Source organism: Varanus komodoensis, unplaced genomic scaffold (genome assembly GCF_004798865.1).
Source record: "Varanus komodoensis strain SLA01 unplaced genomic scaffold, ASM479886v1 scaffold32, whole genome shotgun sequence".
Classification (NCBI taxonomy): Eukaryota; Metazoa; Chordata; class Lepidosauria; order Squamata; family Varanidae; genus Varanus; species Varanus komodoensis.
Window position 1 is genome coordinate 2,751,172 of NW_025335798.1, and position 72,089 is coordinate 2,823,260.

General features: G+C 45.6%; 1 protein-coding gene across 1 annotated transcript; it reads left to right on the forward strand.

The window, feature by feature from the left end:
* Nucleotides 1–6,058: 6,058 nt before the first annotated feature.
* Nucleotides 6,059–52,358, forward strand: WNT10A (Wnt family member 10A). Its single transcript, XM_044438466.1, has 3 exons — nt 6,059–6,359; nt 36,121–36,497; nt 51,891–52,358. Exons 1-3 carry the CDS (start codon nt 6,059–6,061, stop codon nt 52,356–52,358), a joined length of 1,146 nt encoding a protein of 381 aa, XP_044294401.1.
* Nucleotides 52,359–72,089: the final 19,731 nt, after the last annotated feature.

Genomic DNA, 72,089 nt, shown 5'->3' on the forward strand with positions numbered 1-72,089 from the left:
TCTCAGTGCACACATGCTTTCTCTCTCACACACGGAGGGGTGGTGCTCCGAACATGTTTTATTGGCTCTCCAACCCCATAAAGCAGCCACCTTGTGCTGGTGCCAAATATGTCCATGGTCCCATTTGCCAGTGGAAGATCCCTGGTAAGGGATATGGTGAATAAATGCACAGCACTGCTACCTTCATATCAACTAGGGTGGGCTGAATATCCCCTCCCCACTTTTGCAGCACCATTTCTCCCCCCCCCCCCCAAAAAAAAAAGGTGGTGGAGATATTTAATAACGGGGCATTGGCAAGGGGGCTATATCTAATGGCCTTTTAGCTCAGCCCTGAGTTGAGGGCCGGATGGATCACACTGCCACTCAGTTGACAACTGTGCAACTGACAGATTCAGCAGGCTGCAACTAGCACACTGGCTAATTACTGTAGGAGATGCCAATCTTTTTGGGTTAGTGTGGAATTTTGAGGAAATGTCACGGAGGGAATGCCATGATGAAATAGCTGGCTTTGTGGGCATGGCTGGTTACAAAACACTCATTTCCCAGAAAGCACTTGGTAAGTCTCAAAGCAAAATAACTTGCCCCAAAACTTCAGAACAAAATAGAGATGGGGTCTGAGTTCTGAGCACAAGACACCATTTTGAACCCAAATAAGGATGGTCCTGAAGAACTTTTCTATGTGCCTGACTCCCAGTTAATTGAAATATTCTCTTACAGTGCAATCCTATTGCAATGCCTCCAAACTTTATGAGCATCCTATGTAGAGCAGGCTGTACAGCAGAGATGATCTTCATCTGTCTGTCCTCCTGGTTTTGTTAGAGTGTCCCAGAGCACGAGAGGAGGAGGCTGGAGCAGCTCCAGAATAGCTCACATCCTGGCCTTTCCAACTTCCCCCTTCCCCACCTCCTGAAAGATCCTTTCCCCCTTGCTGAGGTTGCTCTCTGTCCTCACAGAGCAGCTAATGTGGTTTTTTCTGCACCGGCTGTGTGGGGAAAGAGAGGGTCAGAGTTCCAATTCCCAGATCTGAGGTTGCAGTGTTGACTCTGACTTTGTATCTGGGGATCCTGAACTATCCTACGATTTTTCTCTTCATAAAGAAAATTAAAATCTGGAGAGGTGGCAGCCTGACAAGTGCCAGAAGAGATGTCTGAGGGCATTTAGGTACCACACTTCTTAGGAAGTTGAGGGAGAAAGTGCAAGGTTGCAGCTGAGCTGCTGGTGCTGCCTCAGTGGGAGCAGCCATCACTTTTTCAATACAATGCCCCTGGAAAGGAAGAAGAAATGACATGGTTTCCCTTTCCAGGGGGATTTTGAGGTTATTCATGCTGCTCTGTTGCCAGCCTGTGCTAAATGAAAGAGAGAAACCTTTAACAGTTTTTTAGAAGAAATAATTTTAGCAATTCTGAATTCGCTCTTCTACAAAACAAATAATGGTGCAGGAACCTTGTCAGCACTCTTGCTCCTTGCAGGATCTCAGCCTGTATGCCTGGAGCAGAACAAATAGTCATCGTGCAAAGAGCCTTCTTGCAAAGGGGAAGGAGACTGATACATTCATAGTCACTGTGGTCCCTCCTTGCTCCTGTGGCATGAACACTGGGCACTGGCAGAGCACTCCAGTGGTGCCACTTCCTCTTCCCTTCCTCTCTCACAAACATCTACAGTATACCTAGCTGTATTTCTTTCACTGACTATTCCCTTGCTCTTCATGGTCTGCTCTTCTTGCCCCTGTGCACACCAGCCTAGAGTAGGGGCCCACCCCATGACCAGCAGCAGGGACTAGGATGCACCCAGTGTTTCTCAGCAGGGCTGCCACCCTACTAGCTAAAGCTGGTTCCTGTATCATTGCAAGGTCTTTGGCAGCCAGTCATGGAACAGAGGATGGTACTTCTACCATGGATATGGTGCCCTACATCTGTTTCCCTCCTGTCTGATGACCTACTGCCCCAGCAAGAGAAACTCCACTGGGAAGACAGGCTGGCAACACTGCACACGTTTTTGCTTTTCACAATCACCACCGTCCTGGATGCCGATCTGTGAGACGGGGCTTTGCCACCTGTGTTGATTCGTTGTTACTAAGGCATGGTAGAGGGACTGAGATCCTGTCCCATGCTCTAATATGATCTGGCTTCAGCTAGCCCCATCAAGGGACTCCAAGAGGCAGGCAGGGAGCTTGATGGGTTAAGGGCCTGTAACTCTTTTGACTCACCCAGTTTCCTTGGACCACGGGTCCTCAAACTACAGCCCGCAGGACAAATCCGGCCCACCATGGCCATCCACCTGGCCCGTGCTGCTGTTCGCCACCCGCGCTCACGCTTGTTGCGAGGGCAGGGAGGTGGTGGCTCGCTAGATCAGAGATGGCCTCCGAGCGAGCGAGCGAATAAGCGAACCACCGTTGCGCGTGCCTGATGCCGCCTCGTGCATGCCCAAATGTACCTCACCGGCCCACGCTCCCAGGCACCCCCACCTCACCGGCCCGCGCATATAGCCGTGGCCTTTCAGCTGGCCCCCTATTGAAAAAGTCTGGGGACCCCTGCCCTGGACTATCGAGTGGTAGCCTTTCCCACTGTCTGTTGTAAAGGGGACGGGTGCTGCCGCCAGGGTATTTGTAGCAGTCAAGTGGGGACAGCTGATGAGACCTGCTGTGATGGCAACCAGCAGGGCTAGCTGACTGGGCGAAATAGCAGAGGTGTGTGTTTGTGTGGCTGGATTAGTCATGTGGGTTGCCAGATGGGGGAGGATCCAAAGGACTGTGCAGAAGCTAGGCTGTTGATGGATACAGTGCTCTGTCCTGGAACTACCTTCGGAGATGTTTTTAAAAACATCATCTTCACCTGTCTAAATCAAGACAGGCCTTCCCTCCCTATCCTAGTGTGGTATTGTAGCAGGAATCAGCCCTGGGATCCCTTGTGTGAAAAGTGTATGCTGTTCCAGCATGCTCTTGGAGCCCTGCGACTATTGGCATCAATGGCTCAGCACTAAGGTTGTGTGAGGAAAGCCTTCCTCATGATGTGGGTGTGTGTTGTAATGCAATGTAAGAACAACATTTTTGTTTGTTGCTGTAAGTGATAAGTGGCTCTGTGATGTTTGTAGGATGGGCCTGGGTCCTGGACTTGCTTTGCCTTTTGCCTTGACCTGATTGGCATGCCTCACCAAAACCAAGGTTGAGTGGGGCCATGTTGCCCCATCCCTTGCTTTGGGGCTCAAGCCCCTGCCACCTGCTTTCCATGGCTGGCCTAAGACATTTTTGCTGCCTGAGGCAAAGAAGAAGATCCTGCCCCCTCATGTTCAGAAGCTGACTAGACTGACAAATAAATCTGTCTTCAATGCATTTTATTTTATTTTATTTTATTTTATTTTATTTTATTTTATTTTATTTTATTTTATTTTAATGTCTGATGATGAGATCGCATCATACCTGAAGACAGCAAACTAGCACAGGGGCTACAGAGCAGGGCAGGTGACACACACATCTCATTTCCAGCACCTTGCTGGGGCTTCCCAGCATCTTCCACCCAGGGCGACTGCTTCATGACTGGGCCAGCCCCGTGCTTCTTGATCCCCTGGATGATGCTTGGAGCCATGAAAGCTGGTTCCTGTATGTGTGGGCATCATAGCTGGCAGAGTCCCAGTTTTAGGGGTGTCTCCGGGGATCTGTGGTCATATCCACCATTTTTACATTGCTCTGTGGTATTTTATGTTGTGTGTTTCTTGCGCTGGTCTTTAGCTGAGCAGGTCTAGGATACAGATACCAGTGTAACAATGGCTTATCTCCTCTCCACAATAAAGGATTATTCAGTAAGCCCCTTCCCATGAAGAGATCATATATTTGTCATGTTTTGACAAATTAACTTAGGATACATCTATGCTACAGATGTCAAACTAGTTTTCTGGTACTTCTAACTCTCATAGCTTTCCCTAAATTTCCCAGGGAATTTTAGGAGATTTGTGAGGGGGCTGAAAATTCTTTTGGAGAAATCCCTAGCTTCCTATTGGAAATACCCTTGGTATATCCATGTGAAGTAACCACAGTTAAACTAACTTATATCTGTATGTGGCCGTATTTACAGTGTTTGCAACTAAGTCCATAGAAGTTACCAGCCATCGCAAACATTTACTAATTCACTTGCACCCACTGATGGACTGAATGGAAATAATAATTATAGTAAAGGACCTGATCTCATGATGTGCAAGATTTAGGTCACTTGGAAACATAGGCTGTATCAACTAGTAACTGTTCACAAGTCTGTAAAGGCCTGCTGACCCCGTGCTTTTTATACCAGTATTAGCTGTAGGCCTTTGCAGATGAAAATATGTGTCTGCTGATTTCTATGGATCAAGCTGCTGGGGTGGGCTGCATGTGTCCCCTTGCTGTGGCTGTTGAATTTGCTGCTTCAGCAACAAAAAAGTGGTGAATGAACACTCATGGTTTTTGCACAACTGTGCTCCCAGAAGCCTCCCAGGAAAAGTAATCTGCTTGCCACTGGTGGGGTCTGAAGAGACAGTGTAGTTCTCCAGCTGCCAAAATTTGCCCATCCCTCTGCTAAAAGCACAAATAACAAGGCAAGGCATTCTTTTCTAGCTAGCTGGCAACTCATGGCTATTTACATGTGGAAATAGTTGATTTCAGGTGGACCCATTGTGAGACCATTCCCTGTAAGATCCCGTGACTTCTGTATGCTAGGGAAACAGGGCAGTAGACGGGGAATGTGTGACCCAGTTGGAGTAGAGGATACAGTACCTCACTCCTCCACCTTTGATCAAGCACTGTCATTAGTGAGTTACAACCACCTTTGCATCTCCCCTCAAATTGAGTCATTAGAAGCTCTGGAGTCCCTACTTTTAAAACCGCCAAAGGGAGCACTTTGCTATGTAATTAGAGCCTTCTTCTCTATTAACCTGTGTGTCTCTCAGTCTCTCTCTCTTTCTCTCTCTCTGTTTACCTGGACTTGCTAGGCTGTTTACAGATAGAGCTGGTTGTGGAAAGGCCTGAGATATTTAGACACACAGTAGTGTGGGCTGGGCCTCTCCCTTTTACAAATCATAGATAAGGAGCTAAATCAAACCACAAGCCTGATTGCCATCTGGCAGGTTGATGGTTGTGTACACTCTGTACTTCTCTGAGAATTTATTTAGAATGAAGATTATTTAGATGTGTTTAGAATGAAGATGTTCACTGGACACAAGTGCGGATGAATCTGTTATCATAAATGTCCAAAATGATGACCTTGTATACAGTCCTGAGATAAAGCTGACAGTCCATCATATGTTGTACGTATGCCCTAAATTGTGGACATTTATTGGATGTCTAAAAATTTTCAGATGGACCTTAAGGTATGGACATTTGTCAACAGCTAGTAAATGTTAGCAATGATTATTAGGTCACTAGTTTAAAAAAAGGGCTGGACAAATTTCTGGAAGATAAGGCTATCAGTGGCTACGGATGGCTATACACCGCCTCCCCTATCAGAGGCAGTATGCCTGTGTACACCAGTTGCTGGGGAATTTGGGCAGGACGGTACTGTTGCATATGTATCCCACCTGTGGGACTCCAGGGGCAGCTAGTTGGCTACCGTGTGAACAGAAAACTAGTTGATCTGATCCAACATTGTTCTTCTTATGTTCTTAGGTAACAGCCTATATTCAGTGCCTAGCCCTTAATTTTCAGTCATTTGTTGAATACATAATGGATTCTTAACATCCTGTCATGCTTTTCAACAGCAACCACATTGTTTGCATAAAATGTCTTCCCCTGAGGAACAGTTTGGCTTGTGAAAGATAAATCAAATGTATTGCTATATCTTCACTCTGCAATATTCTCACTCTAAGAATAGTTGAAGAGGTTACCAAGAAGGAGAAGGAGTTATAGGGAAGGAGGCAAAGTTTCTATCATTGAAAAGTTTTCTTTTTGCTCTGCACCTTGCAGAGTTGGCTCTAGCAAAAGTCACAGCAGTAGGCATCACACCCAGCTTTTGGCATTTGCTTTTTGTGTTTGTTGGATTGGCAATCTTCTTTCTTTTGAGATGTGAGATGTGTTTAGAATTAAGGTCATCCTGTGGACATGGTGACGGCTTTGCTGATGGTTTGTCTCCTTGCCAGCTCTCTCTCTAATGAGATCCTGGGACTGAAGTTGCCACTGGAGCCTGTGTTGAATGCCAACACAGTCTGCTTGACCTTGCCTGGGCTGACACGGCGACAGTTGGAGGTGTGTGTGCGGAATCCTGATGTGACGGCTTCTGCCATTCAAGGCATCCAGATTGCCATTCATGAGTGCCAGCACCAGTTCCGTGATCAGCGCTGGAATTGCTCTAGTCTGGAGACCAAGAACAAGATCCCCTATGAGAGCATCATCTTCAGCAGAGGTAAGAGACCCCTTTTTGTCTTTGTAGAGTCTCTGTGAAATCTCTGAGGATGCAAAATGACAGCATGGCAGAAGGGTGCTAGACTGGCTACAGGGAAAGATCACATTAAGGGATAATGAAAGAAATTGTGGTTTCATATTGTGTCTGACACCATTCCCCAGAGTTTTAAGAGAAGTTCATACTTTGAGATACAGACACTTCCACAGATCTGATTTACTTATATTTTTTACATTTATATCCACTTTTCTATTTAAAAAGTCCAAGGGAACTAAAACAACCAAACTGCACATTAAAAATAACTAGTTGTTTAGACAATAAGCAATATCACAATAAAATGGTCTAAAATCTGATGAGCACTTTAAACCATAGCAGTTAGCTAAAATGTAGGTTACAATTAATAAAAACCCTAACTTGACACAGGTTGATAGGTGAGGTGATAACAGTGTTCAACATTTAAAAGCTAAACTCCATTGGTTCACCTGTGGATGTTAAATTTACAAATTAAGAGTATATACTCAGGAAGGATCACTTAACACTTAAATCTTAATCTGTGTTGGTTCTTCATATTATTCTTCTGCTGAAGAGCCTAAGAAGTGCCTTGCTGGATTAGATTGCCTAACATGCTTTTCCAGAATCCCAGTGAACCAAGGATACTTAGTGGTCCACTAGTAAATCAGAATCCTGTTTTCCTAGAGAAAGCAAGAGAATATCACTTGTGCCAGCTTTGAGGAGCAATGGTCCTGTCTAACTACAGCAAATGAGTGGAGCTATGTAAAGGGGATGAACAAACCTGGATGCGTATACTTTTTCATCTGCACTCAACATATACCAAGCCTCTCCCCAGTTGCAAAGCAATATGAAAGTTCTGATGAGATGATTGCATAGAGGATAGATGTAGAAAGACAGACATTTTGAATGCTTTATTATTTATTTTTTGGAATACCTATAAACTGTCCTTCATAGAAATGTATCACACTTATAACCAAAGTAGTCATATAAGCATAAAATTCAGTAACAGTAATATCATATATAAATCATGAAGCAGCAGTAAAGACAACAAGACAAACTTAAAATGGCCTGGTAAACAGACAAGTTCTAATCTGGCATGAAAGTAGCTGCAAAATCATTGCCTGCCACCTCTTTGTGGGTGGGTGTCCAAAGCAGATACCATAACAGTGAATCCGCTTTCTGTTGTCACATAACAAGCAGAAGGTGCTTTGCAAAGGGGCTCCCCTGCAAATCTTAAGACATGGGCAAGCTGATATAAGAAGTGGTATTTCAGGTATGTGGGCCCCAAGCCATTTAGGGTTTTAAAAGTAAGCACCAGTGTCTTGAAATGGCTATCGTTTGGAAACCCCTAAGGAAGATGGTTTTCAAATGATGAGCACTAAGAAAATCTTTCACTACTAATTAAAAGAAAAAAAATCACACATGCGCACACACACACACACACACAGAGAGGGTTTTCATTGACTGCAACAGGAATGAGTTGTACATACTTGTGGATGATAAAATACAAAGGGTCTTTTCTGTTGTCTGTTCTGTTGCATCCTCATTTCTGTGGTTCCATCTTCTCACTTCTGTTGCCTATAGGCTTAATCTTAGAAGTGGTCTTGAATACACAGCACACAGTTTTGCCTCAGTGAGAGAGCTGGATCTCTGCTCGTGTCTTGGAAAGCCTTTCCACAAAGGGCTGTGCTGACTTTGTTGCTCTGTGTATAGATTACTACAGCTGCAGCAAACCCATTAAAGGGCTTCATTTCTGATAAGTGCCAGTTTTTCTACATGGGGTTGCTAATGCACTGCATCTACTCTTAGTTTTGTCGTGACAGTAGATGCAGTGGAGATCTGAGATCATGAGGAGAGCTGCCTTTCCTGCTTTTCTGCTGCATAACCTCACAGTATCACTCTGCTGTAGCAAAATAGTGCAATTACGCAAATGAAAAAGTATTTTCTTTCATTTTTCACAAATGTCACAAATGTCACATATTCTCTGCTGCAAAAAACAACTTGTCAAAAGTGCTTCTCAAAAACAGAAGTGAAACTTAGAGGGTCACATCATCTAAAGAATCTACAGAGGATTAAAGAACAACCATGAGAGAATGAGTGCACAATAAATTCCTTGTGTAGAGAAGGTCCGGGTGGTGTGAAAGGAAGACACACCTGCAACACTATTAGCATAATTGCTTCTAAAGACAGTGGAGAAGACTGAGGGTTCCTAATGCTAGCAGTCAAAAGATATTGTGCAAGTCTTCTGTCTTTCCCTCCTTAATGGGTTGTTTGTGGTAAGAAAAAAGATGGAAGAAGCAATGGGAAAACATGGAAGGGTTACATATGGAAGGTACTGACTGGGCCCCTTGTAACATTGCAGGTGAGACAAGGACATGTCTTGAACACCCTAGATCCTGGGTTTCTAATTTCAACTTACATTTGCACCACAAAAGCAATTTAGACATAAGCCTCTTTCTACAGTTGTTTCTAGAACTTGCATATAATATGGTTTATTTGTTTCATTTAGAAAGCCATCTCCACTATCCAATCTACTGCTTTGTTAGAGTTGTACTGCTCATCCAGAATGCATTTTTCCTAGTGATGGCCAAGAGGTCATCTAGGAAACAATCCAGAATACGGTGTCTGCAATCCTAGCTCCATACAAAAAGATGAAACCATGATGGATTGATGCAAGTCTCATAATCATAGAGTCTGTTTCAGAAACTGGACAAGTGAACTAATCCATTTTGTAGGGTCTTTTTTAGAGTGCCAGTCACACATCTGTAATTACTGTGCTGAATTAAGATTTCTTTTTCAAGAGAACCACATGCAGAAAGACTGTGGGTTAGATCTAGGTCCTTGACTGCCAGTTTTGAACACTAAAGAGACTATCAGCATATCCTACCAAAATCTAATCAAGTGAAGGAGATTTAAGCTGTCCTCTTGCTTACTAGTAATGGAAGTAAGTGGCACTCAGATTATTGGGTTTACTTCACCATGCCTGGGTGTGAAAGTTGGATAATGAAGAAAGCTGGCAAGAACAAAATTGATGCATTTGAAACATTTATTTATTTATTTATTTATTAATTAATTAAAACATTTTTATGCCGCCCCATCCGCCAAAGCCTCAGGGCAGCTTACAACAATAACATGATGCTGGAGGAGAGTTTTGCGAATACGCTGAACCAATGGAAAGATGAACAAGGAGGTCCTACATCAAAATAAGCCAGAACTTTCCCTGGAAGAAAAAGATGACAAAACTGAAGTTGTTGTACTTTGGGCTCATCATGAGAAAACAAAATGCCCTGGAGAAGACACTCATGCTAGGAAAAGCCAAAGGGCAGAAGAAAAAAAGAAAGACCAAATATGAGATGGATTGAGTCCATAAAGGAAGCTACAGCCCTAAATTTACAAGAACTGAGCAGGGTTGTCATGGTTAGGTCATTTTGGTGGGCATTCATTCATAGGACCACCATCAATCAGAAACAACTTAAGGGCACATAACAACACCAAGCATGGTTAGTATTAACACTAGAATCAAGGAAACAGCGAAGTGCAGTCAAGATGAGGATTGCTTCTAGGAGAGAGGGAGGGAGAGTCTTTAACCTTCCACCAGTGACCCTTGGGTCTGTAACCCAGGGCTGGCTGGAAGTATTTAGCTGGGTGTACCCCCTTTAGTTTAGTTTTTCCCCCCAAACAAAGACAGTTAACAACATTGCATTCATTAGCCAGCTGAACTGCCTCCTCCATTTTTTGGCAGTTCCTTCCTTGAACATTTAGGTTGACTATGGCCTAGGGACCCTGTCCAAGATTGCTGTCTCCTCACCTTTCTTAGCAGGGAAACAGCAGTTTGTTCTCTTTCCCCAGATGGCTGCGGATTGCATGGCTATTGGGCGAAATGAGCGAGGCTCCATGGGCCACACAGAGAACAGCTGAGGGCTGCATACAGGCTGCAGGCTGTCCCCATCTGATCTAGAACTCCGATCTGCATCTGATGATGCATGCTGAAAGCAAACCTGTTGCTTCTGCATTGCTTCTATATTAGTTTTACTGGTTGGCTACTATGGGTATAGAATCTTGGACTAGATAGGGCATTACTCTAATCCAACAGGCTCTTATGTGTTTCCCCAAAGATATTTAAGAATCGTAGGCTGGTGAAGGTTTTGATAGCTTTCTATGAGATATCCCCCCTCCTGCTCCCCAGTTCCCTTGGGAGAAGGAATTATTGTCAAGCCAGTTTAACAGTGCAGTTTTATACACTCTTACCTAGAGATGTGAAGGCCAGGGGGGAAAATGGAGTGGGATAGTGGCAGGAAATGTTCTTATTTTGTTTTGTTTAAAAATCAAACAACTAAAAAGCCTCCTATTTTTTTCAGGGATTTTGATCTTGGGAAAGTGTGGATAACTTTTTTTTGGCTTTGACTTCCTGGATTTCCCCCTCCTGCATTTTCCAGTGTTCTTTTTTTCCAGCCTTCCATTGAAATTATATTGAATTTAGTGGACTTATTCCCAACTGAATGTATGTAGGATTTTGGTATAAATCTTCAATCTGTAGTATTAGTTGTACGGGCTTGCCCTAGTCTGTCATTGCATTCTGCTTCTCTGGCATCAAAAGTCTTCAGAAACTTTCTGAAGATCAGGACCATATAAAACAACAAAGCCTTTGATTTTTCTGTTTTGTTTGCCTGATTAATGGAACAAGAGTGTCAGCAACTTCTTTACAGCTGTTTGGGAAACACACCATCCAAAGAGAGTCTGTTAGAGCTTCCAGAGCAGTGCTTGGATCTTGCAGGGGCGTGTGTGTGGAGCGATGGTGAGCGGGGTGAGCACATCAGTCCCTTGCCACTTCCATTCATGCTGTTTCTAGGGGTGGTGGAGAATTGCATCTTGTGGTGTTTCACTTGGGGATTTCTGTTTCTTGCAAGGACTGTTCTTAGTAACCTAAAGTGACAGATCCCTTGAATCTTTCATGCTGTTTCCCACATCTGCTGCCATCAGCTCAGCCAAGCGTGTTTCTCACTTTAAATAATTTGTGGATCACTCTGTTCTTCCCCCTACCAGTCCGAATCTTTTACGCCTCATCTTCTCTTCTGACCAAATGAGGAAAAAACAACCTCTTAAAGCTCAGAAGCTGTTGTAGCTCCTTCCAGTCCTGGTTTAGTTAAGTGGACTGAGCTGGATGGACACCAAAGTTCTGATGTCAAGAGTCAGTTGGATGGAAGACACAGAAAGGATAGATTGTGAAGCCATTTTGTCGGGTGGAAACAAAGATAAAATTAAATGTCTGATCAAAACATTTGTGTTTTGCTGGATGCAAAAAGAGACAGGTGCATCTACATCAGTGTTTTCTTCTGGTAATCCACGGCAGAAAATCATGGTGCACTTCTGACTGCATATTAAGAAAAAAGGAAGGATTTCTTTCATTGTTTATCCATTGTTTTATGACTCTCTTTATTTGTGCAAAATGCAAAAATGTGACCCTTTCTTCATTGTGCACACTTGTAAGTCTCATGCTGCCCCACCTCCTTACAATTTTCCCCAGCTCACCTTCTTTATTGTAGAAACTTCCCTTCTTCCTTCTATTAAAAGAGAAAACAAGTTAGCAAGAAGGCCATGTGCTCCTAAAGAAACATGAGCAGATGCACTCAGGCTGAAGAGTCGTAGCTTGGAGGACTTTCTGACAACTTTAGTGGATGTACCCTAATACTACCTGCTACTTCTTTTAAAACACAACTCTTGGCACCTTCTACAGCATGGTGCGGAAACTCCTTGGCAAGAGATCAGTGTGACACAGGCTTAGGTGGGATAGTGAAAGAATAGATTCCCAAATGCATAGCCATCAGGAAGATCAATTGAAGTCTACAAGCTCCTTCTCCCTGTATGCATTAAGATTCTTTTCAGTTATTCAATTATAATGTACAGTTTTAGCAAGGCTGCGATGGGATGGATAATCCATGTTTTGCTTTCTTCGTTTCCCCCTGCCTGCAGGAGCATATCCTGATGATTAACTCTCCTTCTCTTAATGTTTCTGCCTTTTTGCATAAGAAACTAATATTTTTCAGCTTCCAGCTATTGATGTCTGCTTTAACATTTATAACTGGTTAAAGTGCTCAAAGCACTACCATCATCAAATCCTGTCCAAAAGATCTGTTCAATAGTTACTGAATTCTTTGGACTCTTGCCAGTGCCAGTTTAAATATTAAATTAGTCACTCCAAAGAACAGGACCCCAGCCAACTAGGGCTTTCTTTGTAATGTAGGTGGTTGTGAACCTTCTCAGAATGCCCTTCTGCTGACTACAAATGGGTGTGGGCTCTCTCAGAATTTCCTGCAACTCAGAACATAGTATTTGCAATTACAAGAAATAAGAGCAGTGGGTAACTTTCCAAGAGTAAGAAGACCAAAGAAAGGTAACCAGACCAGTGGTCCGGAGCCATCCGTGCAGCTGGGGCCACCCCTTGGAGTGAAAGCAAGCCCTGAAATGACCACCTAGTACACAGCTGCCAGTGAATCAGGGAAGCAGAAGGTGACACCATTTTATACCTGTCGTCATGATCGTGTGATTTAGTTGAGTTTAAAATAGAATACTGCACATGCTTAGAGTATTTGTTTCATTCTGGTTTGTTTTTAATCAGGGTTGGCAGACAGCTTTGCTCATATTCTAAGATATAGTTTAGAAGCAATGGTAAAGCATGGAATGCTGGTTGCAGGGACAAGAAAAAATGAATCATTTAAGCTTCCCATTTTCTCCTGACATCCATCCAAAGCCCACTTGGTGACCAACTCCAGGTTTTGTAGCTTTATATTTATATACTTTTGCTTAATGGCAATAGCTTATTATACGCTGGGGGCAGGAGGTGTGGGGAAAGGGGAGAGAGAAAGAAAAAGAGTGGGTGGAAAAGAGAGAGATGAGAGACAACAAACCAGAAAAGGAGCATGGATGTTAGGTAGTTGCCGGCAGACTTGCGTCATATGGTATGAAGCCCACCAGTAGGAATGCAATAGTGCTCTCCCACTCGTGTTCTCCAGCAACCAGTGTTCACAGACACATGGCTTCTGATCCTGGAGGTAGCATGTGGCTATCATGCCTTGCAGCTGCTGATCGCCTTCTCCTCCAAGAATGTGCTCAGTCCCACTTTAAAGCCATCCAAATGGGTGGCAGCCATCATATGGAAGTGACTTCTTTAGTTCAGCATTGTGCCATGCAAAGAAGCGCTTCTTTTAATCTATCCTGAAACTCCCACCAATCAGCTTCATGGGATGACCCTGGGTCCTTAATAATATGAGAGGGAGAAAAATTTTGCCATGTTCACTTTCTCCGTACCATACAGAAGTTTATACAACTTGATCATGTCTCCCTTAACTCACCTTTTCTCTAACCTGAGGAGTCCCAGGCGCTTTAACTTTTCCTCATGGGGAACTTGCTCAGGGCCCTCAATCATTTTAGCTTCCCCTTTCTTTTTTTCCAGCTCTACAATATTGCTTTTTAGGTTTGGTGACTAGAGTGTGTGCAGTGTTACAAGTGCGATAGCACTATGAATTTGTATAAGGTTATTAGGATATTGGCAGTTTTATTTTCCATTTTTCTTCTTAATCATGTCCAACATTGTAGCTTCCTCTTTAAAAAAAACTACAGTGGTTATAAACTGGGTTGACATTTTCATTGATCTGTCCACTATGACCCCAAGATCTCTTTCTTGGTCACTCACTGCTAACTCAGGTCTCATCAGCATACATATGAAATTTGGAATTTTTTTGCCCCAACCTGCATCAGTTGCTTATGTTGAACTGCATCTGCCACTTCGATGTCCAGAGAGGTTATGGAGAGATCTTTTGGGAGCTCTTTGCAATCCACTCTTATTTTGATTTGGTGTCAACAGCAAATTTGGCCACCTCAGTGCTCACCCATAATTCCAGATGAGTTGAAAAGCATTAGTCCCAATACAGATCCTTGTGGAACCCTGCTGTTTATATCCTCTGTTGGAAGAAATCACCATGTATTCTAGCTGATAAATATGATTCAGCATGGGATTTGTCTTTCAAGCAGACTGTGGTACTCATGAATGTCAGACGGTTTGCAATCTTGGATTGTTCAACCCTCTGTCCATATTGTGTGATACTGAGGAAGTTAAGTTTTTTCAGCCTCAGTTGTTTATCTGTAAATTGGGGTGATGGCAACCTATATCTCAGGTTTGTTGCAATGGAAAAAAAAGCACATTCGTTGTGCTAAGTGAGGATTAGAATATATAATTAGCAATGTTCTTTGAGTGGGAAATCCTGCACAGAGGAGACTGCCTCTGTCTCCACAAGGCAGCTAGAACGAGCAAGGTCTCAGGGGCTGGTTTGGAAGATGGAGGGAGGCAAGTTATGATCTGCATTGAAGAGCTGAAGGTCTGGCATGTTGCCAGTCCCTGGCGGGTTCACCTGCAGTTTAATTGGGGAAAGAGGGAGGAGGAGCAGAGGAGAGGGAATGGGAGACATGTTTCAACTGGCTGGCTGCATAGCCCTTAGAGGAGCTGAGAAGGGAAAGCAGTAGGCAAAGGCATATGGGGCAAAGTAGGTTCTCTTTGCATCCCAAAAGGAAAAACACCCACTTTCTCCCTAATGCTCTGCTAGAATACACCCTGGCCAGTCCGGATACCTGGAGGGACACGCCTGAGACAAAGATGTAAAAACGGGTCTTAACAATTAAGTTGCGCAAAAGCAGAAAGTGAGATACATCTTTGCATGCTTTAAACGTTATCGTATAATTAAATCTGGTTATTTTTCTGGATTTCTGCTACTATGGGTGTGTGTTCCATATTTTCTTGGCTCTAGGGGACCCTCTAGCAGTATTACATTTTTCAGTGTTTGGCAGAGGAAAATTAGTGCATTTGTTTTATGCTAAATCAACAACAGAGTCAGAGTATGAACATTCCTTTGCCTATATGTTGCCCTGATAAAACAGACTCGCAGAGACCTCTATTGTCTACCCTCTCGCAGGAGGCTGCTTCGTTTCATGCTTGCTGTTCAGCAGTTAGTGTAGCTCCTGAGGCGATCCGTTGTGAAGCGAGGATCTGTGGGAAATGCGATGATGGCAGTTGGGTTGCCATAGTATCCTATATGGTGGGTGCAGAAACTTTTTGCCTGAGGGCCAAATTTAATTTCAAAGAAGCTCTCAAGGGCCACATTCCGCTGGAGGGCGAGGTCTAAAGCAAAAGTGGCAGAGCCAAAATACCGGCGTATTTCAGCTTAAAGCTCTTACTGCAAGGAGGAAATCCTGCACAGAGGAGCACGACTGTTTCCAAAGTGCAGCTAGAGCGAACAAGGTCTCAGGGGCTGGGCTGGAAGATGGAGGGAGGCAAGTTACGATCTGCATCGACGGTCTGCAAGTAACTGAGCATTAGGAAAGGCATTGAACCTTTTTTTGGGGGGGAGGGGTGGACTGCACAAAAGCCAAGAACTGTCCAAATAATTGGGGGTTTGGGAAAATGGGGTGTGGCCATCTGCAGAACCCTGGGGAAGGACTGCCAAAGGGCTGTATTTAGCCTTCAAGGGCCTGCGTTTCTGCACCCAAGCTGTGTGGTGTGATCCTGTACAGCAGTTTTGTGGCCATGAGGCAGGGATGCACTGTGCTGTGACAGCAGAATAGAACATGGTGCCTTTGTGGCGAATCTTCTGCCAGCACAGTATCACCTGTAGTAGAAAACACCAACTCAAAGAACAAAAATGGGTGAAGCTAGCATGGCGGGCATGGAGTGGAGCTTGGGCACAATTCTGTGCTCCATCAATAGTGAGCTTAGCTGTGTGGTGATGTGTGGTAACATTAAAGGAGGTGGTGTGCCCCAAATTGAATTAACATCACCATGTGTCTCCTTCTTGCCCCAGTATTAGAGGACAGGGCTGCGGCTAATTCAGGAGTCAGTCATGCAGAGTATATAACTCCAGAATGGGAATACAACCTGGAGCTACTTTGTTTTGTCCCGATCAGCCTAGCCCATCACAGTGACCTCAGGTGTTACGGAGTACAGCTCCTTGAATTCCTGAAAACTGCTTGTGCTGCTTGGGGCTGATGGGAGTTGTAGATTCACAACATCTGTAAGGCCACAGGTTGGGAATGTTGGCCTGGAGGATTATGCCCATATGTAGATAAGAGATCTAATAATAGGGAAGCTGATGAAAAGGACCACTGTCCGTAACCCTGCAACAGGGAAGGCAATAACTAATTCAGAAGGGCAAGTGATAGCACCAGTCCTCTGTCAGAGCCTTTATAAGTATTCTGCTGCAGAACCACAGAGAGAAATGCTCACCAGGAGGAGGGTGCAGTCCACTGTTGCAACCAGGGTGCAGGAAACAAAGCAGGAGATAAGCAAAGGGAGCCTTATCCGGAAGGGAGAAACCCTAGTTCCAAATCGTAATGGTCCCTCATCTCCCCTAAGTGCTGTAAGATATCCATGGTATTCAAACACCCACAGCCAGTCCTGGGTGCCCCACAGCTCCTCATCTGCAGTATGCCAGAGCTGTGTACTGACTTAACAGCTTCCCTCCCTCAGGGAACGTCGTCCCACACTCTGCACAGAAGCTCCCACCATGCACTAGGGAAGACTACGGAGAGCAGAACCACTAGCCCTCGTGGCCATGAAGCATTTCAGCTCACTCGTTGACATTTCTGCCCATACACTCCAGGCTAATTTTGCTGGCAGGATAAGACCTTGGTTATGAGAAGCAGAACAAAGATTAACCTAAGACAGGGCTTGCTGCATCCTCTTGGTAGGCTTATATCCTGCCAGGTTCTCTAAAAGGGAGCTCAAGGCAGTATTGCCCATTATTTTCCCCAACAGGTAAATCTTCACGTGTTGGCACAGAAGGGCTACTAATGGTGACTGGACTGTGATGTTACGTGTAGCTGGCCTCACCCTTTCTCATATCTGCAGCTGCCAAATGCACGGAAGTGCTCAGTTTTAGAATGTGTTCATTGCAGTTGCTGCTCTCTAGCAGGTACTGTTCCCACTTGTCTCACGTCTGAAAGGATGTTCTTTAGCTTTAGCACCCATCATGCCATGCAACCCCCAAACAGGACCTGCAGCAGCAATGACCTGGCCCTCCAGTTGCTGCTGAGCTTCCATTCCCATCACCCATAGGGATGATGGGGATTGTACCCCAACAACATCTGGAGGGACAACTGTTTTCCTGTTCCTGCTTACATGGGCTGCTGCACCTTTCTGTCTTTGGTGCCTGACTCCTGGAAGGACATGATGGACAGGAATGTAGCAGGTGCAGGAGGATACAAGGCTGTACCTGCTACTGTGCTGTCTGTCAGGTAGCTTTCACAAACACAGAGGTCCTGCATGAGCAAAATGCTATGAAAACCAGTATTTATGAGTTGCTTTTACAGCTCACTGCACCACTGACATTACTCAATAAAACTGATGATGATTTAAACTGTGTTCTGATTCTTTGTTTGTAAGAAACTGCCCTCTTCAACTTTTATGTACCTCAGATGCCTTCAGGATGGGGCATCTAATGGAAAGGGGCAGTGTGCTCTCACCCACAATATTCCACCAGAGCTGTCTGCTGCTGTTCTTAGGGGCTGGTAGAAGCTACATTTACATCTTCCAGGAGTGGGACCCACCTTGGTATCTGCTGTTTCCCATTTCATAGCTCTGTCTCACTGAGCTACCAGCCAGTCCTTGCTACTCCCTGCTGTGAGCTTCTTTGTCTACTGTTCTCTTGTAGGATTATTTTTTTCACACTGCAACCAACAGAAGCACGTGTGCAGGTATATGCACACTGTGGATGTGTGTGATCGTTGCTATCATAGTGAAGCTTGACTCCTTATTCTGTGGAGTCGTCTACTTTTGGGTGGCAATGTGTCTATTACCACCTATTAATTAAAGGTAGCTGTTGTGATTGGAATGGCACTTCTCTTCCCTGTCTGACCTGTTTGGAACTTTGTTTACAGGTTTATTATTTATTTATTTAATTGCCATGTTCAGACTGCCAAGGAGTTCAAACCCCTGGTGGAGGGAAGTGTGTGGCTGTAAATGTTTATTGTTGTCTTTCTAACTTCAAGGCCATGTAGGTCTCTGACACACTGACTATTGTGGACTCTTCTCAAAAGCTTGCTTGTGCATTGTATGGAAGGTGGAAGTGTGGTTCACTGTGATGGCATTATGGTATTCTTGCCCTCCATGTGCACCTTAGCAAGGAATGGTAACTGTAAGAAAGCCTTCCTCAGGTACATCCAGAACTGAAGATGTGTAAAAGAGAAAGGTGTCCAGCTACTTAAAGTGGATGGCAGAGTGAAAACAGACAAGGAAAAGGTGGAGGTACTCAATTCCTACTCACCTCAGTCTTTTCTCACAAGAAAATCTACAACAAAGAGGAGGTACAAGCTAAGTAAGAGTTGGGAGCCCAAGATTGACAGAAAAACAGTCAAGGAATTCCTAGATGGAATAAATGTGTTCAGATCTTTACAGCCCGATGAACTCCATCCCAGAGTCATAAAAGAGCTAGTGGAGAAACTCGCAGAATTATCTTCAATAAATCTTGGAAAACAGGAGAAGTGCCAGATGAGTGGAGAAGGGCTCACATTGTTCCCATCTTCAAAAAGGGGAAAACAGATTAACTTGGGAACTACAGATCAGTTAGTCTGATAAAATTCCCTGGAAAATTCTGGAGCAAATTATTAAAAACTCAGTCTGCAAGCACTTTGAAGAAATGTAGTGATTAGTAAAGCCAACATGGATTTATCAAAAATAAATCCTGTCAGACTAATTTAATCTCATTTTTGATTGGGATACCTTCCAAAGGGACAGAGGAAACACTGTGGACATAATCTACCTTGACTTTAGCAAAGCTTTCAACATAGTACCCCACAACATTTTGATAAGCAAATTAGCAAAAAAATGGGCTAGATGGAAAAACGATCAGGTGGGTCCAAAATTGACTGTTAAATTGGAGGCAAAGAGTACTCATCAATGGCACCTCAAACTGGATGGAGGTAACTAGTGGGGTGCCACAGGGTTCAGTCTTAGGCCCAGTGCTCTTCAACATGTTATTAATGATTTATGTGAGGAAGTACAAAGAAAGATAATCACATTTGTGGACAATACAAAAGTTTGGAATAGCAAACACCCTAGAAGACAGAATGCAGATCCAAGGCAATCTTGATAAACTTGAATGCTAGGCTGAAAGCAATAGGTACAAGTGCCAAGTCTTCCATCTAGGAAAAAGAAATCAAATGCATTGATACTTGATAGGGAATGTGTGGCTCAACAGAACCGAAAAAGAAAAAGAGCTTGGCATTATTATGGACAACAGTCTAAATATGAGCCAACAATGTGAAGCAGCTGCAAAAAGAGCAAATGCTATTTTGGGATGCATTAACAGAACTATTACTTCCAAATCATGAGAAGTAGTACCGTATTTTTCGCTCTATAAGACGCACTTTTTCCCCCCTCAAAAGGGGAAATGTCTGTGCGTCTTATAGAGCGAATGTGTGTGTGCCCGACGCCCGGGACGCTGCCGGCCCGCCTGCACCACGTGGCACCACCTGGCCAGCACGCGCTCAGCGCGCGCTGCTCCACCCCCCCCTCCTCCGGCGCAGGTCAGAGCTGTGCCGCTCAGGGGGAGCGGTGTGGAGGAGGAGGAGCTGTAGGCTTTAACCCACCAGCCGCACGGAGAGACGGACTGCTCACCCCCACCGCCCGGGAAGACCTACCGTGGAGGAGGAGAAGCCGCGGCCTTTAACCTGCCGGCCGCATGGAGAGACGGACTTCTCATCCCCACTGCCCGGGAAGACCTGCCACAGAGGAAGAGGAGCTGCGGGCTTTAACCCGCCGGCCGCATGGAGAGACAAACTGCTCACCCCCACCGCCCGGGAAGACCTGCTGCGGAGGAGGAGAAGCCGCAGGCTTTAACCCGCTGGCCGCACGGAGAGACGGACTGCTCACCCCCACCGCCCGGGAAGACCTGCCGCTGCCGCACTGCCCGGAAGACCACCGCCAGCACGCTGCCGGCCCGGCTGCACCACACCTGGCCGGCACGCACTCGGCGCACCCTGCTCCACCCCCCTCCTCCGGCGCAGGTGAGAGCTGTTAATCACAGGTCGGTGTGTGTTTTGAAATGGCAACCCGTCTTTTAATGAAGCCCATGGGGAAGTGATGGGGAATGTGCCTGTGATTATCAGGAAGCTTTCCATGGATCCCTCCTTTAAAAACTAGGTGTGTCTTATGGTCAGGTGCGTCTTATAGAGCGAAAAATAGTAGTTCCCTTGTACTCCTTCCTAGTCAGATCTCATCTGGAATACTGTGTCCAGTCTTGGGCATCAAGATTTAAGAAAGATGCAGAATAATTAGAAAGGGTTCAGGGGAGGGCAACAAAAATGATCTAGGGTTTGAAAACACTCCCTATGAGAATGCCTGTGAGACTGAGAGAGCTGGGCATATTCAACCTTGAGAAGACTGAGCAGGGACATGATATCCCTGTATAAGTACCTCAAAGCTATCAGAAAGAGGAAGGTCAAGATCATTTCTTGCTGCTACCAGAGTGCAGGACAAGAAATAATACGAGTTGTGACATCCTAGATTCAGGCTATTATTTATTTATTTATTTATTTAAAGTTTTTATATGCCATCCCCATTGCTACATAGCCTCGGGACGGCTCACATCAAGCCTCGGGACAGCTAGATATCAGGAAAAGTTTCCTCACTGCCCTTACCAGTTGCCTAGAGAGGTGGTGGGCTCTTCCACACTAGAGGCATTCAAAAAGAAATTGGACTATCATCTGAGCGGGATAATGTAACTTGGTGTCCTGCAACAGCAGGGGCTGGACCTGATGGTCCCCAGGGCTCCTTCCAACTCTAGTCTTCTATGATTCTTTGTGTTGTTTGGCACATATGTACTGTAGGAGCATTGATTGTGAGCACTGTTGTGACTGATAGGTGGTGACAGACCTTCCAGGAAGGTAGTGAGAGTTGATGCAGCTATTGTATGTTTCTCTGTATTGTTTTGTTGCTGCTTTGCTGATAGGATTGCCTCTATGTCATGATGGCATAAGAGTAATGTAGCTACAGAATAATGCCCAGCAGCATACCAGGACCATAGGTTCAACCAGTCAGATCTGTGTAATTTTAAACATTTTATTTTGCACAGGGCAGATGATGACATGTCTTAGAAAATGACTGGTAAAAATATGTTGCAAATTAACATCTTACCTGCTTAATCATGGTCATTAAAGTCCAGTACAAATAAAAAGGCCTTGATACAATTTTGGAAGATGGCATGTCTCAAATCACTGGGAGAGCCTTTGCCAACCTCGTGTCTGCCAAAAGTTTTAGATTTTGCCTCTCATCAGTCCCAAGCAATATGGCCAATGGTCAGGAACACTGAGTGTTGTAGTCTAAAACATCTGGAGGACACTAGATTGGGGAAGGCTGCTTTAGGGCAAGGGAGTTCCATGCACCAGCAACATCTGTATGCTTGCCCTCTTGGTGTTTAGCTATAATGGTTTAACAGCATAGTTCACTTGAACAACCATGTACTACGGGCTCACCGTGGGACACAGGGAGGAAGCAATCTCCGTTATATATGCTTGAAGCCATATCATATAGGATATAGCTGTTCTAGGCAGAGCTTCAGCTGTGAGGCAGTATAGCGATGATGATGATGATGATGATGATGATGATGATGATGATGATATCAATAAGAAGCTATTCTCTGTTTAGAATGTACCATCCATTTGGAGGATTCCTAGACTTGGATTACATGCACAGCAAGTAATAGGGAATAATGACTTGGGGGTGGGAATGGAAGGTGTGTCTGGTTTTGGAGAGCTGATGGCCAAAATAAATGAGATATTGTGAATTCAATAATTGGATCTCCCTTCTGAAAACCTATCATTTCCCTCCCCAAAAAAAGTAGCTGGAGGAAGTGAATAGGGTGAAAAGGGGCTACTTAAAGGGGTAAGGCACTGTATCCCCACAATAACGTGCACACACCTTCCAAGGCTACTTAAAAGCAAAAGTGCTGGTGCTCTGGTCATTTAGTTTGGCTGTGAGATTAAGCTTTTTAAAGTTGTTTAGTAGCACATAAGCACTGCTGTATCACTGGTCAGTAGCAGTAATAGCAGAATATGTTGCATGTTAAAGGGAAGGGAAGGAATTCAAAATGCCTTGCAATAAGAAGCTGATAAAGATCACCACCCTTCAGTTAACTTCTGCACGGTTTCAACATAAGTTGTTATCATTCCCCCCCATACACACACACATTTACTATAATTTGTTTTGTTTTGTTTTCTCTCTAATGTCTCCTTAATCATTTGTGTGATACAGTCTGTGGTAACTTATGAAAAGTGCATTGAACTCCAGAGTATCTTGCTACATCTCTTTCTCTCTGCACTTTTCCGTACTGAATGAAAAACTTGGTTAAATAGATGATATTGCCACTTGGCCTTCTGGGACTAAGAGATCCCAGCAGGCTGCTTGAGCTCTCTGGAGGAAAAGCAGGGAGGAAAAATATTTACAGTAATACCTTGGTTCACGAACTCTTCTGCTCGCGAACAATTTGGTTCGCGAAAAGAAAGTCTGGCAAAATTTTGCTTCTGTTCGTGAACTCCGCATCGGGCGACAAACATGATGGTGGCCGTCTTCCCTGCCCAAACACAAACGCTGCCATCTTCCCTGCACTGACACGTGGTCGTGGCTTCCTCTAGTTGAGATCACGGTCACAGACAGACCTGTGCTCACTTGCTGTGAAGCTTTTTTGTGTGCTTTTTATGCTTTTTAGCTGAAGGCGATCTCCCTGATGTCCTTATGGAGGGGGACTCTCCCTCCAAACACTAACCTCCTCCCCACCCACCTTCCTGTCATCCACGTCAGAAGTCACCTCAAGTAAGGTTGGTGTTCCCTCTCTTCATACTTTTGTGGTTTCATATTTTTGTGGTTTAAAAAATTGCATATGGTTCCAAACAGATTAACCTTATTACATTGAACCTTATGGGGAAATTTAATTCGGTTCACGACCAAAATTGTGGAATTAAGTTCGTGAACCGAAGTACCACCAGCACTGCTGCTTTTCACAATACTTTTCCTCCAGAGTGCTCAAGAAAAAGCTTCCCCATGGTTCCCAGGCAGTCTCCCATCCAGGCTGCTTACAGGACCAGACCTGCTTAGCTTCAGCAGAAAACTCTGTCATGTACCTTCAGATCATGTGAAGAAAAAGCAGAAACACTTTAGATCTAAAAAGATTGTGGAATAGACAGAACAATGAATGTTTAAATCTCCCTTCTGGAATCTTTGGGCATGAACTGGACCCCAGTAATCCATGGAACTGTTGTTAGGAACAGAGATGGTAAAATCCTCAAAATTATCTATCTTTAATCTTGAGGGCAGTGGTGTGGAGCCAGAAGTACTTAGATAGCACTGGATATTGAATAGGCAAATGGGACACCTGCCAGAAGGCCTGTATTTTAAAGAATAGCTTCCCTCCTTATTCTAGCAATTTTTAACTCAATAGAACGTATTCTGATTCAGTAGCACGGAAGCCTCCATAGAAGAGGCGATAATGGTGCTGCCTGACAGCCCCTAATGTGAGGAAACGTGCACCAGTTCTTCTGTTCCTTGGGGTGATTTTATTCCATCATTAAATTGAATGTGCTCTCCCTGAGGGGGTCAGCCAGTGTCTGGCTTGTGCTACTTTATACTGCAAATGGGGGCTGAAATGCCTGAGTGCTTCTTCATCACAGTAACCAAGTATTGTAAGTTTAAGCCCAAGCTCTGTCTCCTGCCTCTACTTACCTAGTGGGGTGGGGGAACAGTCAATCATGTGAAGCTCTCAGTGGACTCAGAAGTGGTACAGTCTAGGCACAGGATTACCATAGTGAGAAAGAAGACTATATCCAGCTCCGTGGGACATAGTAAAGAACCAAGTGGGATGGCAACCGACTTTCTGTACTATCAGTACTACTGTGCTGCTTTTTTTCCATGTTTTACTTGCTCTAGTGGGCAAATATAGCTTCTGTATGTATTATACAGAAGGGGAAGGTCCAGTTGGCTCAAGAGGCCATTTGTGGGGTGGGGAATCATTATACTTTAATATAATGAAAAACAATTATTTATACAGTGCTGGGGGTATTAAGTCTCTGTCTGCCTGAGGGCCAAATTCAATTTTGGAGAAGCTTTTGGGGATGGCATTCCAGTAGTGGATGAGGCCTAAGGCAAAAGTGACTGGGCCAAGTGTATTTCAGTTTAGAGTTCTGTGACTAAGTCTTGGGAGAAGCATCTCAAACCATTAGAATGAAAGAAAAACAGTGCAAAAGCCAAGAAAACACCAAACCACCAGTGATTGTTGAATGGGAGGAGGCATGGCCAAAAGGGCAATCCAGATGGGATTTGGCCCAAGGTCTTTAAGTGCAACAGTTCTTAACTGTTAAATGCTTATTCAGGAAGGCAGTCCTGGTTTCTGGGCTAGAAGGGAGGCCCAGGGACCATAGGACATTAGGGACTTCCATCCCAATCAGCGGAGGAGGAAATTGGCCACCGGAGGCCTCCTTGTTACAGTGGTGGAATCCTCCACCACATTGTCCTCTGTCATCACCTGGGAGGAGGCCTAGTTAATTGCCGCCCTTGATACCAATGGGCAAGAATAGGGCTGCATCAGTGAAAAGGCTGCAAATCTCCCTTTCCCACTTCCTATTCTGGCTTCAATGAACCAGCAAGGCAAAGGAACCAGTTGAAACTATGCCAAAGATTCTTCCTTCCACTCACTATAGAATTGTTCTGACTGAGTAATTGCCTATTGCTAACCATGAAATGTTGAAACCAAAGCATTTAATGTTTGTTTTGGATTGGAAGTGTTTGTTTAAGGGAAAAAAACATGTTACTGAAATGGTGGTCACTAAGTGGAAAGGTTTTTGTTTAGTTTTGTTTTGTTTTCAAATTAGCGTTATGATATAGGGATGCATGGGATTTGTTAAATTCTTTTTGCCTGTGTTTTGTGGATTGTAAGGCATCTTTCATTCCTGTTTGCAAATGAGCATCAGTGGTAATGTGCATATGTGTCTCAGTGCTGATCTGTGCAAATCCCTTTGAAATGTGGAAAAAATGGTCCACAAATCCACAGAATCCACGTCGCTTAGATAAAGGCAGTTCCCTGCAGAATCTGCAAACTGGATTCACAGAAATCTAAACTCAATTGAATCTATTGCAATTTTCTCTGACATATGTATTACGTTATAGCACTATAACACTTTTTGATTAAGCAGTATTGCACTAATATATTTTAAAATACAGCCAGAAAGTGTTTTAGTGCTAATTAAAAAATAGTTTTTTTAAAAAAAGTCCATGGGTTTATAAAATGAGGCTGCTGCAGATGTAATAATGAATGTGTGCAGAGCTGTGATCGCTTTACCTGCTTGCTATAGCATAGCCTGCATAAAAAGCATACCTCTTGACTGAAGGTCATCTGCACTTGAAGAGATTGTGTAATGTCTCCATTCTTCTTAAATAAATAAATAAATAAATAAATAAATAAATGTCTTTGTATAGTCTGAGAAAATATGGAAGAGGCACCAGGAAAATACATGAGATTACAACATGATGACAACCTAGTATGGAACCCCAGTAAAATGTGAATGAATGAGCCATGGCAGTTCCACTCTAAATGTCAAGAGGGAAAGCAACCAAGACCATCTGTTTTGGCCAATAGCTCCCACATCCTGCACCACTGACTCTACCAGCTTGAGCTGATGTGAGTTGTAGTCCAACAACCTCTGGAGGGCCACAAGCTGCTCACTCTTACATGAAAGAAACAAGCCCGATCTAGCACTGGGTGTAGCTTGGTTAATTACAAAGCTGCCCACTTGTCACAAAATTATGTTCTGTTGGCTGATGACAAAGCTACCACTTGTTTTACTGAATCATGTTTAGAAACTGGCATTTTATAGGATCATTGCCTCTCTCAGAAGATGAGGTGTTGGTCATTGTTCACTTGCATATATGAATTAAGTTAAATGTGTACAAATTACAATTTCCAGGCTTGCTTTCATGCTTGGCTAAACAACAACAAAAATGCTTGGTAGTAAGGAAATCTGAAAGACTGTCTACACCCATATATACCTACCTGCCTTTTAGGCTCAGGAGGCCCTTCTACAAGAACCATCCCTTGGGGAAATAAGAGGGGTGGCAAATACCGCCACCCCCTTCTCTGGAACTCCCTCCCTAGGGAAATTTGCCTGGCACTGTCTCTGTTTTCTTTCTGGCGCCAGGCAAAGACATATATTTCAAAGAAATTTTTTAATATCTAAGCCCTTTGTGAGTTCTGATGGACCTTTATTGGTTTATTATGCTGCACTATTTTATGATTTACGATTACATGCGTTTAACTGTTTTATGCTGTTTTATTGTGTGAGCCGCCTAGGGAGGCCATTCTGGCAGTTCTAGGCGGCATATAAATATGTGAATGAATGAATGAATGAATGAATGAATGAATGTTCAGCTTGATTTACCAGGCCAAATAACAATCAGTTTGTTCATTAGTTCTAGTATTATAAATACCAGCAAACCTTTATATAAGCACATAGGCACCTACCATCCATCTGAAGTATTCTTGCATGTTTCATGAACATATAAACTTTCTCCTATATACAATATATACAGAGGACATTTTGTTATGGGTCCATGCATTTGTCTTGCACTTGTAACTCGAGACCTTCTCTGGCAACAGAGTTTTGAGCAGGGTTTGCCTGCTCTCACTGATAAACTGAGTTCTGGAAATTCCCCCCTGTACAGTGAAACAATGCTGAGCGATGGTGATTGCAGCCTGCAGCTTCTTCTCTTGTGGAAGCTCGCGTGACTCCAGTATATCTCGTAGAGTATAAACAAAGCCGAAACCAGAAATGTGCTCTAATTATAGCTGGCGAGCTTTGCAATGGTGAGAGACTCCAAGGTGCCTAACAGCTCCCATCCCCTTTCCGATGGTTCATAACTGGAGAGTCTGAAGGTATCAAAAGATCGCCTCATAGAACCCCCTTATGCTAAAGTAAGAAATCATGTTTGTGTCTGATTTGTCCCCAGAGTTTTATCCCCTAGAATCAGCCTGAGATCAAGCCAATAAAGGTAGAGACCAAAGGATTTTCTACCCTAACACTACCCTTGTAGGCACACATAGGAGTAAGGTCCATTGAACATGGTGAACCTGACATCTGAGTGGATATGCATATGATCATGCTATTCATCTTAACTCCATAAACCCTTGCCCATCATTACAGTGGGTCATAATTATAATCTGTTTGCCTCGGCTTGGCAGCCTCAACAGCTTTCCAGACTCAAAACCTGGAATGCTGGTCCTCTGTTCTGGAAAGTCTAAAGCAGAAACAACTATTACTGCCAAAGAGGCATCAGCTACACTGGACTGTCTTTTGCTTCCACGGAGCCTGTTTCTGTGTTTGTGTGTCAGGATTGTAGCCATCTCAGAGCAGCCATGTGTCTTACTTTACGGAGGACATTCCTCTATTTGAGATGTCTGATGAAGACTGCCCTCTATTGAAAGAAACCTCTTTTTGGAGGGCTGCCTAGTCTAAGTGAGGTTTAGAGATAACATATCCGAAGGGAGAGCAGGGATCCTGGAGCTGTCCATCTGGTTAGCAGCTGGGCAGCAGACCAAGCAGGCACACAGACCACCTGGTTGGAGTTTCCCCCCATGGTGAGATATCCAAATGATACTTGTTGTGTCTACATTATTATCCATACATATAAATTAGGGCATGAAATGGCAAATTGCTCTCACTGTTTTGTTTTGCTAGGGTGGGTGGGCGTTGTCTGTGGAAGTGTCCTTGATTTTTGGGCAGCTCCATGTAGGGAGTTTGGTTGGAGAGGGCAGTGGGAGGATGACAACACAGGATGCTGTCTTATACCCTGTTTTGCCCACCTAGCTCTTCGTTGTCTTGGCCGGCAGTGGCCCTCCCAGGGGCTAAAGCAGAGAAGTCTGTGTAGCACTTTTCTGCTGGAGATGCTGGGTGCTAAATCTGGGATCTTCTTCACAGAATGCACATGCTCTGTAATTGGATTGCGGACTGCCTCCTCTGCCAGAGGATGTGTTATAGAAGGAGCCTGTAGACATGCGAGACCTTTAATTACAACTCCTTTCGAACAAATGGGAGAAGGGAGATATAGATTGATTGATGATAATTATGATGCAAACAATGTTATACTGAAGAAGAGTGCTTCTGAGCTTACACAAAGTGAATTTTAACCACCCTTGACAGCATGCTTCTCAATCTGAAATATTGCAGGAATGCTTAGGCAGTATAGCAGCCAAACATCTTTGAAATCATTTAGTTTGAAGGATCAGGAAGTTTCTTTAGTTCCATAGTGGTAGACTGTGTATCACAACCATTCCTGAAACACAGTGGGACTACAGCTTTCTTTATATTCAGCTAATTCTTTGCATTGGCTGCATCTTGTGGTCGCAGCTCTTATAAAGAGTCTTCCTGTTTAATACCAACAGATGTGACAAAGTATGTCACATTTGACTTGTGTAGACATGATGGTGACTGTATCAGGATCTGCTTGGACAGTGCACTGTCTATCTCATTGACTTCTTTCCTTCTACCTGACACTTTTATTGTGTTTTGTTCTTGTGATGAAGCCCAGCGTAAATGAGGTGGGGAGGGAGAATTGGGTGTGGAAGCATGGACTCACCTGTGTAACTACGTGGGCAGTGTGTGTGTAGCTATACTAGATATGGAATGCTACATTCTGCTTAGCCGGTACAGTGCGAGGGAAGTATGTCCTCTGCAGAAGGCACGTATCAGGTATTACGTTGAGATGTGAGCTGAAACTATAATATTGCAGTTTTAAATGAGATTTTTTTAAAACTGATATTCAGAATAGTTAGTGAAACTGCCTTGGAGTTAGATTCCCGAAAGGCAGCTCCTCAGTTCCTTGAAAATGAACTGGCTTGTCCATGTGTATGGATATGTATTCCTGCGTGTGCACGTGCACCTGATCATGAAGGATTTAAGGCATACTTGCTCAACCCGTGCCATGAATCACCAAGGCAACCTCTGTGAGCACCATGGTAATAGGTCCAGTTTCAGTTCACTGCAAAAACTTGTGAAAAAACCCAGACCATCTTTGCACCAGTAATTTGGATGTGAGTTAGACAGAATCATAGGATCACAGCATAGTAGAATTGGAAGGGACCAGAGGGACATTGGGTTCAACCCCCCACTCAGTCCAGGACACCGAGTTAAAGCATCCCTCTCATCTAGTTGCATCTTGAATACGTCTAGTGTGGGAGAGCCCACAACCTCCCTGGGTCATTGGTTTCATTGTTGTACACTCTAACAGTCAGGAAATTTCCCCTAATATCTAGCTGAAATTTGGCTTTCTGTAGCTTGAGGCCATTATTCTGTGTCCTGCACTCTGGGATGATTGAGAAGAGATCCTGCCCTTCATCTTTGTGACAGCCTTTCAAGTACATGTAGAATGCTATCATATATCCCCTCAGTCTTCTCTTCTCAAGGCTAAACATGCCCAGTTCTTTTAAACTCTCCACATAGGGCTTTGTTTCAGTCCCTGAATCATCCTTGTTGCCCTCCCCTGAAAGCTTTCCAGCCTGTCTGCATCTTTCTTAAATTGTGGTGCCCAGAGCAGGACACAATACTTCAGATGAAGACTAACCAGTGTTGAGTAAAGGGGATCTAGTACGTGATTTGGAATTGATACTTCTATAGATGCAGCCTAAAATAGCATTTGTCCTTTTGGCAGACTCATATGCAGCTTGTGATCTACAGCAATTCCAAGTTCCTTCTCACTTGGAGTATTGTTGAGCCAGGCATTCCCCATCTTGTAACAATGCATTTGATTGTTTCCCCTAGGTGCCGAACTCGGCATTTGTCCCTACTGAAATTCATTCTGTTGTTTTCAGCCCAGCATTCCAACCTATCGAGATCACCCTGTATCTTATCTCTATCTTCCAGGGTATTAGCTATTAGTTTGGTGTCATCTGCAGATCTGATAATTGTTCCCTGCACTTCCTCATCCAAATCATTAATAAAAATTTTGAAGAGCACCGAGTCCAGGACTGAACGCTGTGATACCCTACTTGTTACCTCTCCTCAGTTCGAGAAGGTGCCATTGATGAGCACTGTTTGAGTCTGCTTCTGTAGCCAACCATGGATCCACCTGATTGTTTTACCATTTAGCCCACTTTACTAGCTTGCTAATTGGGATATCATGGGGTACTATGTCAGAAACTTTGCTAAAATCAAGATCGATTATGTCTACAGCATTCCCACAGGCCATCAGGGAGGATACCCACTTAAAAAATGAAATCAGATTAGCCTGGCAAGATTTGTTCTTGAGGAATCCATGTTGGCTTCTAGTAATCAGTTCATTGTTTTCAAGGTGTCTGCAGACTGACTGCTTTATAATCTGCTCCAGAATTTTCCCAGGGATTGATGCCAGACTGACTGGTCTGTAGGTCCCATTTTCTTCTTCTTTTCCTTTCTTGAAGACAGGGACCACATTGGCCTCTCTCTAGTCATCTGGCATTTCCCCTGTCCTCCATGATTTCTCAAAAATAATAGGCATTGGTTCTGAGAATTCCTCCACCAGTTCCTGTATCTAGGATGGATTTCATCCTGGAACATCCTGGAAATTTGAACTTATCCAACCTGTTAGATTATCTTTGACCATTTGCCTGTCAATCTGGAGCTGTTATCCTTCTCCTTCAGCTTGTTCTTCCCCTTTGTTAGGGAGGTCATAGAGCTTCTTCTGGGAGAAGACTGAGCCAAAGGAGGAGTTGAGCTGTTGTGCCTTTTCTTTGTCAATTGTTATATTGCCATCCACATTGAATAGCAGATCCCCTATTTCTTTCCTCTGTCTTTTACTTTGGACATACGTGAAGAAGGCTTTTTTGTTGCTTTTAGCACCCCTTGCTAGCTTCAATGCATTCCTACTTTAGCCTTCCTGATGCCATCTCTGCAATTCCGTGCTACTAACCTATATTCTTCTTCTGTAGCCTGACCTTCTTTCCACTTCCTATACATGTCCTTTTTTGTTTTCAGATCATCTCTAAACTTTTTGTGAAGCCACATGGGCATCTTATGTTTTCTTCTATCCCTTTCCCTTGTTGGAATTGTCTATAATTGGGCCTTTAGAATGTCCTTTTTTTTTTAAATTCCCACCTATCTTGGACTCCTTTTCTCATTAGAGTCACATGTCATGGGACTTTACTGATCATAGTTCTGAGTTTATTTAAATTGGCCTCCCTAAAATACAGTGTACATGTTTGGTTATATTTGGCTTTTGCTTCCTTTAGAATCAAGAACTGAGCTGTGGAGTGGTCACGTTCCCCTAGCTGCCACTTTGTCCATTAGGTCTTCCCACTTGGCTAGTAACAAGTCAAGAATTGCCATTCCTCTTGTTCCTTCCTCTACTTTCAGTTGGATGAAGTTATCAGTAACACGTGTTAAGAATCTCTTGAAAGGGCTAGGTTTGGCAGAATTTGTCTCCCAATGAATATTGGAGAAATTAGTATATACCACATGCTTTATACTCCAGCTTTCTTCCTACCTGTTTTGGAAGACTATTACTGGGCACTGTTAGAGCTGCTGTCTCAGTTGTGGTGCATAAGACTTTGTCCATTGTTACACCCAGGTGTACTTCTCCCTCCCCTGTAGGATTCAGTTTAAAAGCTTTCTGATGAATGTCTCCATTCTGTGGCCAAACACATTCTTTCCAGCCCTTGTAAGGTGCAACCCATCCCTTCCCAACAGTCCATCTTCCAGGAAATGTATCCTGTGCTTCAAGAATCCAAATCTCTCATGTCAGCACCACCTTCATAGCCAGGCATTCATCCGGAGCATTTTCCTTTCCCTGCCTATTCCTCTTCCAAGAACAGGAAAGATTGAAAGGAACACTAACTGGGCCCCAGGTTTCTTGACTTTCCTCCCTAAAGCTTTAAAGTCTGATGTGATTTCTTCAAAGCTCTGCTTGGCAGTGTAATTTGCTCCCGCATGTATAAGAAGGAAGGGATAGGTGTCAGTGGGTTCTGTGAGCCTTGGCAATCTTTCCGTTATATCCCTAAACTGTCCTCCAAGGAGACAGCGTCCCTGACAAGTCCAGGGGTCATCCTGACATACATGCATTTCCATTCCACACAACAGGGAGTCTCCCACAACTAACACTTCTCCTCTTGTTCTTGCATGGCTTGGTATCATTGTCACTACTCGGTTGACCTTTAGTCTCTTGTTCAGTGTTGCACGCGATAACTTGCAGTTCTTCCATTGCAGATTGCCCTACAATCTCATCCTTGAGTAACTGAAAGCAGTTCTAGAGTTCCAAAGCTTCCACCAGTGCAGTGTCTTCTACTGGAGATTTTATAAGGTTCTTCTGGACCTGTCACCCTTTTGCAGGAGTCTCCCTTCTCTTAGGATTTTCTTCTTCTGCCTCAGTTTGCATTGAATTTCTAGTTTCTGTCCTATTCTTGGCTGTTGCAGTTCCACTGCTTTGTCTAAAAACTCTTTATCTTCTTCTGTTACCTTGAGGGATGACACTTGCTGCTCCAGTCCTCTCACCTTTCCTTCTAACAGGGCTATTGACTTGCACTTGTTTGTCTAGGCCATGTTGACCTCAGGCAGGAAAACAAGCATTGGACAGATGTTGCAGGTTACCACTGCCGGGGAGTCTTCTCAGTCCATTTTTTTCTGCTACTATTTTGATTCTACTTTGTTGGGCCTGTTGTAACAACCAGTGTTTCTTCTTGTCTTCGCTAAAGGTAACAACACAGTCCTAACAGTAATGGGAATGTGTAACAAGGAGGAAAACAAAGAGGGGGACCTAAGGGGGGCGGGGAGAAGAAAAAAGTTAGGGACCTCCCTTGCTGAACTTCACCACCAAACTCCTGTTTGCTCGTCCTGATTGCTCCCTCCCTGGGAGCTTGGCTGCTTGTATCCCAGAGTTCCTAGACCAGCTGGGGCAGCTTCCTCTGATCTGCTCATAAAGGAATTAGGAACTAGAACAAAAGAGCCATGGCTCTTTTTCTCCCAGTCACTCATATGGAGCTTTATACTCTGAGATGAACCCATTACAAGGCCCTAGCAAGGAAATGCTACTGCACAAGAACAGGCTTTATTATTGCATGCTACTGAACATCGTTGTGCTTTACTACTAATTAGGCAAAAGTCTGTGTGATTTTTCCAATTATGTATACTCAGAATGACAGTTGCAGATACAGAAAAGCCATTGCTCCCTCCCGTCCGTCCGTCTGTTTTTTTTAACCCTGCTTTTCTACTCCAACTACCATCAAGGTATTTATTTGTTTGATTATTATACTGCCCAACTGGAAAATGCCCTCAAGGAGATTTCTAATCATAAAACAAAAACAGTAGCAGCAACAAAATAACAAAACAAGGCATGCAACAATCAAAGCATCTAAATAATACAGTATCAGACATTAAAATGGTTTTGTTTCATTATTGTTTTAATCAAGTTTTATTTATGATTCTAAGCTGCTTTGAGTGCCATTTTTCTCGATAGAGAAGGAGGATACAGATCAAATGAAATGAATAAAAATATTGAAAATATTGAGGCTCTCCCTGGAAAGGGCGTTCCACTGCCGCAGGGTTGGGGAGGGCATTATAGAGAAGTCTTTTTCTCTGGTAGCCCACCTGTTGCGCCTTTGTGGCCCGTGGCATCCAGGGAAGAGCCTCCAAGGGCTGCCTTAGCAGTCAGACAAGAGTAGCGGTCAGGCTCCTCCACATCTTGGCATCTTTCACCTGAAATAACATGTGGGCCGGAGGCCCTCACATGCACATCTGCCAACAAGTGACTCTCCGCTTGCTAGCTGAACTCTACAAGAGACTCGGTTTTAGATCTAATCAAAAGCAATAAAGAAAAAGGAAAAGAAAAGGGTTTTTTTGTGGGAGTGGGATTCAGTTTAGAGGAAGCTAAAAGGTTCCACTCTTCCTGACAGAATAAAGGGAGGCAGTCAAGGAAGATGGTGCAGAGGAGAGAGAACCCAACAAGCCAAGTTTTTACTCACCTGAGAGAGGAGATAGATGCTGCCTCTGCTAAAATTTAGGCCAGGCATCCGGAGTGCTCCATTCCCCTGGCAAGAAGGGGCGGGCTGAATGTGCTGTGCAAGGTCCAGGCGCAGGCTGTGTATATAACAGAATAGTCCTCACGAACACATTGTCTGCAATTGATTGAGGTGCTGTAGAAGGTTGCCCTTGGATGCATGTAGAGCTGTACCTGGCTAGGTTTTAGCCCCTTGAGGATGGTGGCCTCCCTTATATCCTTTTCCACTATAGCAGGAAATGGTAAGAAAGCATATATATTCACCAGTCGTAAGGTCACAGGTACCATGCTGGATCCGGCCAAAGATCTCTCTGCAGGTAGCTGACAAGTGGGGTGCCCTTCTGCTTGTGTTCACTACCCATCTGGTACTGCTGCTGATCCTGCCTGTTTAGCATATGGCCATGAGGACTAGGAGCCACTGGTAGCTTTATCTTCCATGAAACAATTTAGCATCTGTTCACTGTCAACGCCCGTTGCTTTCCCGAAGCAATTCTGCACAGCTGCACACAGGCTTCAGACCTGTCTTCATTGGCTTGTGGGTAGAGCCTCAGCCTGATAGATTTTGCTACCTGCAAGGTTGAGACTATGTGCCAAGCTACAGCCTTGCCAATCACTCCTCAAGGCCCTTTGTTTTCTGGTGTTGGTGCTGCACACAGTGGCATATAATGTAAGTCTCTTGTAAACTGGAAAGCAGTTTTGTGAAGGTTTGATTTAAGGTCATGGAATAGGGGAAGATCTGTGCCCTTTCTGCAAGCAAAATTAGCATCCAAAATTCTCTTAGCCACAGAGTGGGGAAAAGAGCAGGCATGATAGAAAGATCTTTGTCTTTCTTCCTCTCTGTGTGGCTCATATGGGTTTAAGGGCAGGATAGGTTTGAGGGGGCAAGTGAAGGCTTAAATGGCTTTCCCTAAGTACTGAGGTCTTGATTCAATTCTCCGGGCCCTACACTTAATCAAAGAAAAAGACATTATTAGGAGAACTGATCATGGATCTACTGTATCATATGTTGTTTGGCCTTCAGAAGAACAAAGTCTGTTGTTTGAGTAAGAAAGAGGCAGCCTTCTGGCCCCAGCCTTTTTCATCACCTCAGGAGGACAGATAAGGGATTAATGTCTTTTATTTCAGACAGCTGAGCTGCTTCAAAGTGAAGAAATACACTCATGCATTTCCTGATCAGTAATTTCCTTGTCTGAGGGCCCAAGGCCTACCAATGCTGCCTTGTCAAACCAGTGGCAGACCTTGTTGCCCCCTGGAGAGGAGCTCCTCCCTTGTCTCTGTATGTGTGTGTGGGGAGAAGAGGGCCATGGCTGGTCTACCAGTGCCACACCTCTGTGGGCACTTTTATAACAGAAATAATGGGAGGAATAGCAGAGTCCAGTGATGCCTGGTAAAAGCTCTACTGAAAGCTTAGTAGGCCAGGCGCGAATTAAATCACTGATGCAGTGTAGAGGTCACCAGCACATGACAAAGCAAGACTGCTTTTGTAAATTAGAAACAATTTGATCCTTTGATTTGATTTGATTTGATCTGATCTTTCATCCACTGGTGTGTGTGAACAGGTGGGATGGTAAAAACAGGAGTTCTCTAGCCACACTCGCTTGCTGTGCTGTGTCATGTGCAACAGAGCATTCTGCACTGTGTGTGTGGCAGGCGTGGGGAGCTTCCCGCCTTTACTGAGTGCCGCTGTTTCTGTGCCCTTTCCTGCAGGTTTCCGGGAGAGCGCTTTTGCCTACGCCATTGCGGCCGCAGGGGTGGTCCACGCCGTGTCCAATGCGTGCTCCCTGGGCAAGCTGCAGTCCTGTGGCTGCGACCAGAAGCGCCGAGGCGACGAGGAGGCTTTCCGCCTCAAGCTGCACCGTCTCCAGCTGGAGGCCATGAACAGAGGCAAGGGCATGATGCATGGCGTGCACCTGGAGCACATGCCGGCCGAGGCTCCAGGCCTGCAAGACTCCTGGGAGTGGGGGGGCTGCAGCCCTGATGTGGACTATGGAGAGAAGTTTTCCAAGGACTTCCTGGATTCCCGGGAGACATACCGAGATATCCACTCCCGTATGAGGCTGCACAACAACCGTGTTGGCCGCCAGGTGAGCAGAACGTGTGTCTGTGGGGATAGGTAGGAGGCAAGGCTTTTTGACACCACATGCCCTGTAGCCGCTGTTCCCAGCCAGGAGCCTTCCAAATACATTCTTCTCAGTCCTCAGCCGTACTGAGGCCTAAAATTCCTGGGAGGGAATAAGAAACAGAGGCAATTCCTTGATGATTTGAAATAAAGAGGCTGCTTGTTCCAGCTCGGCCATTGCCTACCTGATTGCTCCAGAATGGTTAAAATTGCCTGGAGTAGAAGTTGAAGGTCCTAAGAGAATGCCGCCTGCCAGTATTTTGGTGGTTGCACCATCGCACCTTTGCATGAAGGTGGTGAGAGGGCAGGCAGCTCACTAAATTTTGATGCAGACCTCAATGGCAGACCTGCCTGAATTCACTCACCATTGGACCTGCACATGAAATGCATTTTCTTTGCCAGCGAAATTAATGTGAATTAGGTTCTACTTCATCTCTGCTACTCTGATGCTCAACTGCTCCCTCTCCTGCTTCAAGTGAAGCAGAAGTGTGAAAGATCCAAGTAATTGCTGGTCCAGATGGACAACGTATCCCAAATGGCTTTTGAGGCAGGACAGTTAGGCGGATGGGTGTGTGAATACATAGGCATGTATTAGAGAAACATGTATTACTGTATCCCATTTTTCTGTCAAGACAAACAGTAGTACTTCACTACCAAGGTTCTGCCTACAGAAGCCAGGAAGCACTGCTAAAAGGGCACGGCTGCCACCGAATACCCTACCGCTTGGGAGATTGCCATGTCCCTTGGTTGGTCTTTGTGTGAGAGAGAGCACTGAGCTAGAGGGGGCCCTCTGTCTGATTCAACAGTTCTTATGCTGCCTGCTGGATCTTTGCTTTCCGTAGGAAGCAAGCATAGATTCGGGCCTGAGAGCACAGCCATCATCCTGCCCTGCAAGAAGTCCCGGGGTTGTAGAACACCTTCATGAACGGTGCAAGGGAATGAATTCACAAAGCAGATTTAGAAAGCTGCATGTCTGACCTGCACATTCTGCATCAAGGGTACAGAACTCGTGTTCCGGGGCCAAATCTAGCTCTCCAGGGGTCTTCATCAAACCTGATGGGTTCTCCAGGTGGCCATGCTCCCTTCTGCTGGCCCCACCTCCTTCTCCCAACCTCCAGTTGTTTAGTGTTTCTCTGGCTTCTTTGCTTTTTTCCCCTATTCTAAAAGGCTGAAATGTTTCTCCTAAGACTTAGTTACCACGAGGAAGAGCTTTATTCTATAAGATACTGATTGATTGATTGATTGATTGATTGAATGATTGATTGATTGTTTATTTGTAGTTTGGGCCTGCCCCTTTGCTTTTGCCCCAGCCTGTTTTGCCTTCAGCCCTGCCCACTGTGAGAATGCAACTCCCGGGAGCTTCAAAATCGAATGTGACCCTTGAACTGAACGAGGTTTAACACCCCTGCTGTACCCCAGCAAGAGATCATCCTGGTTAAACTGCAGTTTGAAATGGGCCGTGCAAAGTCACAGGTGGCCCATTTCAACCACTCTGAGAACTTATTCTTAATGAGCAATATAAAAATGCTCTCAATAATCCCTATGGATGCACAAACCTCTTGTGGATGCACAAAAATAGTTCACACTGATTAAAATGGCTGATCTGCTTACACATCTCTGAGATTTCACTGTATTTAGATACTGCGAGGAACCATCAAACTGCTGATATTACAGTGCAGATACTATCATGCAAGCATCTGATTCTGTGGTGTGGATTCTGGCCCATAAAAGCTTATGCCATAATCTATTTTAGTTTTTAGAGTACCACAAAACTTTTTTTATGATGTGATCTGAGATGTTAGTGCAGTTACTCCTACTTCATGAAGGAGAACTCTGTTGAGGTTTGGAACAAAGCATGGTTTAGTCAGATGCATCATTCTACTAACTTTGGTTTGTTTGCTAAAATATTGAACACTTTGGGTGGATGGCTGCCCATACATTCAAGCATCTTTACCCCCCTAGTCAACTAATAGTTCTACAGGCAAATCCAGTGAGAGTTCCAATTAATATTTTATCATCTGCTACTAGAAAGTGGTTTTATCATAACAAAAGATGGACAGAAAAGTGACTTGCTTGGCGGGGAGAAATAGCAGGGAACATTTTTAGTGAAAGTAACTCTGGCAAAACCTATTTGGTCATCTCTCCCAGGAATAGGAAAATGAGAATCTGAAGCACCCATTTCTAGTATTATGCCAACAGAAAAACAAGAAATATGCATGGTTCATCTACTCCCCTGAACAAAACAGGGAAGTCTTTGCCAGCAGGGGAGATGTATGTCCAGCAAAGCTCTTCCATGGTGTCTCTCACTGGATTTGGCCTCTTTCAGAGGTGGGAACCCTCAGTCCCAGGTACCAAGTCCAGACTCCCTGAGTTCTCCAGAAGGCCGTGTCCTCTCCTGCTGGCCCCATGCCCCAACCACCGATCATTCAGTGGCTTCCAGGCTTCTGTGCAGGTTTTCTCCCCCATTGTTGAAGGCTGAGATGCTTCTCCCAAGGCACAGTTACTGGCAGCAAGAGCTTTAACTGCAATATGTTGGTATTTTTTGGCCCTGCTCCCTTTGCGTTCAACCCTGCCCACCACAGGAATGTGGCCCCGCAAGAGCTTCTCTGCAACCGTATTCAGTCCTCTGGCTGAAAAACCCTCCGTGCCACTGGTCTTTATTAGTCTACTGCCTGACTGCTGCCATGGCAAGTGGAAGGGGCTAAACAGGCTACAGACCTTTGGTCCATGGTTTATTTAGCAAGATGTCTGAAGCTAGACCTCTGCCCTGATGAGCCAGGGAAATAAGCCATGGCTTGTTGTTGGAATATCTCTCTGGCTTATCAAGGCGGAGACAAGCCAGAGGACTGTGTCTGCATGTTGTGCTAAGCATTTGGACTAAATATGTTTAGCTTCTGCTAAAGTATTTCTCTGCACCCATGTCTGAACTTTTTTTGGCCATCTTTCTTAGTTGTCCTCTGTAGAATTCAGTGGCAATGCACTCACAGCTGGTGGGCTGGTCCAGGTGACCGGGAAGGCTGGTGACACCTACCTCAGTAGGATTTTTTAGCCACTGCAGCTTTAATGTTGAACTTTATAGGACCTACCTATGGTGCTCTGTGGTAGTGAACCTATATGGGGGATGGAATTTATCACTTTGAGTAGAGATACAAACTTCAAAATAGAAGTTGCAATGGATAAGGAGCCCCACTGACATAGGAATCTCCCACTTCTCCTGCCAGGTGGAGAAACTACATTCTTCCATTCAAGCTCAGATTTGGGTGTGCATTATTAAATGCAATGGGAAGGAATGAAAAACTGTCTCAAGAGACTTTAAATGAGGGTTTTGCTGCCACCAGCTCTCTTGCTTTGTTTTACACAAAGCCACGCAGTGTGGCGATCCTGGACACACTGGAGGCATTGGGCAGGGTTCCATCATCCTAAGCCAGGGCTATTTGCCAATTCATGTCTCCCCCAACTCTGCAGAGCAGATTTCTGGGCACACAGTGGACTTCAGAGGGAAGGGGAAATCTGCAAAAATTGCCTTCTGTTTTCAGCCAGCAGAAAAGCTCTGCTGGATCAAAGACTCCTCACTGACAGAAGAAGCCATTCCATCTGTAGGAGGTTTTTGTTTGCCTCAACCCATACATCTTGACTTCAAGGAAAACTGGGATCAGTTGCTTTCTTGTTTAATATGGACAAGAAATAATAGGTTTAAACATTTGGACTGGCCATTAGAAAGAATGTTCTAATTTCCAAGTGGTTGGTGGACGGCTAACAGATGCAGGGGTGAGATGGAGCGTCCATGAATTAAGAGAGGCAGTTAGACAAGCCTTTAGTTGGGCTTGTTTATGTGGAGGGAAACCCTGAACAGCAGAATTGTTTAACTTCTGCCAGCCACATAGCCAAGGATATATCCACCACGGAAGAAAAGTGTGCAGAGTATTTCAGCAAAAACAGCGTTCACTGGAGCTCCTGTTCTTTGTAAAGAGTGGATTACCCATGAGGAGAGCAGCATGTACTCTGTGATCACTCTATGCAAGTGTAGAAATAGGCATTGGATGCATTTTGTAGGTCAAGATCAGCACTTTGAATTGTGCCTGGAAGACAGCAGGAGGCCAGTGCAGATGTTAGAGCGCTGACTAGTATAATACACTCCGTACTTTAGCAAGTAGGATGATTTAACAATGCAAATATGTTTAGTAATTTAGAGGGAATTGTGTCCTAACTGCAATGTAGTGTGTCAGACATTCTCAAAGGTGGCTATGCAAGGAAAAACTGAATTGTATTTAACTAAGTAAATAACATGGAGACATGAGCACAGACAAAACAGCATGTTACCTTATGAACATTACACCCAGCAGGATCGTGCTCTCTTTGACCTCTCAGTCTGCATCCTAAAAAGAAATGCCTTTAAAATATGTCCCTAAAAATTCCATTTCATAACGCTGTTGAGCTAAAAAGATGTTTTGCAGTGATCCTGGATTCCATCTGATGATTGATTTATTTTATGGTATGCATTTGAAGTACCAATTATCTAAAGAGGCCAATATGTTTATATGATGAATTGAATTTTATTTTTGATTCACCCTTATGACTAGCTTGAAGGTCAGCTATGCCGAACATCAGCACTTGCCGTACAGCACATTGGCACAGAGGGAAGCTTGTGGGCTGGATCCTGGGGAGCCACTGACCTGTTACTTAAGCCTTAGAATACTGGTGACAAAGGGGGCAAAGAGATGCCCTATTCTACTGACTTGTCTTGATCAGAATTCAGACACACAGGGAGCCAGGTCTAGACTCTGAGGGATCTCCTGTACCTTAAGGACTTGCTTAAAAGAGATGGTGCATGCCACTGCAGGACATCAATATGAATCTTAAAGTCATAGGAGCCTTCTCATGCTCCTACGTAGAGGCTCTGTGGCCTGACCCAACTCCAGGCAAACTGGTGGCACTAAATGTCATCACGGAATCTGACCTTTAAAAAGGGATTAGGCAAATTCATGGATGATAAGGCTATCCGTGGCTACTAGGCCTCATGGCTACAGAATAGCTCAAGTACTGGAAGAAGTATGCCAGCATATACCAGTTGCTGGGGAATACAAGTTGGTCTGTGCTATTGCACTCATGTCCTTCTTGCAGGCTTCTCATGGGTATGGGGTTAGAAAGAACATGGACTAGATAAGTCTTTGGTCTAATCCAGCATAGCTGCTGTTAATGGTCTTTAGATTGCTCTAGCCAGATTGTTCTGAAAGATCAGAGTAGATTGAGTCCGCTACTCTCAGTCTTCTCACTGACCATGGAGAAAGCAGATGACGTGATAAGGAAGGGAGTAGGTCCCCAGGGAATGGAGTAGCCAGAGAACTTGTAAAAAGGGAGATTGTCCCTTTGCTCTCCAGCATAAAGAACCCACACAAGTGGTATATGGAGGGATATGCATGTGTGAAGGTGCATGTGTTCCTGTGTGAGTATGTGTGTCTCACATAGGGGCAAAGAGCAGTTTCTACCTTCTCTAGTAGCTGTATTTTCCTAGAGAGGCCTGTCTCAGATACTTCAAATTCTTTCCATGGGGTGGGCACATTAGTCCTACAGTAAAAACAGTGAAGGCTCTTGTGGCACCAGAAAGACAACAAATATACAAAAATAAATATGTTAGGTTTAAAGGTGCTATGATACTCTTTGTTGTTCTTGACATGGGCTACTAAGGAAGAATAGGTCTTGATCATACCTAAAACTTAGTGCAGTGGCATATTAAATCATAGTTCTCAAGAGAACTGTTTGCTAACAGTGGGAGTGTTACAGGGTGGGAATCTAACTCAGCAGCATCTGTTGGTTTAAATTATGCAGGCCAATACAACCAAAGCAGCAGCTATTGTTTTTTGTACTCTTGTCACTGCTGTTACTTAAGTGCCAGTGGTGCACTATGTGCTGTACAGAACAGAGGAGTGAAACGATCCTTTCTCCCAGAAAACTTGCAGCCATGTAAGATGGAGAAATCTGGGAAAGGCTCAGGTCTGGCACTCAGTAGTGCAATGGTGGCCTGAGCAGGAGAAGAAGCAACATTGAAAGGCGCAGCTGCAGCAAGTTTGAAAGAGACTGAATACAGATGGAGATCCCCTTGCTATTACATGGTCATTTTGGCGTTTGGCAGCCTGAGCTTGCAAGCAGTGGGTGTAGTGGTATACATTGTGAAGTGCAGGAATTCATCTCACCAGTCCAGAGAGCTACTTTCAGAAGTTATAGCTGTTTTCATCTCTAGAAGGCAAGTCTTTTTGTAAAGCAAAGTGGTCTTATTTGCCCATTGAAGACCAAGCCACCCCCAGTTGCTCCGTATCACAACAAGGATAGCTCACCCTGCTGGGAAGGTCCGTTTCTCCTCCCCTGCAGTTACTGTGCCTAATGCAGCTAAGCTCAGGGAAGGGAAGGCGGCGGGAATAGCAGATGACACAATGGTTCGAGCTAATCAAGAAGTCCTTTGATTTCAACACTGAGAACCCCAGCTCCATCACAACACTGGCTTAAAAGGAACATGGGAGAGGAAATGGGAATATGAAAACCCTGGACCCGACCACCACTGTGCATGGTGGTCCACTGGTGGTGGCGTTGTGTCCTTCTGTATAGTTCGGCAGTAGTGCTTCAAGGAAAGCCACTCCATCCCAGCACAGGTGAGTTCAGGCAGTTTTACTGCACCTTTTTGGCACTTGGAGTCAGTTAATGTGCACTCTACTTTCAAGAGTAGCCAGTGCGACATCATCATCATCTCAAAGACATACTGAGCTAAACCCAAAGGCAAGGTGAGATCGTACCAAGGTTTTGTTACGTTTTATCATACCAGTCTGTTTTCCCCGGAGAAGAATTGAATCTTCCAGAGCTGATAAATAAATTCTCCTCTCTAAGCAAAGTAGTGTCTGGGACTGCTTCCACTGTTCCCACAGCATGTTGGGTGGTGGCAGCTACATAGCTGCCTTCAGGAACTTGCACTGGGGGGAAAAAACCTAGACTGGAGGTCTAAGTGTGCCTCAAGGCCATTGTCCAGCCCCCTATAGAACATCTCTTGCTTTGTGTGCAGGGGTTGTACTTTATGGGGCCATAACAGCGGCCTTTACCTTTGCCAGATCAGAGGGATGCAAAGATGAAAGAGTGCCCAGAACCACCCATTAGCTGCACAACAAAGGGCTGCTGATCAGCGAGGGCAACAATAAAGCATTTGAGGTGTATGAGTTACTGAAGGGTTTAGCTGGTTACTGTAGTGTTGGGCTCTGATTTTGGACAATATGGCATAGGTATTTTTGTTCTAACTCAAAAAGATGGCTGAATATAGAGTAGGCCTTTAAAGTTGTGCAAGCTTATGTTCATTCCATGATTCCATCCATGACATTAATTGATTAACAGGCACAGCAGAGATTATAGAGGCAAAATGTGCCCCCGCCCGCATTTCTTCTGTCTGTCCGTCTGTCTGTCTGTCAGTCTGTGTGTCTTTTCTTTAAGATGGAATGGTAAAATTAGCATTGAAAAGGTCTGTGTAGTGTTCATGTAGGGGATCTAATCCAGGTTAATGACTCTAATACAAGTTAAGCCTTCCTCCTATAAACAAGCCTGCCCTAGGTCTGACCTCCTGGCTCCTTGACAAGGAGAAAGCAGCCCTCTACTTTCTGCCTAATCCATCGGTCAGACCACTCTGTTCTACTTTGTATCCACGCAGTGGCCACTAAGGGGGACCATTGTTCTACCTAATCCACCAAGTTTAGTACAAGAGCCAGTGCTTTTGAAATACAGGGAGACAGATTAGGTTAAGCATAAGATACTCTGAACAAGTTGCCCGGGAAAACTGTGGCCTCGTTTTCCAAAAGAAAAGAAAAGTTGTGCAACCATCTGTGGGTAACATATAGGATGTGCTTCACCAAAAGAAAGCACGTATCATGATAAAAGGACACAGACTTGTATAATAGTTGCATAATGTACAGGTCATAGAAACACAGCATAGTATTGGAAGGGGCTTATGAGGCCATCAAGTCCAACCCCCTGCTCAGTGCAAAACCCCAGTTAAAGTATCCCTGGCAGATGGCTGTGCTACTGCCTCTCGAAGGCTTCCCGCACGGGAGAGCCCTCAACCTCCCTAGGTAACTGGGGGACATTTAGACGAGCATTTAGAAAAGATGGCTGTAACTTAAGTAGAAATACCATGCCTGTTACCATGGTGAGGAAGACCATGACCAGACGAACTGTGCGCCCACTCAGTCTGCTGTCCAGGTTCACACCGCTGACAGGAACCTCCAGGACCTGCCCTGCTCTCCCTTTTGATTGCTCTTTATCCTTGTACCTGACAACCCTTTGAGTAGAGGACCGTCTTCTGTAAAATAGCCTCCAGAAGGTGGGGTTAGGGACATGATTTACTGGATCTGGAAGGAAAGAGATGTCAGCAGAAATCAGCAGGCCAATTCTGGCGACGAGCAGGGAAACCCTGTACACTACCACAGGAGCAGCAGTTTTTCAAAATGCCATCAACAAGACCGGAAGGTAGCATGTGCCAATTTCAAAATGGCACAAGGCTGAAGCCTGCACTGACACAGAGCAACAGTATCAAGGATTGGCAGGGTGGTTACATTAAACACACACACACACACGCGCGCGCGCGCACACACACACATGTTGTTCATGGCTTTTATTTTCTGAAGCAAAAGGAATGCATTTATTGTACCCTGGTGGAAACAGAAGTGAGAAAGCCTCACCTTGTCAGCCATTTGAACAATGGTTGGCTACCACATGTAGCCAAAATGCGTGGATCTCTTTCAGCTCCTGTAACTAGCACAAGGGACTGAATCTCCATGTTGCTTGGAAAGAGGAAAGAAAACAAAATGGTGCCTTTGTTTATGCACTAGCATGTGTGTAATAAAGAAGGGCCCAGAGTCAGCGAAAAGTGGTCCAAGTTCCACAGGGTCATCACCATGAAAGTCCCCATCTGTCTCATGATGGAGTTCATGTCCGGCACCAGCACACAGCTGCCACAGTCCCAGCATTGCAGCGGGGCCACCGCTGTGCCGACAACCCCTGCCCAGCCTGCGGCTGGCTACCATTTGCGTTTCCCTCAGTGCCCTAGGCTAGTTCTGCAATGGAGCACGGCAGGAAATGTAAACGTCGTCTCAGACCAAGCCCTGCAGCATTGGCCTTGGTGCTGCATGCCTGGTGCCACCACTGGGGGACACAGGAAGGCCCTCTGCAGAGGAGGCCGCTTTATCCTGGGGCTGGGCCTGAAAATGAGGGTAGAGATTTGTTCTTGCAATGAGCCTGGGCACAGGGACACCTCTCAAAAGGCAAGTTAATTTAGCAAAGCAGTAGTTGTTCTGAACATAATCAGTGCCTATAAGGCACATCTAATATGGTTGCTAAGGACTTCAGGAGAGTTGTTGCCACTTTCTTACTACGTTAAGTCTAAGCAGTTTCTTTTCCTTAGAAGCTTTGAGCTTCCACTGACCCCCTTCTTACTTCCAGGACACATTTTCCTTGGGATGCTCCCCATGGGGCCTAAAGGGCTGAATTTAGGATATGAGGAAGCCATGCTCTGGCTTCTATGCAAGAAATCCCCCATTCCGGCTTCTCCTGTGAAGTCTTTCCTGGAACATGATGTGGGTGTTGTGTGCACACCACCGCTTGCAAAGGCCATGTCTTGCTGACAGAATAGCAGTGAGTTCCGAGAAAAGATTCTTCACATGTTGTTTGTTGTCATTTTATTCACTGCAGCTGCAGTCCTGTATATACACTTACTTGGAAGTAAGTTTCATTGAACTCTGTGGGATTTTCATCCAAGTAAACATGCAACAGGATTGTGCTGCACAGCTGTTCTGTGAGATTAGGTGTCCTTTGAACAGTTGTACTTTAAAGTGCAGCATAATGGAGCTCGAGGAGAGGAGAGGAGAGGAGAGGAGAGGAGGACGGTCCCTTTTGCCCCTGACTTCTGGTCTGTGCCTGCACACCAAAGACCAGTTTGTGTTCACTGCTGGAACTCTGCTTTAAGAAGCCCTGCTGCAGGAACTTCTGTGAGGCTGGGAAGCACTGACCTTCTGCCCGCGCCTTAGGGGAGCTCCTGTCTGGGAAGCTCTGCCTTTGCCAGCATCGGACTTCTGTTCCCCAGCAGTCTTCCTAAGCAGGCAGTCCCCTTGGAGTGCACAGGAAATGGTTTCAAAACCACTAGGTGGGTTGCAAAGGGGATAATGGCTCCAGCCTATTAGTGCTCTGTAATTTGGTGCTAATTTCCTTTATTACAGTGTTCCTGCACTGCAGGGGATGGTGCTTGCTTGCAGGCTGTGTGGGGGGGATTCCACAAATCTCCTGGAATCTGTGCAAGCAGCAGGGCTGCCCACCGGGCAGAAAGGTGGCAACAGTGTGCTCTGCAGGCCGCTGCCGTGTGCCCACCTGGCCCCTTTGTCTCTCTGCCGAGAGCACAGAGGAGCTGGCTTGGCAACTACAATTCACACTGAAGCTTTGCTAGGGAAGGGGATACATCTGTGACCGCTGGCCTGGTGGCAGCACTGGGAGAGCTCAATGGCAGGGCAAAGGGCAGCAGCGTGCTGATCGTGCTAGATTAGACCAAAGGCCTATCCAGTCCAGCCAGGTTAACTGCCCAGGTGTCCCCATGGAAATTGGAATGGTTCTAACCATTTTCTGTTCTTTGATCACAACTTTGGATCTCCAGAGCATCTGGCTCCTAAGCATGGTGAATCTACTTTTTAAATTATTGAACTGAACCCGTAGTAGCATGAATGGAGTTTCTCTTGCTTTTCTTACCTCTGCAGCCTAGCACAGTCCATCAAAATCTGCTCCAAAGGTTCCTCTAACCTTCTGGAGCAGAAGCTGAGGATGCATTGGGGTCTGCCAGAATCTTTCCTTCCAGTCACAGTGAGGGAACTAGTTCTGTCAGCAGAAGGATCTCACTGGATTTCACTCCTTGATATCTCCACTGAGTTGGGTATAAGGTGAAGGTGACCTGTTGCAGTCCTACACTAAGCCCCATCAAACTTGAAGCCATGTACAATTGTGTCCTCCCCTAACACATGTTTGCTGTGATTAACTACCCCATACAGGATTAGTATTAGATAAAAGACCTGAAAACTATGCAAACACAGAATAAAGCATTAACAATGTCATTGCAGTATTGGCAGTAGTGAGCACCTAGTAGAAGTGATGCTGGGAGCCATAATGAGAAATATCAGCTTTCAGAAATCACCGATGACATAGCTTATCATTTTGGAGAAAGCCTGGTTGAAAAGCTTTTCCCCAGACAATGCCATCTTCCTGAGTGCAGGGAAGGAGCTTTTTTGGTTTTGCTTTGACATGAAAGGGCATTCAAATGAGTGATTCTTTAGTCTGCAGTCTAAGTAGGGGATTCCCTCGTCAATGGTCCAAAAGCCATGTAAGATACATTACTTCTGTATATTGGAACAAACTCATAGTAAGCAAATGGCTGCAAATGTTGTCTGGTTTAAGAAGTGGAGGCAGTGGCTGGGGATTCTATGGTGAATGTATGTGAACCAGGTAGTTCAATCTGTTATGCTGAAAGCTGTATCCCCATGAAAACATGACATGGGCTACAGAAAGCACTACTGCACTTGGACTAAGGAACACCTGCAACCCAGCTGTGCAGAATATGCAAAGGTTCATTTGTGTAGGTACCTTTTATAACAATAACAATCTAATGTACCTGCACACATGAACATCCTGAATATAGGCAGAAGGAGCACCTTATGACCTGCCAGTGCAATGCAATCTGTTGAAGCTATAGTATGGTGGTGGCCTTTCCAAAGCTTGATAAGCCTCTTGCTTCTGCTGGCTGTTTGGGATTGCAAGAGCAGAGTTCTCCTCGAGAGCCTGGTACATTGGAAGGTACCCATTGGTCACTAAGTATGGTTTGATGAATCTAAAGTTGTTTGGGCCCGATATTTCAGTTCTTAGGACTGGAAAATCCCAATTCACCCATTCATTCCCACTTCCCTTAATTGCAGGATCTGCACACATTAAACATCTACCCCACATACATGCATAGGAATACTTTTTGCTTGTGGACAGAGCAGAAATTCTGCTGCAAGTTTAACCCAGTGGCAAATTCCATGTATCAAATGCTTTACAGTATGTATGGTCTTTATGCGCTTCAGTCAGCTGAGGGATGGTGACTTGTTAAGGGCTGGTATGATGGATTTCATAGTTGGCAGAGGTTTGTAACTTGGTTTCCCAAGTCTTGTATTCACTTACATCCCTTGTCCAAAGAACACACATAGATAGGATTATCACTGTTTTCCTGACAGTCTTGAACAGCTGCAGAGCAGAGAGAAATTCAGCAGGTAGAGACCGAGTTTCCACCTCTGATCTGACCCAAAGATCAGGGTTTGGAAGCAGTACAAGCAGAATTGGGCCTCTTTGGACTGTTTCCTGTGCTTCCCAAGATGAAGCAGGCATCAGTCAGAAGCCCTTAAAATCAAAGCCAAGCTAGAACCAGGTGTCATTACCCTTTATTGCTGTTAGGAGATAGACAGACAGACATGATGGAGGGAGGGTGGGTTGAGTGGCTGGCAGATCCCACTTCTAACCCTTCTAATTTTACCAGGGGCTCCATTCACTGTGCTTCATGAGATGGTTAAGCTGAGACTGTGAGATGGTAATTCTTCCTTGCCACCAGCCTTCACTGTGAAATAAAAGCCTTAAACTGGTTTTTAATCATTATAACTCTTTAGCCCTGTCACTTAAGCTTCTGAAACTTTGCAAGCTTCTTGCCTAAAGGCACTTCTATGATGGTGCTGTTTTCACACCACTACCCCCAAAAAATACTGGGAGAGAAGGAAGGGGAAATGAATCTGAGGACTCCCCTTCCATATGAACTGCTTTGCCTATCCTACGAGTGTTCATGTTTCTTACTTAGGGAGACCATTAGGCTGCCATTTCTACAACGATGACTCACAGGAAACTTGGAGGATGACGGCATCCTCTTTGGGATGCCCTCAAAATGTAAAGGGCATCCTGAACAAACCCCTTGGGTCTATTCATCTGGAACTTGCTAGACTCAGTCCCTTCAGAAGGAGAAACCATTCCAGCAAATTGCACCCAGTTCTGCAAAGGTGTAAAACTGTTATCATTTTGAATCATTTTGTAACCCCCTGCACCTATTTTTCTGTCATTTGGCAGGATTTTTAGTTAGACACTGTTCTGCCGCCCATCCCACATCCCATATAGGAAGACGGGATTTCCCACGCTGGAGGCAGTCCCCTGTCTTGGTTGGAACCTGCCTGCCTGTCGGTTGGGTGGCTCACCACACTCTGCCACTGCTCCTTTGAAACTATCATTACTGATTTCATGTCTATACCACCCCACAGCTGAAGCTCTCCAGGGGGTTTACAGCAATATACAAGTAAAAGGTACACCCCATCTTAGAACGATGAAATTAAACAGTTTGTTGTAAAATCTTGAACACGTTCCAATAAAGATTAATTTCATCCTGCATATTTTAATAGGCAGTAAATAATAGGCAAGTGATCGAAAGTAGACTGTCGACCAAGCGAATGAAGTGAGGGAACTTGATCTTGGTGTCACCAGGCAATTCTAGACTCCAGGCGATGCTTAGGGTGGGGGCTTTACACATTTGTGTGCATTATTTCACTTGTAAAGCACAGAACTAGCATGTCGCTTCTATCCTCTCCACCGCCCTGTTCCATCTTTTACAACTGCTTCTACATTCCTGATAGGTTAGCAGAAACAATAACCATCACCACCCCTGTTTGCCAGAAGTAAAGAGTTACTCTGAGCATAGGCTATTTCATATTTTAAGCAGAAATATTTATTTATTGCTTTTACATTTATTTAGCACCTCATAGCCCATAGGGTTCTCTGGCAGTTTACAATACAATACAATAAGAGCAACAGTACACTAATAAAACACATATTAAAACAATAGCTTGCTATAATAATTGCCCTCACCCCCATCAAAGGGCCTAGTGCCTGAACTTACATTGAACTGGTGCCGAACGGGCGATGCCCCTTGGCAGCGCCCCTTGGCAGCATCCAAGGGCTCCGCTGGGTGGACCACCCGCAGAGGGAAAACGGCTGTTGGGGGAAGCCTGCCCTGAACTGATGGGTGGGCTTGGCTTGGTTCTCTCTCATGCCATGCCATGCCATGCCATGTCAACACCATCATAACCTGAAAGGGCCAGGTCAACTCAGACCTATCGCCCGCCCTATGTGCATGACAAGGACCCCTCCCATCCCTGTCAAAAGTGACGATTAATGACCTGTTATTGAAATCCAGTTGTACATTAATGCAGTCACATTCCTAGCCCATATCCCTTTGCACATTGTCCTAGGTCAACCCAGCTCCAGAAGAACCGGGTTATGCCTGGGTTATGTGTTCTTCCAGTCTAGATTCAGAGCTACGCATATATGGATACATTCTTGGCTCAACAGTCTTTACACTCAGTGCTAGCAGCAAGGGTAAGCATGGCTGAGCATTTGTCGAGGGCCCACACCCATGCAGGGACCCACTGACAAAAGCCTCCGCTGAGCTGCTTTTTCTTTTCAGCCTTGCTCAGCCTCTCGTTCACCTGCTTCTCACTCTGGCCTGCACAATAGTGGTGGTGAGCAGGAGGAGAAGCAATAGATGTCCCAGCCTAATTGCTCACTAGTTTTTTGCCTGTCAAGCAGGGAAGGGGTAGCAGTGATGAGAAATAAGAAGAGGAACAGGAACACCTGGTGACGATGGCTGTGTCACCAGTGAGAAGGTAGACTCGCTCTGGGCAGGGGCCTTCTGAAGGTGTTTTGACCAAAGATCCGAGAAAACCTGGAGTTGGTGGTGCTTGCTAATCTGGGCTATTACTGTGAATCAAGACATAGGCTACCTGGCACAGAGGCAGATCATCGTTTGAGCTCTCTTCTGGCTCTTCTTTAGCCTAGCAATGAGGGCAAGCCACTGGAGAACACCAGCAACACGTTTATGCCCTGCGCTTTTTCCTCTTGCAAGGCAGCTTACATTGCCCTGTTCATTTTATCCTCACAACAAGCCTATGAAATCGGGTTAGGCTATGAAGGTTAGGCTGGGCAAGTGGGGACTAAAACCCAGATCTCCCTGGTCCCAAGTCCAGTACACTTATCACCACACTACCCTGACCTTGAATGCTGTTGGTAAGTGCTTGGTTTGGCTGGATGCATGGAGCAGTTTGTTCCAGCAGTGCTATTTGCTGATTCCAAGGGATGGCAAAGCCAATTGGTCTGGCCTGCTAGGAGGAAGTTGAAAACACAGCTTGAGAGAAGCACGGGGCCTCTGCCCTGCCTGCTCCAAGGGCAGCCGGGTGATGCAAGATGCTAGCCAACTTCGATTAATGCTGTCCACTTGTCCCCTTGGCAGGTGGTGATGGAGAACATGCGGAGGAAATGCAAGTGCCACGGCACCTCTGGGAGCTGCCAGTTGAAGACGTGCTGGCAAGTGACCCCCGAGTTCCGGCTGGTGGGCTCCCTTCTCAAGGAGCGCTTCTATGGAGCCATGCTGATCCGGCCCCACAACAGGAATACGGGGCAGATGGAGCTGGGTCACGGCCGCCACCGGCGCCGGGCTGGTGTCAGCGACCTGATCTACTTTGAGAAATCGCCAGACTTCTGTGAGAAAGAACCGGCCCTGGACTCCATGGGGACGCAGGGGCGCCTGTGCAACAAAACCAGCCCGGGCATGGACAACTGTGAGAGCCTGTGCTGCGGGCGGGGGCACAACATCCTGCGGCAGACGCGCAGCGAGCGCTGCAACTGCAAGTTCCACTGGTGCTGCTTCGTGGCCTGTGAGGAGTGCCGGCTTACGGAGTGGGTCAGCGTCTGCAAGTGAAGCTGCAGCCCCGCCAGGTGCTCCTGAAACGCCACCACCTGACATTGCGGCACGGCAGGATGGAGGCCTCCGTCGGCAGGATGCATGGTTGGGGCGGTCGGGCATGGGAGTGTGTCCTGTTTCCCTGGCCTTCCACGCCTCCCCTTTGACCTGCGCACAAGCACTGGGCTCCGAGGAGCCCAGCTGTACAGACATAAATGTGGGCCTTGCCCCTCCAAAGAGCTCTGTACCAGCAGGCTGGTGCTGGCTGGAGTCTGCGACATTAGCTCCAGTTGCTTCCGGCCATTGGCAACTTCAGCTGTGATGTTAAGGCCCTTGGACCTCCTCTCCAGGTACCTCATGCAGAAGCTCACTCGAGATGCCGTGCCCTTCAAATCCCGCCCTGGGATCACTCAGGGGACAGACAACCCAACAGACCAAAATCTTCCTACTTTTTTTTTTCCTTTTTACTTGGGCTGAAGCTGCCCTGTTCAAAGTCAAATGGTCCTAAGACGCACTTGGGTTGCCATGAGTACATTTATTGTTTGGAAGGAAAGAATTAAAATGCAGAGTTGTTTAAAAACAAGATGTTTCTAATGAGAGATTGAAAGGTGGGGGTGCAGAGGTCTCTGGCATCCCATCATGCAAGTGCCATATGCACTATGGGTGGTAAGTTATTTTATTATTGTGAAAAATAAAAGTAAATTGGAGATGGCAGTGTGTGTGTGTGTGTGTGCATTTGCAGGTGCAATGCTGGAGATACACGATGTGTTTGGTTAAATATGGGGTGTTTCCTTTGTAGGGCATCTCATGCTATCTCATGTGGGCCCTTTGGTTTATCCACGAACTGCAGAGTGGGCCACAGGGACGAGCACACATGAAATGGGCCCTCTGGGAGGAAGTGTCTCCAGCAGTGGAGCTCCATGAGGTCTGCATATGCTCTCAGCAGGGGAATATGCAGCCTTCACAAGATGCAAATTGTTTTTATGAATCCAGCATGCATGGAATGCTGAGCTGATTGGTGCAGGGAGTTTGTGATGAGGTTGTTTGGGAACATCGGTGGGAGGTGCTGTTGCATTCATGCCCTGCCTTTAGGGTACTGTAAGGTGGTGGTTGACTCCTAAACGCTGGGCTAAATGGACCTTAGTCTGATCCAGCTTGATTCTTCTTACATTCATAAAGTCTCACAGCAGCTGTGCTGTGCTAAGTGTGTTGCCAAAAAAATAAGAGTCTTATGGTACTTTAAAAAGCCTAACAGATGCTTATGGCATAGGTTTTCATGGACTAGAGTTCACCATCAGATACATGAAGTGTCATCCAAGATTATAGATGGTTTGTTGAAGAGACTGTGTGGAAATTGTAAACGGGGCAGTCAGAGGGAAATGAAATGCAGAATGTATTAACATTTCACCACCTGTACTTTCTTCATTTCATTTTCCCCTGATCTCACTATTATCAGTCCACCCTGCTCCACCCCAACCATGTCTACATAGCCCCTGCAACTCGGAACATCTGATGAAATGGCCCTAAAGTCGATGACGGCTTATGCCATAGTTAACTGGTTAGGCTTTATTTGCTGCAGGACAAGACTCTTCCTTGCTTTTCTGGGAAATTCTGAAGTGTACTACTGAATGTCCAGGATAGTTGCTGGATCAGTGCTGCAGTGGCTGTCTCTAACTCTGCTCAACAAACTGTGGCACTTAAGTAGGGGAAAAGGAGTAGCATCAAGGAGAACCTGAAAATTCCCAAAATAGAAGAACAGAAGGACAATTTACATTAGAAGGGGAGCTTTCCGTGTATAAATGAGACAATGACAGTTGTCTGGAAATAGGTTGCTTCTTTCCAAGACATACATGATATGGACAACTGGGTTCTTCTACCTGCTGGTTGAGAATAAGAATGGTCAACAACTGCAATAGGTGGACAAGTATGTTACAGCCTGGGCCAAGTGCACATGGGATTTGGGATCAGTTCTGGGTGGCAGCAGTAAGTAAGAAGATGTGTCTTTATTTTATTTATGAATGTTTTAATCAGCTCAACAGCCAGCGCTTCCTGGGGCAGATTGCACCGTTGCCCGCTTTGCCCTGCATGGGCTGGGTGGTGATGAATCACCCTATTGGTATCTTGTATTGTCTGATAGATCCCCACCCTGCTTATAATGCTGGCCCGGAGGCTGTGCAAAAGGAACGCCAGACAGGAAGGAGAGAATGGGCAGGGAGCACAGGCCTCACCAGGAATGAGCTCCCTGAAAAATGTGTTTCATAAGGCCCCAGGGTGCTCCAGGCTGGTGCGAGGAGTAACTTCAGGGCACTCTCTGGAGCTGTCAGCCTCTTTTATATTTGCAGCCCACCAGGGTCTGGAGGAGCTGCCATCACCTGGAAGGCCTCTGTGACCAGGGAAGGGCACAGGCTGGGCTCCTCTAGAGCCTCCAGCAGGATCATGGTGTGCGCAAACCATTGAAGTCATTTTAACGTCTTTCTACAATCCCCAGGCCAGGTGCATGGTGCACAAGGCCCCTTAAATAATGTTGGTTTCGCCCAGTGTTTTTTTTGTTAAAAAAAAAAAAAAAAAGGTGCCGGAACTCACGTCTTAGGGTCACACTTTTACACTAAAAAAGATTTTCAATTCACCAACTTTTTTTGAAGTAAAGAACTTATTTACCGTTTGCACATAGCCAGTCACTCTACACACACATAAACATAATGGTCGCCACCCGCAGTAAGCACTCAGCTCGCGACCACACGACCAATCCCAAGCCAAGCAGCGTCCCAAGCTGAGCAGCGTCCCAAGCCAAGCAGCCCCCTCACAATCAGCGCCGACACACAAGCAGCCCGCAGGCACTATGATAATGATTTTTGCCGCCGACATGCTACGTCCGACAGGTCGATTTTGAAGTGATTCAAAATCACTTGGAAAAATCCGTTGGAAAAATCCATCAAAAAAAGGCGCTGGAACACTGTTCCGGTGCGTTCTATGACAAAAAAAGCCCTGATTCTGCCGACAAAAAATAGAAATATTGTCCCCCTTCCCTCCAGTAAAAATACAATAACAATTTTCAAAATGCAACAAACTGTTGCCCTTACTTAAAATCAGCTGCCTGAGGGGTGCCTCACTTTATCTAGCAGTAGGGCTTGACCTACAAATACTTGGGCTTTGAAGGAAATGACATTTATGCAAAATAGTCTTCCTTCCTCCCTTCCTGACAGGAATTATGTTCCTCCAACACTGTCAGAAGCTGTAATCTGGCAAGGTTTTCTCTTCACCTGTTGAATGCTTGCTCATGCAGGCTTTAAATGGCACACAGGCTCTGTGAAGTAAATAAGGTGCCAACCTCAGGAAAGGGATTTGCCTTCACCTGGGTCTTGTGGTCCTCCAGGTGCTTTGGCCTTCAACTTGCATCAGCCCCAGTCAGTGTGTTGGCCAGGAATGCTGGGAGTTGTGGTCCAAATCATTTGGAAGGCATCCACTTGTGGGAGGCTGGTTGCTCTGCGTGAGCTTGTTTGTCTTGGCCTTCAGTTCCTTCTGTACTCTGCTTATAGGTCTGTATGAAAAGGGAATGAACTAATCTGGTTTAATAATTTAATCATAATTTGGTCTGTCTGGATGCAAGGGACTGTATTAAATGGGCTTCAGCCCCCCTATAGACCTGATTTTTAAAGCTCCATTTATTTATTTAATTTATTTATTCAATTTGTTTCCTGCCCACAAGTCATAGGCACTCTGGGTGGCTCACAGCATTAAAATTTATTGCAACATGACACAATATAAAACACACATGACGATACACATGAGTAGGTCTATGCGTAGTGCACGCTGGAGTGAGGGCAAGGGGCAGATCCTTGGAGGAGATCTTGACCTCTGGGACTGTGTTGCCATTTAGGGAGTTTAATTAGTTCATTGCCATTGTTCTTTGGGGAGTTTAATTTGGCTGTCTCCTCTTTGCCTTTTGAAAAAAATGAGCTGACAAAATGGGCCAGTTTGGACGATCACCACCACCCACCATGGCTTAAAGGCATGCATAACTGAAACAATAGTACTCCAACCCTTGATGGCTTGTTAGGCATGGCGACGAGCTGCTCTCAGTTCACATGTCATGACAAACCACAGCAACTGCCTGCTGCAGCATCAGTATTCAAGAAGCAGCTGGCATGCACTACAACCCACTGTGGCCTATTTAAGTGATGCTAGGGGTTGCTGATCATGTGAACTGGTCAACATGTATACCCTAGAGCAAGAATGCAGAACCCCAGGCCAGCAGGCCAAATCCAAACTGGCCTTCTGTGGTTCCCAAAAGACCACATGCCTTTCCACCAACCACCAGTCAGTTGGTGGCTTTCCTACTTTTGTACAGTCCCCCCCCCCCCCGCATTTAAAATTTTGAAGTATTCCCCAGCATACTAGTAGTAAGCTAAAACGTTCTGATATTTGGAGGGGTTGACCCTGCCCCATTGTCTTTGGGCCTACCTCCTGCTGGAAAATGGCCCCCAAGAGTTTCCCTGAAATGGGATTTGGCCCTTGGTCTATAGTTTGTGCTCAGGAACAGCTTTAAGCGTTTGTACCTGGGACTATAAAGATGAACTGGCTACCTCTGTTTCTCCTAGGTCCTTCTTGCACTTCCAGCTAAATCCTGTCCAATTGTCAGTGCACGGGCGTAATTCAACTTGCACATGGACCCCGGCCTTTTTCCCATGGTCCTGCTGATCAGAGACCTTCTAGTTTGTTGACGTTACCATCTGCCTGCAGTAAGCTCTGTTCCCTGGGTCTCACTGCATGGTCTTCACTCCCACACTTTGTCCACAGAATGATGCCTTCTAGACTCTGGACACTGCTGGGACCTGCCACCTTATCGCCTCGGCCCTTCTACATGTGACTTGTTATTTACTGGACCCAACAAGGCTGGCCCAAGACATTTTGCTCATGAGGTGAAGGACAAGATAGTGCCCCTTCCTCATTCCACAACAAAACCCGCTTCAGCTCTGAAGAGGACATACAGCATCCTTCACTGTATGGCAAGCAGCAGACTTGTTTAGGTCAAGCATAAGCTGCATGGTATGCTTGGCTCTGTCCTCCAGCAGAGGGGAACAGCCAGGGAGTTTGTGGTGAACGGATAGGAGGCTGCCACTGCTGCATCCCAGTATCCGCCACTCCAGCAGCCACCTCACTCTGTCTAATGGTAGAGCTGGGTGTGGTATCAGCTGCAGAATTGGGAGCACCAGGGTGGCTTTGGAAGAGGAAATGTCTCTCCCTCACTCCGAAAGCAAACACATGGACTCTTGTTCTGCAAAGTGCTGATCTGGAGTGGCTTTGTTAAATTCTGATCTCATCCCCCTCACGGACTTCACCTGCCTGCCTCAGCCCTTCCGACTCCAGTCTCTTTTGCCTAGCTCTCCAGGCCACCTTGGATCCCTCCATCCGACCAGCGCTTTCTGCACTCATTCAGTCCCACTGGCATTCTCTGCTCCACACAGGCAGCCAGTGCAGGGTGTGGTGGGGGACGGGGGGAATGAGTATGCGTCGGGCAGCGTGGGGGGGGCAATTATCCCCACACATCAATCACACCTCAGCCCTTTGAACTCAGCATCCGTTCACAAGCTCAAAGCAAGGGGGTTTGGTTGGGAGCGTGTGATCTCGCTGGGCCGCCACAGATGATATGCAGGTTACCGCAGCAGCCCTGCCCCGGCTCTAGTCATTAATTCCACCACACTTAACCCCTCCGCCCCCTTGCAACAGCTGTCCGGCCAGGAGCACACACCCACGTCTGCCTGACAGAGTTGGGAGCAGGAGGAGGAGGAGGAGCTGGGGCAGAGCCTGCATTAGCCCCACATTTGCTGATGTACCCATAGTGTTATTTTTCTCTCTCCAAGGATGCACCATCAATACCCCACCATGTTGGTTTTTTTTTTAAGTAAAACAATCAGATTGCCTTTCTGTTCTCTTTCTGTATTTCCCCCCAAATCATGAGTGAACTGTCTGCATTCTTTTTCTTCTCTGTTTTTAAATCTTAACTAAAAATGCCAAGCATACTAAACCTCACATGAAATTCCTACATCACATAGCTACTACATGCAATTCTACAAGAGATCTGACTTGATCTCAGTCATGGATAATCAGAGCCCATTTATTTTATTTTAAAATGATGTAGAAAAGTCTTTTTTGAATTATTTTCCCTTTTATTTCCAGAAATAGCATGAGTTACTTCGTAGGCAAAATATTCCAAATTCTTCTGCCAACTTCAACCCCCTTCGTGCTGCAACAAACTGGGAGAAAGACTTGAACTGGCAAAGGGCATCACCACCTTAGCATGGGAAGCCTTCTCTAATCCTAGATTGTGCCATAAACTCCTTTGGGGAAGTTTTGGGGCTGTCTCCCTCCTTTCATGATTGAATCCCATCAAGGTCTATCCTCACCTGGCAACTACTGAGCTGTCCCATCTAGTGCAGGAGACAATACTGAAGTTCCTTCTCATGAGACTATGAGACTACTTGGACTTTAGGACCTGATCAGCAACTTGGATGCTCTCTTCTACACAAGCAAAGCCACCTCATCCCAGGATCCATCTTCACCAGAGTGCAGGTCATGCCAGAAGACAATCTTGTCTTGAAATGACATTTCTACAACTTCACATAAGATATAGTCCTATGCATAGGTAGACCAAGAAGAGGCCTACAGTTCCCAGCATTCCCCAGCAAGGTTGGCTGGAGAATCCTGAAAGTTGTAGGATTTCTACAAAAGTCTGTCTAAACATGCAAAGGATCGTACCCGTAATTGGAGTAATTCCCTCAGATCTGCTTGGCTGCAGTTGCCTGTCCTTTCAGTGCTCTAAAGCTATCACTCTTTCTATTTTTTATGAAAGCCTGTTTGACCACGGAAACCTCTAACCTTTGTTTTTGCTGTCAGATAGCTAAGTCTGGTCCTCTCCCACCCCCTAAATCCTCCCGCATTGCACTCATTTTGACCACAGCAGGCAGCAGGATCAAAGGAGTGTGGCAGAAAGGAGACAAGCTTTAGCTACATCCTCCTTCACGAGCTCTGAGACAGAAGAGGCTTGCCAGATGGCAACCCAGAGAGCAGTCGTGGTGCTGTGGGAGAAGCTGCTGCCAATGCACCACGTTCCTCAGCCCTGGGCTGCCACCTTCTCCTCATTTGCCAAAGCAAGTCCTAGTTTCATTTGGACCCACAGCAGGCTGGGGAAGAGAGCGAGCAGCAGAAGCCAGGGAGGCAGAGGTGGGTTCTTCAGGTTGCAACCCTAAGTCAAACCAGTAGAAGCAAGATAGCCTCATTAGTTTGGCCAGAATAAAGATCTCCATATCTGTTGTTTCTGATCATGTTTGAAGTAATCTGCAAGCCCTTGCCCACTTGCTCCCGTTTACCAATAAGCCTGAGTTTGCAAACACCCTCCTATGGAAGCAAGTGGGCACATGCCCTAAGAGCTGAACGGATCACAGGCTAACCCTAACGGGTGCCTCTCCCTGTTACAAGGCGAAGGGAATAGGCAAATGAGATGTTTTGTAGCTCAGCAACAGTTAGACCATGTTGATCGTGTTGCTGGAGTAATTGTGAGGCATGGATGCCACCAGTGCTCAGTGGAGTGTATCAGGCAGACATTCAACCGATTCATCCTTCCTAGTATGAACATGCAGTGTTGGGGAAAGCTGACTGCAGTGTTAGCCCCATGACGCAGCGGCTGGAAGCACAGGAGCTGCACGGGCACATAACTGTCAAACAGAACATAACAAAAAAAGAGGCTTAATCTTGAATGGGGGAAACAGCTGTTGGTTGTCCTATGGATGGAGGGAGATGAGATTCGTCTCTCATACTGAAAAAGGTTTGGCACCCTCTGCTCTAAAGTCTACCAGCCTGGCTGCCTCCTTGCTTGAAAAAGAAAAGAAAAGATGGCAACTTTATTTCTTAAGTAGCAGGGAATAGGCACCGGTAGAGTAGGAATGGGACTGGGGAAAGGTGCTTCTCTTTAAAGGCATGGGGAAGAAAACAATGGTGTTAAAGAACTGAAAGACCATGGTCTGGCCCGAAGCAGTGGTCTCCTCGCCTGTGGCTTATTTCAGCCATTTGTGGTTGGTGCCAAAAGGCATTTTGAATAGTCGGCCTCTGGTGCCAAATCAGGAGTGTTGTGTCACGCTAGCCTGGGCAGCAGGGTTGTTTGAGGACTGAACAGGGGTCTGTTTCAATGCTGAAATAAGCCATAGTGCACTGTAGGTCTCATCTACCTCATCCAGGAGCTGTTGGTGACTTTTGACTTGCTAATGTACACACAATGCTATTTAGAGCTTGCACAGTGAGAACTGGAAATCGAATCCACTTCAAGACTAGTAGTAGCGTGTGTGCAGAATTTCATAACTTGTAAGCAGACCAACTTAATTTAAAAATCTGTAATTTTTATAAACATCATGTGGACTCTTAAGACTAGAGGGAGACCCCTCCAATTCCTGTTGGACAAGTTCCCCCCACCCTTTGAACTCCAAATTCCTGTCAGTTTCTGGAAAGTTCCAGTGCAGATCAGCAAATATTTTACCACTGTGGGACTTTCCCTTGGTGGAGATCTTTGCTGTGTCTCCTGAAGGGAGGCGGGGAGTGCTTCTAAGCAGTGTGTGTGCCTGTGTGATTAAGACTTTTGGTATTTATTCCTTGCTCAGAACACCCATCACAGAGGTATTCCCCCCCAGGGGCATTGGCGATGCATCGGGAACGCCCAGCTACAGACATATTTTGGTTTTGCTCAGAAGGAAGCCTAAGAAGGTGGGCCTATGAGGGAAGCAAACGCAGCAGCAACAGTGGCAGGGCCAGCCCTGTTCCTCGTATCAGAGGTGCATGCAGAGGTAATGTGGAGGAAGGCCCCTTTCCCCCAGTTCTTACAGATCTGCGTCTCCCAGAAGGCACTGCCCAGATTGTTGCACTATGGAAGCTATACATTGGATGTCCATAGGAAAGGCATTCATCACACTCTTCCTCCACAAGGCTTTGACACTGTAGAGTAGGAGGGGGTAAAAAAGTAGATCTCTGGATGTTTGGGACTCCCAGCATTCCTGACCATTGGCCATGTTAGCAGAAATTTCTGGAAGTTGAAGCCCAAAGGATCTGGACTCTTCCTCCTGCCCAACTCTTTTGTAAAGCAGCCTCCCCCAGCTTGGTGTTCCCCAAATGTATTGGGCTATGAGTGTGTGTTGTAGACAAACATCTGGAGGATGCCACCTTGGGAAAGGCTGCCCTGGAAGCCCAAGGAGTCGGGTTATTTGCTTCCTAGAATCTTCATCTGCACTACAATTTTTTATCCTCTGTCACTTGCTGTTTCTTACTCTGCCTAATCTCTGCCTCTAACTCCAGTTTCCATTTTGAAGACCTTTAATCTGGAAAGGAAAAGAGAATGGGAGGTGGGGGTGGGGGGAGGGCAGGAAGGAAACATTACAGAATCATAGAATAGTATTGTTGGAAGGGGGCAAGAAGGCCATCAGGCCCAACCCCCTGCTCAGCAGAAGATTCAACATTAAACAATCACTCTCAGATGGCTGTCCAGCTGTATCTTGTGTCCATTTTTGTCAAAACTGCATAGCATAGAAGGGATGAAAGAGAGGTGGGTCTTTTTCTCACCAAATTCATGGGGTGGCTTAGTGTTTATGCAATCCAGAATGTTCTCCAGAAGGCTCCTAAAATCCCACCTTCTTTCAGGATTTTTAAAGGTACCCAGTGAAGGGAGCAGAACAGATGTTGTCTGTATATATGGAAGTACTGGATCCTTTATGGGATGGTGTAAACTGGTGTCCTGCAACAGCAGGGGGTTGGGCCCGATGGCCTTCATGGCCCCTTTACTATTCTACGAGTCTTCGATTCTGTGATACTGTGGCAAACTCCCTAACAGTTGTCTGTCCTGCAGCATATTTAGCAAAATGGTTGATCTGGGCTTGCTAGTAAAGGAGAGTCTAAATGGCAGGAGATCTGCTAAGGGAATCAAAGAAATATGAAGGGGAAATAAACATTTCTTTCACTAGAGGAAGAAGGAAATAAGGGGAAGATTTGGAGCAGACTTCCTGTGCATCAAAGTTCATCTCTTTCCAATATGCACATTTTAGCCCAAAGGCTTTCATCACATTAACTTGTTTTTGGATGCAGAGCTTCCCCAAGGTCCTCCCAAAAAGACTTGCATCAAATATTTTTATCCTCCAAATGTAGGGACTTTTTCTTATTTGCAATTTGTGCTTGCAGTGAGGATTGGTTCAGGTATTATTAATGGAACATGTTTGAATCTAAGTTTCAGAGCCATAATTGCGGCAATCAGATATCCATGTACCTGGGAGTAAGCCCTATTAAATGCAATTAGACTTTGTGTGTGTGTGTGTGTGTGTGTGTGTAAAACCCCATGGTGTTTTCTTTTACCAAGGAAAAACAATCCTTAATTTCAAATATCTGATAGATAAACATGATTCAGTTTTAAAAGATGATATATAGGCTTTAACATGCTTGTTGCTATCAAATTCAGATTTTACTTGGTTATTTTTAATACATGATGGCGTGCAGTTCACAAATTAATTTTAAAAATATAATCTATGGTTTCAATTTGTATTGGATTTTAAAATTAAAAATAAATTTAACAGTAATAAATGATCTGAATAGCAACAAATGTGCACTGTGTTTTGCAGTTCTGCTCCTTATCACGTTACTTCTGCCTGCATTTTCATCTATGTCTGACAGCTTGCTTTGCTTCCATGATGGTACGTGGAGCAGCAGTGCCTGAAGAAGTCACTGACGGGAAGGAACTGGGATGTAGCCTGGGTTTAGCAGGCGGTATCATTGCAGCTGCATGAATGCCCCATGCCAGGCGCTCCTCCAACTTCAGGGCCACTGGCTCTGGAGCTGGCTTGCTGTCCAAATTCTATCCAGAGGTCCGTGTGAATGTGGCAGGGCAGAAAAGCTACTGCTTCCAGGGGACTGTCACGGAAACTAGAGCTGAGGAGGGGCCCGGGTCAGCGCTGCTGCTTTTGCCGGCTCTTGCTGATCAGCACGGAGGAGATCAATGGGCCGGGTGGGGCCTCGCCCTCTAATCCACACTCTCATGTGGGTGCCTGCAGCTGCCTGCGGTTGGACCTGTCCCCAGCTCTGGAGTTCTTGGGTGCTGGGGCTTTCCAGCTGCAGCTTAATTACAGCCCAAGGGACAGACTGTGTGCAAAGGCAAGGAGGTTTGCCGCTGAGGATGCTGCATGGCGGCTGGATTTGGGGTTTGTTAGCTTGTGTGGGACAGAGAATCTTATGCACATGCATCCTGCCTGCAAAGCAAGGTGTGACGCCGTCTGAGCCAGTCCATGCAGCCGGAGAGATGCTGGAACAAAGGGATTCACTGAAGAGCGGCCAAACAGCAAACATCTGAAGCAGAATCCCCAGACTCCTGTTCAAACAATCTCTGTCTTGAATTGGGCCTCTTCTTTTGCTCATTTAGGCTATTTTGGTTCTGCTAGTGACCCTCAATCTAAACCAGGGGTTGGTTTATTTTTTTAGTCTGTGCTGCAGAAAACACCAGCATTCATCAGCAGCAAGATGACAGAAAATGGTGCTCAGGGCAGCCCAAACAACAGCTTGCTCACCGCCACCACCACCACCAGTTTTCACCTGCAGAAGCATGTACAGATCTGATGGAAAGATGATCTGGAGAGATGGAGAGATGCTGAGTCCGAGCAAGCCTGGCTCGAACCTTGTATAAACTAGGGTAGCTCCTTGAGCAGTGCCAAAAAAGGGAGGACCACAAAAGGGACTACGGTTTTGCGTAAAAAATTCATCTGCTGTTTTAGAGCTTCAACTCTTGGGCACTCTAGAAATGAACAAAGGAAGGAAGAGGAAGAGGAACTCTCTCAGAGAGTTGGTGGAATGCGATATGTATAGGTGCAACTTTGGAAAGCATGACTCTAACATGAATGTGAACACAATACATATCATGGTGGGGAAAATTGTGATCAGGTGACTTGCGTACTTGCTCAGGAGGCTGACCAGGTGCTATATACCAATGGCAAATACAGGACTCCTGACCTACTCTCTCTTGTGGTTTTTTATCTTTAAACTGGGCTTGGAGACCCTTCAAACAGACAATGACTTGAAGGCTTTCTATTTGTGAAGCAGGACATGTTACCACCATGAGATGAACTGTCCATATGACCAATTAACACCTCCCAGAATCCTCTGTAATGAACAAGTTGCTGCAGAAGGGCTTCCCTGAAGTCATGCCAGAATATGGGCAAAATATTGCCAGATGGGGCAAAATATTGCATTTCTGCTTCCTTGTAGCAGGTAGAAGTTACATGAGTATGGAAGTTTGGAAGACAGCTGGAATATATGCCCTTACATGGCCCAGATGGAACAGGTAATTTCCACAGAAATTAATAGGATCTACTTGCTAGTAAATGTACATAGGATTTACCTTTTGTTTAATTTTTTATTATATGCTTCAACAACACAAAACCATTAATGGGAATATATGCATATATTTGAGTGTTGATTATATATAAATGCCAACAAAGACACACCAAATGTCCATGTATGTATCAGTTCAGGGTTGCTCACTCTATGCCATCTGTTCAAATGTTGGAAGTGTAGTTAGGCCTTCAGTGGGTTGCCTGGTATCTTCCAGTGTTGCAATATTAGTCTTTTAGGTGTGTAAAAACCACTGGATTGATCATATATTAACTTCTAGGTAGCAGGCTGGTCAAATTTTAAAAATATGCACCAGTAGGTATTAAAGAAAACTTTATCTGTGTTATTATCTCCTCCCAGGCACATGATTAAAGGAAGCCATAGAAATATTACACTTCTAGCAGTTACATAATTTAGACAAACCTTTATTAAAGAGATTTTCTGACATCCAATAAATACAAAACAAGATTATTTATTTATTTATTTATTTATTTATCGGTTTATATCCTGCCTTTTTCCTACAAAGGGCTCAAGGCAGCTCACATCATTCTCCTCCTCCATCTTATCCCCACAACAACAACCCTGTGACGTAGGTTGGGCAGAGAGTCTGTGACTGGTCCAAAGTCACCCAGGTGGCTCCATGGCTGAGCGGGGACTAGAACCCAGATCGCCTGAGTCCCAGTCCCATGTTCTTAACCACTACGCCACACTGGCTCTTATTGAATAAGATGTAACCAGAAATCCACTGAAACTTCATAAACAGATGCTAAAATGACAATTAATTCATTAGATGGAACAGGAAATTCCAACTCCTTATTCCATTTCACTTTGTGTATCATGTTTCTTCCCTGTTAATAAATACTTGTAACCATAGATTGTGGGGAGGTATAACTGTTCAGCTTCAATTAGTGTTTCCAATAGCAGAGGATTCTGAAACTACAGGGCCAAACCGAGTTCCTAACAAATGTTGCAGTTGCAAGTATTACCTTTCTGTTGTAGCAGGTTAAGTTGTATTTGGCATACCAATCCAAAAAATGGCAGTAACTGATGAACCCCACTAATTGATCCAAAGTAAAAATCTGCCACAAAAACATTTTCTTACAGATTAAGGGTGGATTTTGCTATACAGTCAATTTAGCATGTGAAAATAGATCAAAATGTAATCGACATATTATCTGATACATTTCCCTAGCAAGCGTTTTACTAAGCCGAGAGCCTAATGCTATCCGTTTAGAAAGAGGACCCAGACAAGAAGATTCTGGAACTGATCCAGGTGGAAAATCTAATTTAAGTGGGAAAGTCCAAAATTTAGTATGTCAGCAAATAGGCTTGAGGATATAAAGCAAGATCCTGAAAGCCAAACCCATCATCCTCGAAGGAAAGTTGCATCCTTTTCAAGGATACTCATGGCAGGATCAGGTTTCCAGCCAGCTTGGCGCACGGCCAGGATGCTTCATCCCAGCCCTCCCCAGCGGTCCATGCCACCCTGAGAGCGGAGCTTGCATTCTGTGCCCACTGAGCATGCCCAGCCCTCACTGCTCACTCACCTGTTCGCCTCCTAGGGCTGCCCCCATTGCTCTTGGCCGTGGGTTTGCATGCATTTCTGCAAAACCTGGAGTTCCTTGGAGCTGCCAGCGCCCTCCTCTTGTGCACGCAGGGCTACCCACACACAGAGGACGAGTGCACTGTTAATACAGAGGATGGATATAAGGAATGGTGCTAAAGGGAGGCGGGGGAGGGGATGCATCCAAGGTTAATGAAATTAAAGCGTGACTGGAGAGCAGCTGCTGCATTCGATCACGTAAGAACCGAAGGGCCCTCAGAAGAGAGGCTGTAGTTCAGTGGTGGAGGACCAGCTTAGCATGCAATAGGATGCAGGTTCGATCCTCTGCATCTCCATCCAGGAGGGATTTGGAATTCTTAGGGAAGCCCTGGAATGCTGCTGCTGCGGCTTCCTGTCAGTTGAAAGCACTGGGGCTGGACGGACCAGGGGCCCAACTCGTCCACAGACGGCTTTCCCCGTCCCTAGAATGCCTGCTGCAAGCCTTTCACAAGGCGCACCACAACAGCTTTGGGCGATCGCTTCATTCATGACTGAATATTTAAAAGGGACTTGAGAAATCTACTGGATCATAACAGTATTGACTTCTTTATCCAATGACTAACCCTTCCAGCGTGTCCATACTGGTTGTGTATTGGCGTGCAGCGCTGATCTGAGCTGCTTATAAAGCACATTTGACTTGCCCTGTTTGTGTTTTATGTATGTATTTACTTGTATTTATAGACTGCTGGGCGCAGAGCAGGTTAACAACAACGGTATATCAGGAGATATAAAACATCTGACCTGCATCTGAAAGGCGTTGTCTGCGGTATGGGCACATTGTTAATCCACTGAGCATTTTACTGGGTCAAAGAGGAGCGCATTTTTCCCTGGTAAAATTGGTGTGTAGAAGGGAAAGCAAGTACACACACAGGCACTTCTAGTATCCTTTCTGCCTTTCCCAGTTTACCTTTCATAAAAAACAACCAGCCTTAGCTCTGGGGACCTTTTGTGGGGACTCCCTGCTGCCCATGACCACCCTTTGTACTACATGAAAATCGGGCCTTACCATCCCCACAGTGGGGAACAGCCAAACCGCCCTAGTGCTGCAGGGTATGGACTAGATAGGTATTAGGCTGCTGAGGTGGTTCGTTTCTTTGTGTGAGAGTCTCTGTTTACCCATGACTTCAATGGGCACTGAAAGTTTGCAGGGCTATTGGGAGACAGGAAAGAAGGAACCGTTTGGAGTCCAGGCCCTGCAGTGGAATTGTGAGTTCAAGGAGTGGTTCTCCAATGCTGGGAGAAGCGATGCAGCTTGTGAATTCAGGGGGTTTGGCACACCTTTTGCTCTGCCAGCTTTTGAAATACTCCGCAGTTCTTTTGCCTTGAACGGCCACTTGATCCTCTGGAACAGATAAGGATTATCTCCATGTGATAAAAATCTTCCCACACCCTGATATTCACAGATCAAACAGCTAAAGTTAAGAAACAAAACAGGCTTCCCTCCCTCCCTCTGTGTGTGTGTTAGTTGGTACCATATGAACAAAAACTAAAAGTCCTTGCTTGCTTAGGTGAGTGTTTTTACATTGGAGGTGTGGTTCCTTCTTTAGCAAATCTGGAGTAGACACGTGGAATAAATCTCTCTCTTGTCCTCTTTCTGCTCTATGTACTCAGTTGAAAGCTGCCTTCCCCAACGAGGTGGCATCCACATGTGTTGAACTATACCTCCATCATCCCCAGTCAAACTGAGAAGTCACAGTCAAACGCATCTGGAGGGTATTGCATAAGGGAAAGTTGCTTTAAGAGGTTGAAAGTCTAGGAATGACTTTAGTCACATCGTGAAGAGCACTCCTTTTGCCCTTGAATGGTCCAGTGATATTTTGGGCACACAGGAAGCTGCCTTATCCTGAGTCAGACCCTTGGTCCATCTAGCTTAATACTGTCAACACTGACTGGCAGCAGTTCTCCAGAGTTTCAGGCAGGAGTTTTTCCTGTCCTGCTTGGAGATGCTGGGGATTGGATCTGGGTCACTTGGCTCGCAGAACCCTCCCTTCTGCAATAAGGTTCTTTGACAGGAGCACAGGAGAAAAACAAAAGCAAAAAACACACAGTGAGGTACACCTGGGTCTGGGCGAGGGTGGGGAGAGACCACCAGTAGTTACGAGAAAGAGACCATTTCTATAAATGTGAATAAAGTGTGGCATTGTGTGTTGAATCTGGTTGGGATTCTGAACAACAGCAATCAAGAAAGAACAAAGTCACGGACAAATTATTTTTCTGGTAGAAAGACTCCAGAACAAATCATGGGCTAAGTCTAGACTTGGAATAAGCAAAACTGGAACAGATTGCATTAAATCTAGTCCCCCATTCTTCTGAAGACTTCCAGCAACCATCAGGCATTAGGTGATCTATGAGCAGTTGGTCACTGGTCCACTGTAGACCTGCATCTCTCTTCCAGCCATCTCTGCAGTAGATCAGGCTGGTCTGAAGTATGTCACCAACATGAGCAGGACAAGAAGCTTGCACTGCAGAATTAATGGGGCCAGTGTGCTGGGAGGTCAGTGCATTGGTTGGAGTGTGGGACTGGGGACCCAGAAGATCCCAGGTCTAGTCTTTTCTTGGCCATGAAACTCACTGGGTGACTTTGGCCAGCCTAACCTACCTCACAGGGCTGTTGCCGCAAGAGGACAAAAGGTGGGGTATCGATGCAAAGGAGTAGCAGTAGTGATGAAAGAGCAGCTTATTTTAGTTCCTTCCATTAGGAGTCCAGGACCAAACTAGAACAGAGACATTTGCATGTTTCAAATTGCTGTCAATCTTTCTAGGGAAACAGAACAGAAGATATATTGTGCTTGGAGGAATCTTGTGCTGACACTTTTCCTTTCTTGAGGTGGGCTGTGCTACCAATGCACATAGACTCACAGAATAGTGGAGTTGGAAGGTGCCAGAAGTCCAGTGGGTCCAACCTCCTGACCAGTACAGGACTCCCAGTTAAACCGTCCCTCTCAGATGGCTATCCATCATTGCAGACCGTCATTGGTTTCACATTTCTGCAGTGCAAGAGGAGGGCATTAGCAATGGTCAGCAGGAGGCTGGTGAGAAGCAATGTGACTAAAATTGTCTGTGACTCTGGGAGGCAATGTGGTGTAGTGGTGAGAGTGCTGCACTGGGACTTGTGAGAACTGAGTTCTTGTTGCCACTCAGACGGGAAGCTCACTGGGAGAGTCACTGACTCTCAGCCTAACCTACCTCACAAGGTTGTAATGGGGATAAATGGGGAGGAAGAGGACAATCTGAACTGCTCTGGGTTCGCTGCAAGTGGGAAAAGGGGCAAGATATAGCGGTACTCATAAAAATGAAGGGAAAGTCGCTAACTGCCAAGGTGAGAGATGAATGTGCTTTAGGCTGTGAATCTCTGCAGAGCCCTAAAAAGGAAACATTGCAACGCAGTGGAAGGAACATGCCAGTATAACGTAGGGAGCTGCCTTCCGGTAAGGCAGACCCTTGGCCAAGCTCACCTAGTCTTGCTGCAACTGACAGAGCCGTTCTGGGATTTCAAGCTGGAGGTTCACCCCACCGTGCCTGGAGATCCCAAGGACTGAACTGGAGACCTTCTGAATGAAGCCAGGACTCCCTTTCCGCAAAGGGCTGCCTGCACCCATCCCTGTTGCGGATGGGATACTGGTCCATCCAGACCACTGACCTGCCCCTGCAAGGATGGCTCTCACCTGCTTTACAGAGAGTGGGTGAGCTCCACTCTGATGATGCAGCACATTCCCCGCTGCTGCTGCTGCTGCTGCTGCTGCTGCTGCTGCTTGGGCGAGGCCAGATGCCCAAGAACGATGCCATGTCTAGCCGGGCTGCAAACAAGCCAGCTCCGGCGGGGCCATCACTCTGTAATTACTGCAACGTAGACAGTGGGGGGTGGGGTGGGGTGGGGGAGCAATTCCAACCGGTGTACATAAACACTGCTGAGCGATCTTCTGCCTGGCATCACCCTCGAGCTCAAAGAAAGCTCTAATTTCAGGGCTTAAGAGAGGGGGTGGTTGTTACTGAGAGCGCTGTGGCCAAGGGCTTTCATCTCAGCTGGCTGAGGAGCAGCACAGCAATGGGCCCTTCCCTGAGATGCAAGAGCATCTGGAGGGTTATGAAATCGGGTCCTTTGGGGTCCTCTGATCCTATGGCACCCCACATTCCAGCCTTCTAGCATCATATTGCTGCTGCCTGTGATGAAAGTGGTCCACACCACCATCAGGGCTGTCCAACCAGGCTGAGAGTGGGCACCGCTCAAGAGAACTTCAGAGGCTGCGGCAGACACGTCGCAGAGAGACAGCGGCTCTCCCAAGTGAATCTTTAGGTGAGGGTGGGCAAGCCCTGTTCCTCCAGATGTTGTGGGTCTGCAGCTCCCACAATCTCTCACCACTGGCTGTGCTGTAGCTGAACAGCCTTTGGAAGGACACAAGTTGCTCACTCGTGTCTTCAACCCAATGAACCTTGACAGGTGCTCAGCTGGTCTCATATTAAAAGTTTTTATGGAATGTGGTTGCACAACATCCCGGATGGAAGGATGTGTGTGTGAGAGAGAACTTGTTCCTGATCCTAGTGAATCACAACTCACTTTGCTTCAACTTGAACCAATTTCTCCTTGACTCTCTTTTACTGAGCTTTGTAAATATTTATTATCCATTCTATTCTTGTGCAGCTTTACAGATGCACCAAACCCATCATCCTGTGCTCTTCTGCTTTATAGATGCACCAAACCCATCATTCTGTGCCCTTCTCCCAGAGTGCAATATTCAGTTCCTTCTGCTTTCCTCATTGCCCTTCCTTACAAGTTGGATGCAAGCAGGTACCAGACCCAAGAAAGTCAACAACATCTAACAACAGGCTTCGATATGACAGCTAATCAGATCTAATCAAATCCAACCTCACATCTGTGGGTGCCTGATATGTATTTGCTAATCCCTTTGGAATTGTTTACAAATTATGAGACCCAGTTCTTTATTTATGTGGCTGTGAGTCAATCAACCCTGATTTTTAATGTTTTGTGCAATATCTTGCTAGCCCTTTCCCAACAGCAGTAATGGGTGCAATTCCCTCCACCCCATCCCCCCAAAAAAACCCCATGAAATATCTGCCAGCATGCAAACAAGTGGAATGTTAAGAATATTTAACTGGAAGCGGGCCCTACTGACAGTAGTAGCGTAGTGGCAGGTAGATAGGGTTAGGATCATGATGTTGGGTATAGGACCAGAAGCTTATTCAGTGAGATATCCATGAGCTATTGCCCCTACTCTGGAACCTGGGTGAATGCATGTATTTATTTGACCCAGGGGGTAGAACCTCAGGGCTAGGAGCCAAATCTGGGCTGCCTAGGATCCCAGTCTGAGGTTCCCCAGAAGGCTAAACCCCTTCCCCTTCCCTCCTGCAGTGGTTTGGTGCTTTCTTAGCTTGTGTGTTCTCTAGGGGTTCCCCAGAGGGCTAATCCCTTTCCCTTGCCTCCTTCCCTTGCCCTTTGATTGGTGGTTTCCAATCTAAATCTTCTGTGCAGTTTTTCCCATTCCAAATGGTTGAAATGCCTCTCCTAAGGCTTAGTTCACAACAGTAAGAGACTCAAGCTAACACAAGCTAGTATTTTCAGTTCCGTCCCTTTGCCCCATTATCTTTTCTTTCATCCTCAGCCTCCACCAGAATGTGCCCCAAAGGCTTATCCAAAATTAAATCTGGCCCTTGTGCTGAGAGGTTCAATTCTTCTAGGCACCTTTCTTCAATTCTTCTAGGCACCTTTCATCTCGAGGGATGCC

What these genes read in the sequence shown, in the direction of transcription:
- WNT10A (XM_044438466.1), top strand. Translation starts at nt 6,059, where the DNA reads ATGGTGACGGCTTTGCTGATGGTTTGTCTCCTTGCCAGCTCTCTCTCT. An exon ending in GAGCATCATCTTCAGCAGAG is followed by an intron (nt 6,360 to 36,120) that starts GTAAGAGACCCC and finishes CCTTTCCTGCAG; the next exon opens with GTTTCCGGGAGAGCGCTTTT. An exon ending in ACAACCGTGTTGGCCGCCAG is followed by an intron (nt 36,498 to 51,890) that starts GTGAGCAGAACG and finishes TCCCCTTGGCAG; the next exon opens with GTGGTGATGGAGAACATGCG.